At 60.5% G+C, this 64372-nt stretch overlaps 9 protein-coding genes and 4 non-coding genes across 22 annotated transcripts; all 13 read right to left on the bottom strand.

Annotated features, from left to right (window-relative positions):
- Positions 1-25755: 25755 nt before the first annotated feature.
- On the bottom strand, positions 25756-26988 carry TMEM223 (transmembrane protein 223). The gene is made up of 2 exons (XM_068668296.1): positions 26659-26988; positions 25756-26121 (listed from the first exon to the last, which is right to left on the bottom strand). Exons 1-2 carry the CDS (start codon positions 26942-26944, stop codon positions 25823-25825), a joined length of 585 nt encoding a protein of 194 aa, XP_068524397.1. The 5' UTR covers positions 26945-26988; the 3' UTR covers positions 25756-25822.
- A 983-nt stretch (positions 26989-27971) lies between these two features.
- Positions 27972-33541, bottom strand: NXF1 (nuclear RNA export factor 1). The gene is made up of 21 exons (XM_068668290.1): positions 33400-33541; positions 33033-33228; positions 32777-32930; positions 32407-32490; positions 32177-32281; positions 32022-32102; positions 31869-31938; positions 31689-31777; positions 31494-31601; positions 31302-31411; positions 29919-29955; positions 29694-29762; positions 29531-29586; positions 29330-29437; positions 29168-29226; positions 28955-29070; positions 28836-28878; positions 28671-28743; positions 28400-28582; positions 28245-28305; positions 27972-28124 (listed from the first exon to the last, which is right to left on the bottom strand). The coding sequence occupies exons 1-21, from the start codon at positions 33488-33490 to the stop codon at positions 28086-28088; spliced, it is 1932 nt and encodes a 643-aa protein (XP_068524391.1). The 5' UTR covers positions 33491-33541; the 3' UTR covers positions 27972-28085.
- Positions 33542-33628: 87 nt separating this feature from the next.
- STX5 (syntaxin 5) lies at positions 33629-36469 on the bottom strand. Of its 4 annotated transcripts, none has more exons than XM_068668292.1 (11): positions 36317-36469; positions 35900-36094; positions 35566-35639; positions 35394-35449; positions 35209-35279; positions 35005-35121; positions 34828-34884; positions 34654-34735; positions 34454-34554; positions 34220-34341; positions 33629-34136 (listed from the first exon to the last, which is right to left on the bottom strand). In XM_068668292.1, exons 2-11 carry the CDS (start codon positions 36083-36085, stop codon positions 33977-33979), a joined length of 1026 nt encoding a protein of 341 aa, XP_068524393.1. In that variant the 5' UTR covers positions 36086-36094; positions 36317-36469; the 3' UTR covers positions 33629-33976. The 4 variants fall into 4 exon arrangements, with proteins under 4 accessions (XP_068524393.1, XP_068524396.1, XP_068524395.1 ...); XM_068668295.1 differs by having other exon boundaries at positions 35566-35636; XM_068668294.1 differs by having other exon boundaries at positions 35900-36088; positions 36317-36453.
- Positions 36470-37142: 673 nt separating this feature from the next.
- WDR74 (WD repeat domain 74) lies at positions 37143-39894 on the bottom strand. Its single transcript, XM_068668297.1, is given in 12 exon segments — positions 37143-37418; positions 37508-37564; positions 37657-37799; positions 38438-38493; positions 38587-38687; positions 38782-38883; positions 38992-39135; positions 39218-39281; positions 39365-39486; positions 39571-39639; positions 39641-39678; positions 39819-39894. Coding segments are annotated over 12 exon segments (1098 nt in total). The 5' UTR covers positions 39880-39894; the 3' UTR covers positions 37143-37277.
- Positions 39895-40257: 363 nt separating this feature from the next.
- TMEM179B (transmembrane protein 179B) lies at positions 40258-45430 on the bottom strand. 6 transcript variants are annotated; one of them, XM_068668284.1, is made up of 13 exons: positions 45129-45430; positions 44626-44804; positions 44419-44553; positions 44219-44294; positions 42854-44105; positions 42410-42441; positions 42040-42082; positions 41658-41699; positions 41412-41526; positions 41130-41170; positions 40838-40898; positions 40596-40627; positions 40258-40387 (listed from the first exon to the last, which is right to left on the bottom strand). In XM_068668284.1, exons 1-5 carry the CDS (start codon positions 45279-45281, stop codon positions 43947-43949), a joined length of 702 nt encoding a protein of 233 aa, XP_068524385.1. In that variant the 5' UTR covers positions 45282-45430; the 3' UTR covers positions 40258-40387; positions 40596-40627; positions 40838-40898; positions 41130-41170; positions 41412-41526; positions 41658-41699; positions 42040-42082; positions 42410-42441; positions 42854-43946. The 6 variants fall into 6 exon arrangements, with proteins under 6 accessions (XP_068524385.1, XP_068524386.1, XP_068524389.1 ...); XM_068668285.1 differs by having other exon boundaries at positions 41658-41696; XM_068668288.1 differs by lacking the exon at positions 40838-40898.
- Positions 40461-40528, bottom strand: LOC137848804 (small nucleolar RNA SNORD31). The gene has a single exon (XR_011091529.1). It is a non-coding gene; the product is annotated as a small nucleolar RNA SNORD31 (small nucleolar RNA).
- LOC137848803 (small nucleolar RNA SNORD30) lies at positions 40978-41047 on the bottom strand. The gene has a single exon (XR_011091528.1). It is a non-coding gene; the product is annotated as a small nucleolar RNA SNORD30 (small nucleolar RNA).
- LOC137848805 (small nucleolar RNA SNORD22) lies at positions 41242-41367 on the bottom strand. The gene has a single exon (XR_011091530.1). It is a non-coding gene; the product is annotated as a small nucleolar RNA SNORD22 (small nucleolar RNA).
- Positions 42220-42294, bottom strand: LOC137848802 (small nucleolar RNA SNORD26). Its single transcript, XR_011091527.1, has one exon. It is a non-coding gene; the product is annotated as a small nucleolar RNA SNORD26 (small nucleolar RNA).
- A 103-nt stretch (positions 45431-45533) lies between the features above and the next one.
- On the bottom strand, positions 45534-48347 carry TAF6L (TATA-box binding protein associated factor 6 like). 2 transcript variants are annotated; one of them, XM_068668282.1, is made up of 10 exons: positions 48160-48347; positions 47979-48068; positions 47710-47860; positions 47559-47609; positions 47372-47466; positions 47221-47295; positions 46903-47123; positions 46645-46777; positions 46417-46545; positions 45534-46343 (listed from the first exon to the last, which is right to left on the bottom strand). In XM_068668282.1, exons 1-10 carry the CDS (start codon positions 48304-48306, stop codon positions 45618-45620), a joined length of 1818 nt encoding a protein of 605 aa, XP_068524383.1. In that variant the 5' UTR covers positions 48307-48347; the 3' UTR covers positions 45534-45617. The 2 variants fall into 2 exon arrangements, with proteins under 2 accessions (XP_068524383.1, XP_068524384.1); XM_068668283.1 differs by having other exon boundaries at positions 47979-48065.
- A 533-nt stretch (positions 48348-48880) lies between these two features.
- Positions 48881-52447, bottom strand: TUT1 (terminal uridylyl transferase 1, U6 snRNA-specific). The gene is made up of 9 exons (XM_068668280.1): positions 52118-52447; positions 51856-52046; positions 51348-51551; positions 51117-51231; positions 50711-51032; positions 50524-50633; positions 50316-50438; positions 50137-50229; positions 48881-50046 (listed from the first exon to the last, which is right to left on the bottom strand). The coding sequence occupies exons 1-9, from the start codon at positions 52266-52268 to the stop codon at positions 48971-48973; spliced, it is 2385 nt and encodes a 794-aa protein (XP_068524381.1). The 5' UTR covers positions 52269-52447; the 3' UTR covers positions 48881-48970.
- Positions 52448-52693: 246 nt separating this feature from the next.
- MTA2 (metastasis associated 1 family member 2) lies at positions 52694-59330 on the bottom strand. The gene is given in 19 exon segments (XM_068668281.1): positions 52694-52987; positions 53086-53235; positions 53654-53798; positions 54375-54441; positions 54443-54465; positions 54544-54772; positions 54858-54997; positions 55209-55306; positions 55402-55460; positions 55560-55634; positions 55734-55922; positions 56454-56553; positions 56649-56751; positions 56837-56954; positions 57066-57129; positions 57230-57347; positions 57943-58036; positions 58141-58208; positions 58842-59330. Coding segments are annotated over 19 exon segments (2037 nt in total). The 5' UTR covers positions 58870-59330; the 3' UTR covers positions 52694-52818.
- A 156-nt stretch (positions 59331-59486) lies between these two features.
- EML3 (EMAP like 3) lies at positions 59487-64061 on the bottom strand (the record flags this gene model as incomplete). Its single annotated transcript, XM_068668298.1, is given in 18 exon segments — positions 59487-59752; positions 60452-60582; positions 60979-60990; positions 60993-61076; positions 61173-61260; positions 61353-61450; positions 61551-61640; positions 61748-61814; positions 61906-62037; positions 62127-62231; positions 62233-62253; positions 62553-62704; positions 62787-62916; positions 63010-63144; positions 63227-63322; positions 63517-63627; positions 63729-63798; positions 63898-64061. Coding segments are annotated over 18 exon segments (1854 nt in total), but the record flags the coding sequence as incomplete, so codon positions are not given.
- Positions 64062-64372: the final 311 nt, after the last annotated feature.

The raw sequence follows: 64372 nt of genomic DNA, 5'->3' as shown, positions 1-64372 counted from the left end.
TCCTGACCTCTGACCCCTGACCCCTGACCTCAGACACCCGACCCCTCAACTCCGGCCTCTGACCACTGACCCCTGACCCCTGACCTCTGACCCCCGACCACTGACTCCTGACCCCTGACCCCCGACCCCTGACCCCCGACCTCTGACCTGTGACCCCTGACCTCTGACCCCCTGACCCAATCCCAAGCCCAAAAATCCCAAGCCCAAAAATCCCAAGCCCAAAAAATAGGACTCTCAAAACCAAAACCCAAAAACTAAAACCTAAAAACCCAAAAACCTAAACCCAAAAACGCTCCAAACACTAATCCAAAAAAATAAGACGCTCAAAGCACTAACACAAAATATTAAGATGCTCAAAACCCTAACGCAAAAAATTAAGATGCTCCAAACCCTAACCCAAAAAATTAGGACACTCAAAACCTTAACCCTGGGGAACCTAACCTGATAAAATCAATCAATAAATAAATAAAAATAAAATTTTAAAACCCTAACCCTAAATAATTGACCAAAAAGAAAACCCTAAGACCCTATCCCTAAAAAACCTTTCAACACTACAACCCATAAACTCTAAAACCCTAACACACTAACCCTGAAAAACTTAAAACCTTAACCCCCAAATCCCTAAAATACTAACCGTTAAAAATCCAAACCTAAACAACTTAAAATCCTAAACATAAACCCTGAGAATACTTACCCTGAAACCCAACCCTAGTGCCCTACCCCTGAAACCTTAAAACCGTGAATCAATCTTTGGAAAATAACATAGGCTCAGGAGAGGATCTCACTACGCTTACCCTGACTCTGACTCTGACCCTGACCCTAACCCTAACCCTACCCCTAACCCTAAGCCTCACCCTCTAACCCTAACCCTAACACTAACCCAAAACCTAACCCTAACTCTAACCCTACCCCTAACCCTAACCCCTAACCATAAACCTAACCCCCTAACCCTAACCCTAACCCTAACCCCCTAACCATAACCCTAGCCCTAACCCTAACCCAAATCCCTAACCCTAAACCGAGCCCTAACCCGAACCCTCACCCTAACCCTAACCCGCCTAACCCTAACCCTAAACCTAACCCTAACCCCGAACCCGAACCCTAACCCCCTAACCATAACCCTAAGCCCTAACCCTAACCCTAATGAACCCCAAGCCTAACCCTATCCCTAACCCTAATGCTAACCTTAACCCTAACCCTAAACCTAACGCCCTGACCATAACCCTAACCCAAACCCTAACCCCAAACCCTAATACTACCCCTAACCCCCTAACGATAACCCTAGCCCTAACCCTAAAGAACCCTAACCTTAAACGAAAACCCTAACCCTAACCCTAACCCCCTGGCAACCGCACCCCGCACACTTGGTTCCCCCCTCATTTTGGTTCCCCCCCCCCTTGGGTCCCCCCGGAAACAAAACCCCGCACACTTGGTTCCCCCCTCATTTTGGTTCCCCCCCCCGGTGCGCCCCACAAATGGGTCCCCCCGGAAACAAAACCCCGCACACTTGGTTCCCCCCTCATTTTGGTTCCCCCCCCGGTGCGCCCCACAAATGGGTCCCCCCGGAAACAAAACCCCGCACACTTGGTTCCCCCCACATTTTGGTTCCCCCCCCCGATGCGCCCCACAAATGGGTCCCCCCGGAAACAAAACCCCGCACACTTGGTTCCCCCTTCATTTTGGTTCCCCCCCCCCGGTGCGCCCCACAAATGGGTCCCCCCGGAAACAAAACCCCGCACACTTGGTTCCCCCCTCATTTTGGTTCCCCCCCCGGTACGCCCCACAAATGGGTCCCCCCGGAAACAAAACCCCGCACACTTGGTTCCCCCCTCATTTTGGTTCCCCCCCCGGTGCGCCCCACAAATGGGTCCCCCCGGAAACAAAACCCCGAACACTTGGTTCCCCCCTCATTTTGGTTCCCCCCCCCCCGGTACGCCCCACAAATGGGTCCCCCCGGAAACAAAACCCCGCACACTTGGTTCCCCCCTCATTTTGGTTCCCCCCCCGGTGCGCCCCACAAATGGGTCCCCCCGGAAACAAAACCCCGCACACTTGGTTCCTCCCTCATTTTGGTTCCCCCCCCCCCCCGGTGCGCCCCACAAATGGGTCCCCCCGGAAACAAAACCCCGCACACTTGGTTCCCCCTTCATTTTGGTTCCCCCCCACCCTTGGGGTCCCCCCAAGCCTCATGGACCCCCCTCTGACCCCTGATCTCTGACCCCCGACCTATGACCCCTGACCCCTGACCTCTGACCCCTGACCTCTGACCCCCGACATCTGACCCCTGACCTCTGACCCCTGACCTCTGACCCCCTGACCCTTGACCCCTGACCTCTGACGCCTGACCTCTGACCCCCCGACCCCTGACCTCTGACGCCTGACCCCTGACCTCTGACCCCTGACCCCTGACCTCCGGCCTCTGACCACTTACCCCGGTCCTCTGACCCCTGACCTCTGACCCCCTGACTCCTGACCTCTGACCCCTGACCCCTGACCTCAGACACCCGACCCCTCAACTCCGGCCTCTGACCACTGACCCCTGACCCCTGACCTCTGACCCCCGACCACTGACTCCTGACCCCTGACCCCCGACCCCTGACCCCCGACCTCTGACCTCTGACCTGTGACCCCTGACCTCTGACCCCCTGACCCAATCCCAAGCCCAAAAATCCCAAGCCCAAAAATCCCAAGCCCAAAAAATAGGACTCTCAAAACCAAAACCCAAAAACTAAAACCTAAAAACCCAAAAACCTAAACCCAAAAACGCTCCAAACACTAATCCAAAAAAATAAGACGCTCAAAGCACTAACACAAAATATTAAGATGCTCAAAACCCTAACGCAAAAAATTAAGATGCTCCAAACCCTAACCCAAAAAATTAGGACACTCAAAACCTTAACCCTGGGGAACCTAACCTGATAAAATCAATCAATAAATAAATAAAAATAAAATTTTAAAACCCTAACCCTAAATAATTGACCAAAAAGAAAACCCTAAGACCCTATCCCTAAAAAACCTTTCAACACTACAACCCATAAACTCTAAAACCCTAACACACTAACCCTGAAAAACTTAAAACCTTAACCCCCAAATCCCTAAAATACTAACCGTTAAAAATCCAAACCTAAACAACTTAAAATCCTAAACATAAACCCTGAGAATACTTACCCTGAAACCCAACCCTAGTGCCCTACCCCTGAAACCTTAAAACCGTGAATCAATCTTTGGAAAATAACATAGGCTCAGGAGAGGATCTCACTACGCTTACCCTGACTCTGACTCTGACCCTGACCCTAACCCTAACCCTACCCCTAACCCTAAGCCTCACCCTCTAACCCTAACCCTAACACTAACCCAAAACCTAACCCTAACTCTAACCCTACCCCTAACCCTAACCCCTAACCATAAACCTAACCCCCTAACCCTAACCCTAACCCTAACCCCCTAACCATAACCCTAGCCCTAACCCTAAACCGAGCCCTAACCCTAAACCGAGCCCTAACCCGAACCCTCACCCTAACCCTAACCCGCCTAACCCTAACCCTAAACCTAACCCTAACCCCGAACCCGAACCCTAACCCCCTAACCATAACCCTAAGCCCTAACCCTAACCCTAATGAACCCTAAGCCTAACCCTATCCCTAACCCTAATGCTAACCTTAACCCTAACCCTAAACCTAACGCCCTGACCATAACCCTAACCCAAACCCTAACCCCAAACCCTAATACTACCCCTAACCCCCTAACGATAACCCTAGCCCTAACCCTAAAGAACCCTAACCTTAAACGAAAACCCTAACCCTAACCCTAACCCCCTGGCAACCGCACCCCGCACACTTGGTTCCCCCCTCATTTTGGTTCCCCCCCCCCTTGGGTCCCCCCGGAAACAAAACCCCGCACACTTGGTTCCCCCCTCATTTTGGTTCCCCCCCCCGGTGCGCCCCACAAATGGGTCCCCCCGGAAACAAAACCCCGCACACTTGGTTCCCCCCTCATTTTGGTTCCCCCCCCGGTGCGCCCCACAAATGGGTCCCCCCGGAAACAAAACCCCGCACACTTGGTTCCCCCCACATTTTGGTTCCCCCCCCCGATGCGCCCCACAAATGGGTCCCCCCGGAAACAAAACCCCGCACACTTGGTTCCCCCTTCATTTTGGTTCCCCCCCCCCGGTGCGCCCCACAAATGGGTCCCCCCGGAAACAAAACCCCGCACACTTGGTTCCCCCCTCATTTTGGTTCCCCCCCCGGTACGCCCCACAAATGGGTCCCCCCGGAAACAAAACCCCGCACACTTGGTTCCCCCCTCATTTTGGTTCCCCCCCCCGGTGCGCCCCACAAATGGGTCCCCCCGGAAACAAAACCCCGCACACTTGGTTCCCCCCTCATTTTGGTCCCCCGCCCCCGGTGCGCCCCACAAATGGGTCCCCCCGGAAACAAAACCCCGCACACTTGGTTCCCCCCTCATTTTGGTTCCCCCCCCGGTGCGCCCCACAAATGGGTCCCCCCGGAAACAAAACCCCGCACACTTGGTTCCTCCCTCATTTTGGTTCCCCCCCCCCGGTGCGCCCCACAAATGGGTCCCCCCGGAAACAAAACCCCGCACACTTGGTTCCCCCTTCATTTTGGTTCCCCCCCACCCTTGGGGTCCCCCCAAGCCTCATGGACCCCCCTCTGACCCCTGATCTCTGACCCCCGACCTATGACCCCTGACCCCTGACCTCTGACCCCTGACCTCTGACCCCCGACATCTGACCCCTGACCTCTGACCCCTGACCTCTGACCCCCTGACCCTTGACCCCTGACCTCTGACGCCTGACCTCTGACCCCCCGACCCCTGACCTCTGACGCCTGACCCCTGACCTCTGACCCCTGACCCCTGACCTCCGGCCTCTGACCACTTACCCCGGTCCTCTGACCCCTGACCTCTGACCCCCTGACTCCTGACCTCTGACCCCTGACCCCTGACCTCAGACACCCGACCCCTCAACTCCGGCCTCTGACCACTGACCCCTGACCCCTGACCTCTGACCCCCGACCACTGACTCCTGACCCCTGACCCCCGACCCCTGACCCCCGACCTCTGACCTCTGACCTGTGACCCCTGACCTCTGACCCCCTGACCCAATCCCAAGCCCAAAAATCCCAAGCCCAAAAATCCCAAGCCCAAAAAATAGGACTCTCAAAACCAAAACCCAAAAACTAAAACCTAAAAACCCAAAAACCTAAACCCAAAAACGCTCCAAACACTAATCCAAAAAAATAAGACGCTCAAAGCACTAACACAAAATATGAAGATGCTCAAAACCCTAACGCAAAAAATTAAGATGCTCCAAACCCTAACCCAAAAAATTAGGACACTCAAAACCTTAACCCTGGGGAACCTAACCTGATAAAATCAATCAATAAATAAATAAAAATAAAATTTTAAAACCCTAACCCTAAATAATTGACCAAAAAGAAAACCCTAAGACCCTATCCCTAAAAAACCTTTCAACACTACAACCCATAAACTCTAAAACCCTAACACACTAACCCTGAAAAACTTAAAACCTTAACCCCCAAATCCCTAAAATACTAACCGTTAAAAATCCAAACCTAAACAACTTAAAATCCTAAACATAAACCCTGAGAATACTTACCCTGAAACCCAACCCTAGTGCCCTACCCCTGAAACCTTAAAACCGTGAATCAATCTTTGGAAAATAACATAGGCTCAGGAGAGGATCTCACTACGCTTACCCTGACTCTGACTCTGACCCTGACCCTAACCCTAACCCTACCCCTAACCCTAAGCCTCACCCTCTAACCCTAACCCTAACACTAACCCAAAACCTAACCCTAACTCTAACCCTACCCCTAACCCTAACCCCTAACCATAAACCTAACCCCCTAACCCTAACCCTAACCCTAACCCCCTAACCATAACCCTAGCCCTAACCCTAAACCGAGCCCTAACCCGAACCCTCACCCTAACCCTAACCCGCCTAACCCTAACCCTAAACCTAACCCTAACCCCGAACCCGAACCCTAACCCCCTAACCATAACCCTAAGCCCTAACCCTAACCCTAATGAACCCTAAGCCTAACCCTATCCCTAACCCTAACGCTAACCTTAACCCTAACCCTAAACCTAACGCCCTGACCATAACCCTAACCCAAACCCTAACCCCAAAACCTAACACTACCCCTAACCCTAACCCCTAACCCTACCCCCCTAATACTACCCCTAACCCCCTAACGATAACCCTAGCCCTAACCCTAAAGAACCCTAACCTTAAACGAAAACCCTAACCCTAACCCTAACCCTAACCCCCTGGCAACCGCACCCCGCACACTTGGTTCCCCCCTCATTTTGGTTCCCCCCCCGGTGCGCCCCACAAATGGGTCCCCCCGGAAACAAAACCCCGCACACTTGGTTCCCCCCTCATTTTGGTTCCCCCCCCGGTGCGCCCCACAAATGGGTCCCCCCGGAAACAAAACCCCGCACACTTGGTTCCCCCCTCATTTTGGTTCCCCCCCCGGTGCGCCCCACAAATGGGTCCCCCCGGAAACAAAACCCCGCACACTTGGTTCCCCCCTCATTTTGGTTCCCCCCCACCCTTGGGGTCCCCCCAAGCCTCATGGACCCCCCTCTGACCCCTGATCTCTGACCCCCGACCTATGACCCCTGACCCCTGACCTCTGACCCCTGACCTCTGACCCCCGACATCTGACCCCTGACCTCTGACCCCTGACCTCTGACCCCCGACATCTGACCCCTGACCTCTGACCCCTGACCTCTGACCCCCTGACCCTTGACCCCTGACCTCTGACGCCTGACCTCTGACCCCCCGACCCCTGACCTCTGACGCCTGACCCCTGACCTCTGACCCCTGACCCCTGACCTCCGGCCTCTGACCACTTACCCCGGTCCTCTGACCCCTGACCTCTGACCCCCTGACTCCTGACCTCTGACCCCTGACCCCTGACCTCAGACACCCGACCCCTCAACTCCGGCCTCTGACCACTGACCCCTGACCCCTGACCCCCGACCACTGACTCCTGACCCCTGACCCCCGACCCCTGACCCCCGACCTCTGACCTGTGACCCCTGACCTCTGACCCCCTGACCCAAGCCCAAGCCCAAAAATCCCAAGCCCAAAAATCCCAAGCCCAAAAAATAGGACTCTCAAAACCTAAACCCAAAAACTAAAACCTAAAAACCCAAAAACCTAAACCCAAAAACGCTCCAAACACTAATCCAAAAAAATAAGACGCTCAAAGCACTAACACAAAATATTAAGATGCTCAAAACCCTAACGCAAAAAATTAAGATGCTCCAAACCCTAACCCAAAAAACTAGGACACTCAAAACCTTAACCCTGGAGAACCTAACCTGAAAAAATCAATCAATAAATAAATAAAAATAAAATTTTAAAACCCTAACCCTAAATAATTGACCAAAAAGAAAACCCTAAGACCCTATCCCTAAAAAACCTTTCAACACTACAACCCATAAACTCTAAAACCCTAACACACTAACCCTGAAAAACTTAAAACCTTAACCCCCAAATCCCTAAAATACTAACCGTTAAAAATCCAAACCTAAACAACTTAAAATCCTAAACATAAACCCTGAGAATACTTACCCTGAAACCCAACCCTAGTGCCCTACCCCTGAAACCTTAAAACCGTGAATCAATCTTTGGAAAATAACATAGGCTCAGGAGAGGATCTCACTACGCTTACCCTGACTCTGACTCTGACCCTGACCCTAACCCTAACCCTACCCCTAACCCTAAGCCTCACCCTCTAACCCTAACCCTAACACTAACCCAAAACCTAACCCTAACTCTAACCCTACCCCTAACCCTAACCCCTAACCATAAACCTAACCCCCTAACCCTAACCCTAACCCTAACCCCCTAACCATAACCCTAGCCCTAACCCTAACCCAAATCCCTAACCCTAAACCGAGCCCTAACCCGAACCCTCACCCTAACCCTAACCCGCCTAACCCTAACCCTAAACCTAACCCTAACCCCGAACCCGAACCCTAACCCCCTAACCATAACCCTAAGCCCTAACCCTAACCCTAATGAACCCTAAGCCTAACCCTATCCCTAACCCTAATGCTAACCTTAACCCTAACCCTAAACCTAACGCCCTGACCATAACCCTAACCCAAACCCTAACCCCAAACCCTAATACTACCCCTAACCCCCTAACGATAACCCTAGCCCTAACCCTAAAGAACCCTAACCTTAAACGAAAACCCTAACCCTAACCCTAACCCCCTGGCAACCGCACCCCGCACACTTGGTTCCCCCCTCATTTTGGTTTCCCCCCCCCCCTTGGGTCCCCCCGGAAACAAAACCCCGCACACTTGGTTCCCCCCTCATTTTGGTTCCCCCCCCCGGTGCGCCCCACAAATGGGTCCCCCCGGAAACAAAACCCCGCACACTTGGTTCCCCCCTCATTTTGGTCCCCCCCCCGGTGCGCCCCACAAATGGGTCTCCCCGGAAACAAAACCCCGCACACTTGGTTCCCCCCACATTTTGGTTCCCCCCCCCCGATGCGCCCCACAAATGGGTCCCCCCGGAAACAAAACCCCGCACACTTGGTTCCCCCTTCATTTTGGTTCCCCCCCCCCGGTGAGCCCCTCAAATGGTTCCCCCCGGAAACAAAACCCCGCACACTTGGTTCCCCCATCATTTTGGTTCCCCCCCCCGGTACGCCCCACAAATGGGTCCCCCCGGAAACAAAACCCCGCACACTTGGTTCCCCCCTCATTTTGGTTCCCCCCCCCGGTGCGCCCCACAAATGGTCCCCCCGGAAACAAAACCCCGAACACTTGGTTCCCCCCTCATTTTGGTTCCCCCCCCCGGTACGCCCCACAAATGGGTCCCCCCGGAAACAAAACCCCGCACACTTGGTTCCCCCCTCATTTTGGTTCCCCCCCCGGTGCGCCCCACAAATGGGTCCCCCCGGAAACAAAACCCCGCACACTTGGTTCCCCCCTCATTTTGGTTCCCCCCCCCCGGTGCGCCCCACAAATGGGTCCCCCCGGAAACAAAACCCCGCACACTTGGTTCCCCCCTCATTTTGGTTCCCCCCCCCGGTGCGCCCCACAAATGGGTCCCCCCGGAAACAAAACCCCGCACACTTGGTTCCTCCCTCATTTTGGTTCCCCCCCCCGGTGCGCCCCACAAATGGGTCCCCCCGGAAACAAAACCCCGCACACTTGGTTCCCCCTTCATTTTGGTTCCCCCCCACCCTTGGGGTCCCCCCAAGCCTCATGGACCCCCCTCTGACCCCTGATCTCTGACCCCCGACCTATGACCCCTGACCCCTGACCTCTGACCCCTGACCTCTGACCCCCGACATCTGACCCCTGACCTCTGACCCCTGACCTCTGACCCCCTGACCCTTGACCCCTGACCTCTGACGCCTGACCTCTGACCCCCCGACCCCTGACCTCTGACGCCTGACCCCTGACCTCTGACCCCTGACCCCTGACCTCCGGCCTCTGACCACTTACCCCGGTCCTCTGACCCCTGACCTCTGACCCCCTGACTCCTGACCTCTGACCCCTGACCCCTGACCTCAGACACCCGACCCCTCAACTCCGGCCTCTGACCACTGACCCCTGACCCCTGACCTCTGACCCCCGACCACTGACTCCTGACCCCTGACCCCCGACCCCTGACCCCCGACCTCTGACCTCTGACCTGTGACCCCTGACCTCTGACCCCCTGACCCAATCCCAAGCCCAAAAATCCCAAGCCCAAAAATCCCAAGCCCAAAAAATAGGACTCTCAAAACCAAAACCCAAAAACTAAAACCTAAAAACCCAAAAACCTAAACCCAAAAACGCTCCAAACACTAATCCAAAAAAATAAGACGCTCAAAGCACTAACACAAAATATTAAGATGCTCAAAACCCTAACGCAAAAAATTAAGATGCTCCAAACCCTAACCCAAAAAATTAGGACACTCAAAACCTTAACCCTGGGGAACCTAACCTGATAAAATCAATCAATAAATAAATAAAAATAAAATTTTAAAACCCTAACCCTAAATAATTGACCAAAAAGAAAACCCTAAGACCCTATCCCTAAAAAACCTTTCAACACTACAACCCATAAACTCTAAAACCCTAACACACTAACCCTGAAAAACTTAAAACCTTAACCCCCAAATCCCTAAAATACTAACCGTTAAAAATCCAAACCTAAACAACTTAAAATCCTAAACATAAACCCTGAGAATACTTACCCTGAAACCCAACCCTAGTGCCCTACCCCTGAAACCTTAAAACCGTGAATCAATCTTTGGAAAATAACATAGGCTCAGGAGAGGATCTCACTACGCTTACCCTGACTCTGACTCTGACCCTGACCCTAACCCTAACCCTACCCCTAACCCTAAGCCTCACCCTCTAACCCTAACCCTAACACTAACCCAAAACCTAACCCTAACTCTAACCCTACCCCTAACCCTAACCCCTAACCATAAACCTAACCCCCTAACCCTAACCCTAACCCTAACCCCCTAACCATAACCCTAGCCCTAACCCTAAACCGAGCCCTAACCCGAACCCTCACCCTAACCCTAACCCGCCTAACCCTAACCCTAAACCTAACCCTAACCCCGAACCCGAACCCTAACCCCCTAACCATAACCCTAAGCCCTAACCCTAACCCTAATGAACCCTAAGCCTAACCCTATCCCTAACCCTAACGCTAACCTTAACCCTAACCCTAAACCTAACGCCCTGACCATAACCCTAACCCAAACCCTAACCCCAAAACCTAACACTACCCCTAACCCTAACCCCTAACCCTACCCCCCTAATACTACCCCTAACCCCCTAACGATAACCCTAGCCCTAACCCTAAAGAACCCTAACCTTAAACGAAAACCCTAACCCTAACCCTAACCCTAACCCCCTGGCAACCGCACCCCGCACACTTGGTTCCCCCCTCATTTTGGTTCCCCCCCCCCTTGGGTCCCCCCGGAAACAAAATCCCGCACACTTGGTTCCCCCCTCATTTTGGTTCCCCCCCCGGTGCGCCCCACAAATGGGTCCCCCCGGAAACAAAACCCCGCACACTTGGTTCCCCCCTCATTTTGGTTCCCCCCCCGGTGCGCCCCACAAATGGGTCCCCCCGGAAACAAAACCCCGCACACTTGGTTCCCCCCTCATTTTGGTTCCCCCCCGGTGCGCCCCACAAATGGGTCCCCCCGGAAACAAAACCCCGCACACTTGGTTCCCCCCTCATTTTGGTTCCCCCCCACCCTTGGGGTCCCCCCAAGCCTCATGGACCCCCCTCTGAACCCTGATCTCTGACCCCCGACCTATGACCCCTGACCCCTGACCTCTGACCCCTGACCTCTGACCCCCGACCTATGACCCCTGACCCCTGACCTCTGACCCCTGACCTCTGACCCCCGACATCTGACCCCTGACCTCTGACCCCTGACCTCTGACCCCCTGACCCTTGACCCCTGACCTCTGACGCCTGACCTCTGACCCCCCGACCCCTGACCTCTGACGCCTGACCCCTGACCTCTGACCCCTGACCCCTGACCTCCGGCCTCTGACCACTTACCCCAGACCTCTGACCCCTGACCTCTGACCCCCTGACTCCTGACCTCTGACCCCTGACCCCTGACCTCAGACACCCGACCCCTCAACTCCGGCCTCTGACCACTGACCCCTGACCCCTGACCCCCGACCACTGACTCCTGACCCCTGACCCCCGACCCCTGACCCCCGACCTCTGACCTGTGACCCCTGACCTCTGACCCCCTGACCCAATCCCAAGCCCAAAAATCCCAAGCCCAAAAATCCCAAGCCCAAAAAATAGGACTCTCAAAACCTAAACCCCAAAACTAAAACCTAAAAACCCAAAAACCTAAACCCAAAAACGCTCCAAACACTAATCCAAAAAAATAAGACGCTCAAAGCACTAACACAAAATATTAAGATGCTCAAAACCCTAACGCAAAAAATTAAGATGCTCCAAACCCTAACCCAAAAAATTAGGACACTCAAAACCTTAACCCTGGAGAACCTAACCTGATAAAATCAATCAATAAATAAATAAAAATAAAATTTTAAAACCCTAACCCTAAATAATTGACCAAAAAGAAAACCCTAAGACCCTATCCCTAAAAAACCTTTCAACACTACAACCCATAAACTCTAAAACCCTAACACACTAACCCTGAAAAACTTAAAACCTTAACCCCCAAATCCCTAAAATACTAACCGTTAAAAATCCAAACCTAAACAACTTAAAATCCTAAACATAAACCCTGAGAATACTTACCCTGAAACCCAACCCTAGTGCCCTACCCCTGAAACCTTAAAACCGTGAATCAATCTTTGGAAAATAACATAGGCTCAGGAGAGGATCTCACTACGCTTACCCTGACTCTGACTCTGACCCTGACCCTAACCCTAACCCTACCCCTAACCCTAAGCCTCACCCTCTAACCCTAACCCTAACACTAACCCAAAACCTAACCCTAACTCTAACCCTACCCCTAACCCTAACCCCTAACCATAAACCTAACCCCCTAACCCTAACCCTAACCCTAACCCCCTAACCATAACCCTAGCCCTAACCCTAACCCAAATCCCTAACCCTAAACCGAGCCCTAACCCGAACCCTCACCCTAACCCTAACCCGCCTAACCCTAACCCTAAACCTAACCCTAACCCCGAACCCGAACCCTAACCCCCTAACCATAACCCTAAGCCCTAACCCTAACCCTAATGAACCCCAAGCCTAACCCTATCCCTAACCCTAATGCTAACCTTAACCCTAACCCTAAACCTAACGCCCTGACCATAACCCTAACCCAAACCCTAACCCCAAACCCTAATACTACCCCTAACCCCCTAACGATAACCCTAGCCCTAACCCTAAAGAACCCTAACCTTAAACGAAAACCCTAACCCTAACCCTAACCCCCTGGCAACCGCACCCCGCACACTTGGTTCCCCCCTCATTTTGGTTCCCCCCCCCCTTGGGTCCCCCCGGAAACAAAACCCCGCACACTTGGTTCCCCCCTCATTTTGGTTCCCCCCCCGGTGCGCCCCACAAATGGGTCCCCCCGGAAACAAAACCCCGCACACTTGGTTCCCCCCTCATTTTGGTCCCCCCCCCCGGTGCGCCCCACAAATGGGTCTCCCCGGAAACAAAACCCCGCACACTTGGTTCCCCCCACATTTTGGTTCCCCCCCCCGATGCGCCCCACAAATGGGTCCCCCCGGAAACAAAACCCCGCACACTTGGTTCCCCCTTCATTTTGGTTCCCCCCCCCCGGTGAGCCCCACAAATGGGTCCCCCCGGAAACAAAACCCCGCACACTTGGTTCCCCCATCATTTTGGTTCCCCCCCCCGGTACGCCCCACAAATGGGTCCCCCCGGAAACAAAACCCCGCACACTTGGTTCCCCCCTCATTTTGGTTCCCCCCCCCGGTGCGCCCCACAAATGGGTCCCCCCGGAAACAAAACCCCGAACACTTGGTTCCCCCCTCATTTTGGTTCCCCCCCCCGGTACGCCCCACAAATGGGTCCCCCCGGAAACAAAACCCCGCACACTTGGTTCCCCCCTCATTTTGGTTCCCCCCCCGGTGCGCCCCACAAATGGGTCCCCCCGGAAACAAAACCCCGCACACTTGGTTCCCCCCTCATTTTGGTTCCCCCCCCCCGGTGCGCCCCACAAATGGGTCCCCCCGGAAACAAAACCCCGCACACTTGGTTCCCCCCTCATTTTGGTTCCCCCCCCCGGTGCGCCCCACAAATGGGTCCCCCCGGAAACAAAACCCCGCACACTTGGTTCCTCCCTCATTTTGGTTCCCCCCCCCGGTGCGCCCCACAAATGGGTCCCCCCGGAAACAAAACCCCGCACACTTGGTTCCCCCTTCATTTTGGTTCCCCCCCACCCTTGGGGTCCCCCCAAGCCTCATGGACCCCCCTCTGACCCCTGATCTCTGACCCCCGACCTATGACCCCTGACCCCTGACCTCTGACCCCTGACCTCTGACCCCCGACATCTGACCCCTGACCTCTGACCCCTGACCTCTGACCCCCTGACCCTTGACCCCTGACCTCTGACGCCTGACCTCTGACCCCCCGACCCCTGACCTCTGACGCCTGACCCCTGACCTCTGACCCCTGACCCCTGACCTCCGGCCTCTGACCACTTACCCCGGTCCTCTGACCCCTGACCTCTGACCCCCTGACTCCTGACCTCTGACCCCTGACCCCTGACCTCAGACACCCGACCCCTCAACTCCGGCCTCTGACCACTGACCCCTGACCCCTGACCTCTGACCCCCGACCACTGACTCCTGACCACTGACCCCCGACCCCTGACCCCCGACCTCTGACCTCTGACCTGTGACCCCTGACCTCTGACCCCCTGACCCAATCCCAAGCCCAAAAATCCCAAGCCCAAAAATCCCAAGCCCAAAAAATAGGACTCTCAAAACCAAAACCCAAAAACTAAAACCTAAAAACCCAAAAACCTAAACCCAAAAACGCTCCAAACACTAATCCAAAAAAATAAGACGCTCAAAGCACTAACACAAAATATTAAGATGCTCAAAACCCTAACGCAAAAAATTAAGATGCTCCAAACCCTAACCCAAAAAATTAGGACACTCAAAACCTTAACCCTGGGGAACCTAACCTGATAAAATCAATCAATAAATAAATAAAAATAAAATTTTAAAACCCTAACCCTAAATAATTGACCAAAAAGAAAACCCTAAGACCCTATCCCTAAAAAACCTTTCAACACTACAACCCATAAACTCTAAAACCCTAACACACTAACCCTGAAAAACTTAAAACCTTAACCCCCAAATCCCTAAAATACTAACCGTTAAAAATCCAAACCTAAACAACTTAAAATCCTAAACATAAACCCTGAGAATACTTACCCTGAAACCCAACCCTAGTGCCCTACCCCTGAAACCTTAAAACCGTGAATCAATCTTTGGAAAATAACATAGGCTCAGGAGAGGATCTCACTACGCTTACCCTGACTCTGACTCTGACCCTGACCCTAACCCTAACCCTACCCCTAACCCTAAGCCTCACCCTCTAACCCTAACCCTAACACTAACCCAAAATCTAACCCTAACTCTAACCCTACCCCTAACCCTAACCCCTAACCATAAACCTAACCCCCTAACCCTAACCCTAACCCTAACCCCCTAACCATAACCCTAGCCCTAACCCTAACCCAAATCCCTAACCCTAAACCGAGCCCTAACCCGAACCCTCACCCTAACCCTAACCCGCCTAACCCTAACCCTAAACCTAACCCTAACCCCGAACCCGAACCCTAACCCCCTAACCATAACCCTAAGCCCTAACCCTAACCCTAATGAACCCTAAGCCTAACCCTATCCCTAACCCTAACGCTAACCTTAACCCTAACCCTAAACCTAACGCCCTGACCATAACCCTAACCCAAACCCTAACCCCAAAACCTAACACTACCCCTAACCCTAACCCCTAACCCTACCCCCCTAATACTACCCCTAACCCCCTAACGATAACCCTAGCCCTAACCCTAAAGAACCCTAACCTTAAACGAAAACCCTAACCCTAACCCTAACCCTAACCCCCTGGCAACCGCACCCCGCACACTTGGTTCCCCCCTCATTTTGGTTCCCCCCCCCCTTGGGTCCCCCCGGAAACAAAATCCCGCACACTTGGTTCCCCCCTCATTTTGGTTCCCCCCCCGGTGCGCCCCACAAATGGGTCCCCCCGGAAACAAAACCCCGCACACTTGGTTCCCCCCTCATTTTGGTTCCCCCCCCGGTGCGCCCCACAAATGGGTCCCCCCGGAAACAAAACCCCGCACACTTGGTTCCCCCCTCATTTTGGTTCCCCCCCGGTGCGCCCCACAAATGGGTCCCCCCGGAAACAAAACCCCGCACACTTGGTTCCCCCCTCATTTTGGTTCCCCCCCACCCTTGGGGTCCCCCCAAGCCTCATGGACCCCCCTCTGACCCCTGATCTCTGACCCCCGACCTATGACCCCTGACCCCTGACCTCTGACCCCTGACCTCTGACCCCCGACATCTGACCCCTGACCTCTGACCCCTGACCTCTGACCCCCGACATCTGACCCCTGACCTCTGACCCCTGACCTCTGACCCCCTGACCCTTGACCCCTGACCTCTGACGCCTGACCTCTGACCCCCCGACCCCTGACCTCTGACGCCTGACCCCTGACCTCTGACCCCTGACCCCTGACCTCCGGCCTCTGACCACTTACCCCGGACCTCTGACCCCTGACCTCTGACCCCCTGACTCCTGACCTCTGACCCCTGACCCCTGACCTCAGACACCCGACCCCTCAACTCCGGCCTCTGACCACTGACCCCTGACCCCTGACCCCCGACCACTGACTCCTGACCCCTGACCCCCGACCCCTGACCCCCGACCTCTGACCTGTGACCCCTGACCTCTGACCCCCTGACCCAATCCCAAGCCCAAAAATCCCAAGCCCAAAAATCCCAAGCCCAAAAAATAGGACTCTCAAAACCTAAACCCCAAAACTAAAACCTAAAAACCCAAAAACCTAAACCCAAAAACGCTCCAAACACTAATCCAAAAAAATAAGACGCTCAAAGCACTAACACAAAATATTAAGATGCTCAAAACCCTAACGCAAAAAATTAAGATGCTCCAAACCCTAACCCAAAAAATTAGGACACTCAAAACCTTAACCCTGGAGAACCTAACCTGAAAAAATCAATCAATAAATAAATAAAAATAAAATTTTAAAACCCTAACCCTAAATAATTGACCAAAAAGAAAACCCTAAGACCCTATCCCTAAAAAACCTTTCAACACTACAACCCATAAACTCTAAAACCCTAACACACTAACCCTGAAAAACTTAAAACCTTAACCCCCAAATCCCTAAAATACTAACCGTTAAAAATCCAAACCTAAACAACTTAAAATCCTAAACATAAACCCTGAGAATACTTACCCTGAAACCCAACCCTAGTGCCCTACCCCTGAAACCTTAAAACCGTGAATCAATCTTTGGAAAATAACATAGGCTCAGGAGAGGATCTCACTACGCTTACCCTGACTCTGACTCTGACCCTGACCCTAACCCTAACCCTACCCCTAACCCTAAGCCTCACCCTCTAACCCTAACCCTAACACTAACCCAAAACCTAACCCTAACTCTAACCCTACCCCTAACCCTAACCCCTAACCATAAACCTAACCCCCTAACCCTAACCCTAACCCTAACCCCCTAACCATAACCCTAGCCCTAACCCTAACCCAAATCCCTAACCCTAAACCGAGCCCTAACCCGAACCCTCACCCTAACCCTAACCCGCCTAACCCTAACCCTAAACCTAACCCTAACCCCGAACCCGAACCCTAACCCCCTAACCATAACCCTAAGCCCTAACCCTAACCCTAATGAACCCTAAGCCTAACCCTATCCCTAACCCTAATGCTAACCTTAACCCTAACCCTAAACCTAACGCCCTGACCATAACCCTAACCCAAACCCTAACCCCAAACCCTAACACTACCCCTAACCCTAACCCCTAACCCTACCCCCCTAATACTACCCCTAACCCCCTAACCATAACCCTAAGCCCTAACCCTAACCCTAATGAACCCTAAGCCTAACCCTATCCCTAACCCTAACGCTAACCTTAACCCTAACCCTAAACCTAACGCCCTGACCATAACCCTAACCCAAACCCTAACCCCAAACCCTAACACTACCCCTAACCCTAACCCCTAACCCTACCCCCCTAATACTACCCCTAACCCCCTAACGATAACCCTAGCCCTAACCCTAAAGAACCCTAACCTTAAACGAAAACCCTAACCCTAACCCTAACCCCCTGGCAACCGCACCCCGCACACTTGGTTCCCCCCCTCATTTTCGTTCCCCCCCCCCCCCTTGGGTCCCCCCGGAAACAAAATCCCGCACACTTGGTTCCCCCCTCATTTTGGTTCCCCCCCCGGTGCGCCCCAAAAATGGGTCTCCCCGGAAACAAAACCCCGCACACTTGGTTCCCCCCTCATTTTGGTTCCCCCCCCGGTGCGCCCAACAAATGGGTCCCCCCGGAAACAAAACCCCGCACACTTGGTTCCCCCCTCATTTTGGTTCCCCCCCCGGTGCGCCCCACAAATGGGTCCCCCCGGAAACAAAACCCCGCACACTTGGTTCCCCCCTCATTTTGGTTCCCCCCGGTGCGCCCCACAAATGGGTCCCCCCGGAAACAAAACACCGCACACTTGGTTCCCCCCTCATTTTGGTTCCCCCCCACCCTTGGGGTCCCCCCAAGCCTCATGGACCCCCTCTGACCCCTGATCTCTGACCCCCGACCTATGACCCCTGACCCCTGACCTCTGACCCCTGACCTCTGACCCCCGACATCTGACCCCTGACCTCTGACCCCCTGACCCTTGACCCCTGACCTCTGACGCCTGACCTCTGACCCCCCGACCCCTGACCTCTGACGCCTGACCCCTGACCTCTGACCCCTGACCCCTGACCTCCGGCCTCTGACCACTTACCCCGGACCTCTGACCCCTGACCTCTGACCCCCTGACTCCTGACCTCTGACCCCTGACCCCTGACCTCAGACACCTGACCCCTCAACTCCGGCCTCTGACCACTGACCCCTGACCCCTGACCTCTGACCCCCGACCACTGACTCCTGACCCCTGACCCCCGACCCCTGACCCCCGACCTCTGACCTCTGACCTGTGACCCCCGACCTCTGACCCCCTGACCCAATCCCAAGACCAAAAATCCCAAGCCCAAAAATCCCAAGCCCAAAAAATAGGACTCTCAAAACCCAAACCCAAAAACTAAAACCTAAAAACCCAAAAACCTAAACCCAAAAACGCTCCAAACACTAATCCAAAAAAATAAGACGCTCAAAGCACTAACACAAAATATTAAGATGCTCAAAACCCTAACGCAAAAAATTAAGATGCTCCAAACCCTAACCCAAAAAATTAGGACACTCAAAACCTTAACCCTGGAGAACCTAACCTGAAAAAATCAATCAATAAATAAATAAAAATAAAATTTTAAAACCCTAACCCTAAATAATTGACCAAAAAGAAAACCCTAAGACCCTATCCCTAAAAAACCTTTCAACACTACAACCCATAAACTCTAAAACCCTAACACACTAACCCTGAAAAACTTAAAATCTTAACCCCCAAATCCCTAAAATACTAACCGTTAAAAATCCAAACCTAAACAACTTAAAATCCTAAACATAAACCCTGAGAATACTTACCCTGAAACCCAACCCTAGTGCCCTACCCCTGAAACCTTAAAACCGTGAATCAATCTTTGGAAAATAACATAGGCTCAGGAGAGGATCTCACTACGCTTACCCTGACTCTGACTCTGACCCTGACCCTAACCCTAACCCTACCCCTAACCCTAAGCCTCACCCTCTAACCCTAACCCTAACACTAACCCAAAACCTAACCCTAACTCTAACCCTACCCCTAACCCTAACCCCTAACCATAAACCTAACCCCCTAACCCTAACCCTAACCCTAACCCCCTAACCATAACCCTAGCCCTAACCCTAACCCAAATCCCTAACCCTAAACCGAGCCCTAACCCGAACCCTCACCCTAACCCTAACCCGCCTAACCCTAACCCTAAACCTAACCCTAACCCCGAACCCGAACCCTAACCCCCTAACCATAACCCTAAGCCCTAACCCTAACCCTAATGAACCCTAAGCCTAACCCTATCCCTAACCCTAACGCTAACCTTAACCCTAACCCTAAACCTAACGCCCTGACCATAACCCTAACCCAAACCCTAACCCCAAACCCTAACACTACCCCTAACCCTAACCCCTAACCCTACCCCCCTAATACTACCCCTAACCCCCTAACGATAACCCTAGCCCTAACCCTAAAGAACCCTAACCTTAAACGAAAACCCTAACCCTAACCCTAACCCTAACCCCCTGGCAACCGCACCCCGCACACTTGGTTCCCCCCCTCATTTTGGTTCCCCCCCCCCCCTTGGGTCCCCCCGGAAACAAAATCCCGCACACTTGGTTCCCCCCTCATTTTGGTTCCCCCCCCCGGTGCGCCCCACAAATGGGTCCCCCCGGAAACAAAACCCCGCACACTTGGTTCCCCCCTCATTTTGGTTCCCCCCCCCGGTGCGCCCCACAAATGGGTCTCCCCGGAAACAAAACCCCGCACACTTGGTTCCCCCCTCATTTTGGTTCCCCCCCCCCGGTTTCGCCCCACAAATGGGTCCCCCCGGAAACAAAACCCCGCACACTTGGTTCCCCCCTCATTTTGGTTCCCCCCCCCCCGGTGCGCCCCACAAATGGGTCCCCCCGGAAACAAAACCCCGCACACTTGGTTCCCCCCTCATTTTGGTTCCCCCCCCCCCCCCGGTGCGCCCCACAAATGGGTCCCCCCGGAAACAAAACCCCGCACACTTGGTTCCCCCCTCATTTTGGTTCCCCCCCACCCTTGGGGTCCCCCCAAGCCCCATGGACCCCCCCCCGGTGCGCCCCTCAAATGCGTCCCCCCAGTAACCGCTCCCCGCACACTTGGTTCCCCCCTCATTTTGGTTCCCCCCCCCGGTGCGCCCCGCAAATGCGTCCCCCCGGCAACCGCACCCCGCATACTTGGTTCCCCCATCATTTTGGTTCCCCCCCCCGGTGCGCCCCGCAAATGCGTCCCCCCGGCAACCGCACCCCGCATACTTGGTTCCCCCATCATTTTGGTTCCCCCCCCCGGTCCGCCCCGCAAATGCGTCCCCCCGGCAACCGAACCCCGCATACTTGGTTCCCCCATCATTTTGGTTCCCCCCCCCGGTGCGCCCCACAAATGGGTCCCCCCGGCAACCGCACCCCGCATACTTGGTTCCCCCCTCATTTTGGTTCCCCCCCCGGTGCGCCCCGCAAATGCGTCCCCCCGGCAACCGCTCCAAGTACACTTGGTTCCCCCCTCATTTTGGTTCCCCCCCCCGGTCCGTCCCGCAAATGCGTCCCCCCGGAAACCGCACCCTGCACAATTGGTTCCCCCCTCATTTTGGTTCCCCCCCACCCTTGGGGTCCCCCCAAGCCCCGTGGACCCCCTCCCCCCTCCGGTGCCTCCCCCTTATTTTGTTCCTGCCGCCGTCCTACCCGTGCCCGCAGCAGCCGCTCGCGCTCCGCCAGCGCCTCCCGCACCCGACGCTGCATCTCGGCCAGGTGGAGGCAGGCGCTGGGGGGGGGGAATTAATTGGGGGGGGTCAATTTGGGGGGGGTCTGGGGGCATTTGGGGGGCTGGGGGCGCATTTAGGGGGCAGAGGGGACTGGTTCTCACCTGTAGGACTCGGCGTCGAGCCCCCCCGGGGGCAGTTGCAGGGCCAGGATGCCTGGGGGAGTGCGGGGGGGGGCATGTCAGCACCCCCCAGACCGAAACCCCAAAATCGCTGCCGTTGACCCCAAAACCGCCGCCGTTGACCCCAAGGTGGCCGCTGGTGACGCCGGTAGGGCCACCGGGCGCCCCGCGGGCCACTGGGAGCAGAAGACGGGCATGAAGCTGCCAGTGGACGGCGGCCACGCTAAAATGCTAGGTCAGCCGCGGGTTGGGGCTCTGGGGGGGGGGCACCCCATAGGGTCACAACCCCCCCAAAACCCCCCCGGCCCCATAGAGACCCCCCCCAGCCCCACAGATCCCACCCCAAACCCTGTAGGTGCTCCCCCAAACCCTACAGGCACCTTCTCCAGATGTTCCCCACAACCTCCCAGCCCCACAAGTACCCCCCCCTTGGCCCCATACAGCCCCCCCCCGACCCAATATCCCCCCCCCGGCCCCATATGGCCCCCCCACCTTGCAGGCCGCCCGCCCTAACCTTAACCCTAACCTTAAATCTAACCCTAACCCTTAACACCCTTACAAAAAAGCCTCAAGTCCTAACCCCAAAAAAAAATAACTCGAAACCCCTACAGACATATCCCAAACTATTTACCACACTAAACCACTGAAGAAGACCTATGCCTAAAACCCCTAACCCAATAAATTAATATCAAATAAATTCAAATCCCAAGCCGACAAAATTAAGACTCTCAAAATCCCAAACTCAAAAAATATGACTCTCAAAACCTAAACCCAAAAATTGAGGACGCTCCAAACACTAACACAAAAAATTAAGACACTCAAATCAGTAACCCAAAAAATTAAGATATTCAAAACCCAAACGCAAAAAAAATAAGATGCTCCAAACCCTAGCCCAAAAAATTAGGACACTCAAAACCCTTGGCGAACCTAACTTGAAAAAATAAATTAATAAATACATTTTAAAACGCTAACCCTAAATAACTGACCAAAAATAAATCCCTAATACCCTATCCCTAAAAAAAAACTATCAACACTACAAACCAAAAACTCTAAAACCCTAACACACTAACCCTGAAAACCTTAAAGTCTTAACCCCCAAATCCCTAAAATCCTAACCGTTAAAAATCCAACCCTAAAAACTTTAAAATCCTAAACATAAACCCTGAGAACGCTTACCCTGAAACTCAACCCTAGTGCCCTATCCCTGAAACCTTAAAACCATGAATCAATCTTTGGAAAATAACATAGACTCAGGAGAGGATCTCAGTAAAGTAGCATTTTTATTTGAGATTAAAATGGCGGGCGTCCCGCAAGCAGGAGGGCGCCTACTAATTCCATACACAGTTAATATGTTAAGGGAATCTGGAAACAACATAGATCCCACGGCCTGCTGCAGCTGAGCAAACCAAGATATCAGGGTAACTGTGAGAAGCTCCTAGGACAGTGTTCCCACATTGCCCAACTGAGGAATGTAGAAAATACTGTTATCAGCAGCTGGTTGGTGCCAAGGACAAGGTCTACGTGACTACTAATCACAAGGGGGTTGCTTTCTTGCAGGTGGGGTTGTTTTTCTTCTAGTTGTTTTTCTGAGTGCTTTGACCAATAATCTTGTGTGAAACACTATCCTCCTCTGTTTTAGTTCACTATAAAAGTTAGGCTATTCGGGCGATAAAATGAAGCATGATCTGACTCTGCTGGTGTCTGTCGTGCTTTCGGCTGTGCTTCCTGCAACAGTTTATATACTTTTTTTTTCCTTTCAAGGTCCAGGACCCTCCCCTTTTTTCCCATTAGCAATGCAATCCAGGTTCATACTCTATCTGGTGCTTCGCAGAAAATACACAGCTGCTGGCCTGTTACAAGTCACATTTCTTTTGAGGCTTTTACTCTTCGAGGTGGTAATGTTTCTTACACCGTGATTTCCACCTAATGGTGGTAAGGATTCTGGTAGTCTGCATTTTACAAGGTTGTCTGTTGTAATAAATGACTAAGTCCCAAATAGATTACAATCAAAGTTTACAATTTATTAAATGAATAGAGGTAAGCAAACAGCACTGGGTGCGCCGGGAGTCTCTGCTCCACCGAGACGCACACAGGTTACATCAGGCGGCTGGTTTTTATGCTCCTAGGCTAATACATATTCATTACTACTTCTAGAAAAGGCAGGGTTATTATAATTAGTTCCTGTAATCCAAACCCGCCCACTGGCGCATGTATATCAGTCTCTGGTGGTCCCTCTGCAGGTCTCTCGTACTGAAGGCTCCTAGTCTTCCTCCCAGGCTTTCCCCTTGTCCTTCTGCTTTGTCCATCTTGGACGGATGTCAGAGACTTGCATAGTGCCCCATGCAATAGTCATAACAGTTAGCAGTTATTCTGAAACCCTTTGTTCTCTTATCCCCTATTGACATGAATTGCTGGACCATTCCTTTGCAAGATACAAGAACTATATACATTAACCTCTCTGTTTTTCTTAGACTTGTGGTTATACAAGAGTATGTAAGCCAGAAGGTCACATTTCATCATACCATGCGGCCCTAGCATTGTTCCATATTGACACAAATCAGATGAACACATTTCACAATCCCCCATCTCCTTTTTCATGGTATTGGTTCGTGTTTTCCTTTCCAATCGAGTCAATACTTGCCAAATGGATATTAGTTTTGGATCTTCATTTGTTTTTATTATCATCAGGGAATGGGTTTTCTCTTTCCCTGGTTCTGGGTCAACAGGTACCGCAGATATTTTCATTCCTTGTATAACCGAGTGTATTAGTCCTGTAATACAAGGTATTAAACATGGAATTATTAACAATCCTCCACATATCCCCAATAAAACCATCCTTATTTTAGCAAACCAATCACCGCCCATAAAGCCCCCCCATAATCCTCCTAGATTGATTCCATTCCAAGTTCGAACTGGGACATATGCAATGTTCTTCATTTCTTTTACAAGTTCACTTACAGCTTTTCCTTCTGTTGTGGTTTAACTCAGCCAGCAGCTAAACACCACACAGCCGTTCACTCACCCTCCTCCCTCCCTCTCTGGGATGCGGGAGAGAAATAGGAAAGTAAAGCCCGTGAGTTGAGATAAAGACAGGTAAATAATAATAACAGTAATAATAAAGACAATAATGATGATAATAGTACTACTACTGCTCTGTATGAAAACAAGTGATGCACAATGCAATTGCTCACCACCTGCTGACCGATGCCCAGTCCCTCACATCGGGGGTTCAGTGATTCTTCCCTCCAGGTTTTTTTATTAAGACCTTGTCTCCTGGTTGTATTTTATGAATAGCAAATCCTAAAGGTGGTGTTTGAGCCATCATCCCAATTTCTCAGCTCTTGTAATCTCCTTCCAATAGTAATTATATATTTCTGGATGCTACGATCCTCAACTACATTGTTCCATAGAGGCATCCTTTGAGAATAAGGCATACCATATAACATTTCATAAGGCGATAATCAAGTCTCACTGTATGGTTTAGTTCTTATGTTTAAAAGTGCCAATGGTAAGCATTTTGTCCAGGGCATTTGTGTCTCCATCATTAACTTAGCCAATTGTTGTTTTATCATTTGATTCATTCTTTCTACTTTCCCTGAGCTTTGTGGGTGCTACAGAGTATGGTATTCCCACTGAATACCTACTGATTGACATCATAATTTTATTATTTTAGAAGTAAAGTGCGTGCCCTGATCAGAATCAATGTACTGGACATGCAGTGTCCTGGATAGCACACTACGTAACATATGCCCTATAATTCTGCAGAAATCCTAAGGGACCTGGAAACACAAATTAAACACACAAAGTAACATCATCATCCTACCCATAAACATGCTATAACACCTACTCACCTGAAGAAGAGCTGCATTAAATACAGGCACCTACTACTAGACTGCTTTACTGTGACAGATCCTACTAGTCACCACCTCAAAAAGCTGGGCTTCTACTTGGAAACACATCAGTCCATACTCTGCCCCGCCTAAAGAACCTCTTTAGCAACCTGTGCTAAATATCCCTCTATTAAGTGAATTCCAAGCACTTAAGACACAGGAGCTGGAACGTTCCTGCCCAACAATCAGTCGCGTGGCACAGGAAGGATGCTGCACGCTCCTAGAAACCAAACCTGAGCAGCTCCCCACCTCCTCCTGCCAACCACGCTCAGCACACACACTATTTACCGCCCAGAAAAACAAAAAGTTGGAACATACACACCCAAAAAAAACAACGGAGCTCCACAAATGCCAAAAGGACACGCACATACAGGTGGCCCCCTCGTCTGCCAGCATTGCCTGCAGCTGCAGAGTGGCCCAGAGTGGTGATGCCCCAAAAAAAAACTGAAGCAATGAAGAGACAGCAGAACAAAAGAGGTGGCTCGGGGTTTATTGGGAGATGACAGAGCGAACAAGGGGACACCCGGAGCCCCCCAGTTTTCTAGAGCTTGCGGTAAGCACCAACGGTGATGTCAAAGAGACGAGCGTTGTAGAGCTGGCCCCGCTTGTCCAGCAGGAAGAAAAAGGGGCGCCCCTTCACCTTCAGGGGGATCATGGCAGGCACCTCGGAGCGGTGGGCTCGGCACGAGACGTGGCGCAGGGGCACGGTGAAGGAGGGCCCGCGGCCCAGCCCCAGGGGCCCGTGGGTGCTGATGGCCACGGTCGCCCCCCCCCGCAGCAGCGTCACCCGCCGCACGGCGCGCAGGGGGAAGACGCAGCCCGCCGCCACGATCAGCGAGCCTAGGGGAGGCCGGGGGGGTGGAGGGGGGTCAGTGCAGCCTCTCGAGGGCACCCCCCCAAAAAAAAACAAACTCCTAAGACCCCCAGCCAACCCCACGCTGCCCTGAGCAGAACCCCTGCACACCCCCCTTCCTTCCCCCTCCCCAGTCTGGGCCCACAGCCCCCCAAAAACCTTGTTCTGAGCCCCCCCCCAGCCCCACACCCCAGTTCTCCTGACCCCCGCCAACCCCCTTCTCCCTCCCTCACAACCCCCTTTTCCCTCCCCCCCAGCCCCACACCCCCCCTCCTCCTTCCCCCCGACCTCCTTCTCCCTCCCCCCCCACCCCCTTCTCCCTCCCCAGTCTGGGCCCACAGCCCCCCCACCTTGCTCTGAGCCGCCCCCCGGCCCCACAACCCCCTTCTCCCTCCCCCGTTCTTCTTCCCCCCACCCCCTTCTCCCTCCCTCTCCCCCCGTCCCTTCTCCCTCCCCTCCCTCCCCCCCTTGGGCCAAGACCCCTCCACTGCTCCCCCCCCGGGGGTCCAAGGCCCAGCCAGTACCGAGGGTGAGGCAGGAGGCGGTGAAACCCAGGCGCCACTTGTGGTCCCGGGGGCGGAGGGGGTCATCGGCACCGGGAGCAGAACCGGGAGCGGGAGCAGGAGCGGGCCGCAGCGCAGTGAAGGCAAAATGGGCCAAAGCGGCCCAAAAACAGCCCTGCCCCACGCAGAAAAGCCCCACCAGGCGGAAGAAGGGGCCGCGCTCGTGGCGGAAGAGGATGACGTCCCGGGGCACGGCCACCTCCAGCTCCAGAGCCGCCGCCGCTCTCGCCGCCGCCGCCGCCGCCATGCCCCCACCTTCCGGGGCGGCCGCAGCCAAAGTTCCGGCCACCAGGGTTGAAACGGATTTTTGTTTTCACAGAATTTCTAGGTTGGAAGAGACCTCAGGATCAGCGAGTCCAACCTCTGCCCTAACACTAACAGTCCCCACTAAACCATATCCCCGAGCTCCACATCTAAACGGCTTTTAAAGCCCTCCAGGGATGGTGACTCCACCACCTCCCTGGGCAGCCCGTTCCAGTGTCTAACAACCCTTTTGGTAAAGAAGTTCTTCCTAACATCCAACCTAAAACTCCTGGCACAGCCTAAAACCCCTGGCACAACTTTAGCCCCTTTCCCCTCGTCCTGTCACCAGGCACGTGGGAGAACAGGCCAACCCCCACCTCGCTACAGCCTCCTTTAAGGTATCTGTAGAGAGCAATAAGGTCACCCCTGAGCCTCCCCTTCTCCAGGCTGAACAAGCCCAGCTCCTTCAGCCGCTCCTCGTAGGACTTGTTCTCCAGGCCCCTCACCAGCTTCATTGCCCTTCTCTGGACCCACTCAAGCACCTCGATGTCCTTCTTGTAGCGAGGGGCCCAAAACTGAACACAGTACTCGAGGTGCGGCCTCACCAGAGCCGAGTACAGGGGGACGATCACCTCCCTAGCCCTGCTGGTCACACTGTTTCTGATACAAGCCAGGATGCCGTTGGCCTTCTTGGCCACCTGAGCACACTGCTGGCTCATATTCAGCCGACTGTCCACCATCACTCCCAGGTCCTTCTCTGCCTGGCAGCTCTCCAACCACTCATCTCCCAGCCTGTAGCTCTGCTTGGGGTTATTGTGCCCCAGGTGCAGGACCCGGCACTTGGCCTTGTTGAACTTCATGCAGTTGGCCTCAGCCCATCGGTGCAGCCTATCCAGATCCTCCTGCAGAGCCTTCCTACCCTCGAGCAGATCGACGCCTAACTTGGTGTCATCTGTGAACTTACTGAGGGTGCACTCAATGCCCTCATCCAGATCATCGATGAAGATATTAAAAAGGACCAGCCCCAGCACTGAGCCTGGGGAACGCCTGGAGAATTTCATTTATTTACAAAAAGGAAGAGAAGGGAAGGGGTAAAACGCCGCCGCGACCAAAAACCAGCGGGAGGTGACGAGGGGGGGCGGTGCTCACTTGAGGAACGCCACCTCAGGGATTTTGCCTTCCAGCTGCCAAGAGAAGGAGACAGGGCCTCAGCGGGGATCCACGCGTGCCCCCCCTGCAAGGGGGGGACCACAGGCACGTTCCCCCCACACACCCTGGGGGGGGTCCTAGCTCCCCAAGCCCACCTTCAGCTGCGTGAAGACCTGCCCAGCCCGGCCGTAGTCCCAGTCGTTGTCCTGCAGGCACCTGGGGGTGGAAAATGGGGAGGGGGATTGAGGAAGGGTGAGGGGTGACTGCAAGGGGAGACGGGGAGGGGGAGGGGGGGGGGGGACACACTCACTTCTGGGACCACTCAAGGTTCATGCCTGACTGCATGGAAAAGGCTGCCAGCATCTCCTGCTGCTCTGCGGAGAGCGTGGGGACGGGGCTGGAGGAAGGGGTGGGTGCCGGCATGACGAAGGCCTTGCGGATCTCCTCCGTGGTGGCGTTGCGAACAAAGAGCTCATCGTTGACGATGCAGAGGCTGAGAAGGAGGGAGGGGGGGGGGGAAATAAGCACAGGAAAGGGGGCCAGGGGCGTAGCAGCAACCCCTCTCTTCCCTCCCTCCTTACCCGGTGTTGCCAGCCGGCACAGCGATGAACATGCGGGTGAAGGCACGCACCGAGTCTCGGGATTTGCCGTCCACTGGGGAGAGCAAAGAAGAGGGTGGAGGTGGGCACGGGGGGGGGGGGGGGGGGGAAGCTTTACAGCAAGGAGGGGCCGCGGCCCAGCCTCACCTTCCTTGAAGATCCCATGGACGGCGAAGCACAGCAGCGTGTTCTGCAAGAGAGGGAAGAGAGTGAGGCAGAGCCCAGCTCGGGGGGGTGGGGGGGGGCGCGGACTCTCCTCCGCTCACCGTCTGGGCACAGACGTCCACCACAAAGGAGTTGACGTCGTGCTGGGTCTTGGGGAGCTCGTTGAGGAAGGCCACCACATTGAGGCGCGTGTGCTTGAGCAGCTTGAAGCGCATGGCTGGGGGGGCAAGAAGAAGAGCACTGAGCCTTCCCCCCCACACACACACACCCCGCGTGGGCAGGGTAGGGGGCACAGCAAGGGGGGGGGGGCTTACTGGGGTCTTTCAGCTTCCTCACGTTCCTGCTGTCCTTGAAGTACTCATTCAGGCTGTTCCTGCAGGGATGAGCAGCCATGAGGGACAGAATGACGAGGGGGGGGGCAGCTGCCCTGTCCCTCATCGTGGAGGGGGGGGGGGGCTCGGGGGAGTGGGGTGTACCTGGGGGGGTTTTGGTGCCCGAAGGGGATGCTGAGCGAGCAGCAGGCGCCGTCGTGGTAGGCGTCGAGCAGCCCCTGCCTGTCGCTCGAGTCGTAGATGGAGTAGTACCTACGGGGAAGGACAGGGATAGACTGGGGGGGTGCCACAAACACACCACCACCACCCCCCTCCCACCTGCCTCAGGGCCCAGCCCATACTTACTGCTGTAAGAACCTCAGCACCAGCGCCTTCAGGTCGTCAGAGCCGAAGTAACTGCCCTGGAAAGAGCCCGGAGCAGCAGTCACCCCCCACGGGATAGTGGGGGGCGCCCCCCCCACCCCCCCAGGCCTAACCGGGGCTGCAGATATCCCCCCCACAGCCCTACCTTGCAGGGGGGCAGCGTCGTGGGTGCCTCCACGTCGAAGGCGATGGGCGGAGGAAGCTCGTGGCCATCCTAGGGGAGAGGCAGAGAAAGGGGTGAGAGGGGGGCTGCTCCCTCCTGCCCGCCCCAGCAGGACTGAGCGTGTCCCTGTCCCACCCCCCTCCTCAAAGCTCCAGCAGGGGTCACAGCCACCCACCCTCCCTCCCTCCTTTTCCCTCCTGCACTCACCAGGCGCAGCAGCTTCGGGAAGCGCTCTCTGACGGAGCTGCCGGGAGGGAGAACAGTCAGCATGGCGGCCGGGCTGCCCGCTGGGGCCAGGGGCAGCAGGAAAGGCCGCCCACCCTCCCCACCCCCCCCACCCAAAAATAAAATAAAATAAAAAATAAAAAAATCCGCTCCCAACTCCACTCTCCTCTCACCTGCCCTCCCCAGAACCATGGGGCATGCGCTGGGACCGCCCCATGTGGCTGCCTCCCCTCCTCTCCCCCTTCTTGCTCCCCCTCTTTTTGGGGGCGCCATACAAGGGAGCTGCCCCTATCCCCCAGAGGAGTTTTGGGCTGACAAGGCCCCCCCCTCAGGCCCCCCCCCCACCCCGAGCCAGCTCAGGACTTACCTGGCTCGTACTCACCTGAGTGCGGGTGCCCAGAGAGGAGGGGGAAAAGGGAGGGGAGACAAAATCCCACTGGTCGTGGCACGGCCCCGGGCACGAGCCGCCTGTTTACAGCTGGGGGGGGCCCTCAGCAGGGCGACCCCAATTCAGCAGAAGAGGATGAAGCGGAGGGGAGGGGGGGACAGACAGAGGGGCAGGCAGCCCTGGGCAGAGCCTCTTCTCCTTTGTGCCGCTCCCTCGGGGACCCACGAGCGTGCCAGGTGATGGGCACGGCCGCATCCTGAGCCCAGGACCCCCGCCAGCACCGGGGGCCAGCACCGGGGGCTACCTGGGGTGGGTGGTCCGCCCACAGCGGGCTGAGGGGCCTGCACCAGGCCCGGGACGGCCTCCCCGGCACCGGCCGCAGCGGGGGCGGCAGCGTTTGGCCACTGCACGGCTGTGCCTGTCTTAGGTTGTTCCTCCCGTGAGGAATCTTACCCGTCTCTGGCTAACCAGCCATCGTCGAGGGCCAAACGTGGGTGCGGGGGGGCGGCGGCAGCTCCACCGGGGGAGGGGGGGAGGACAGGGGCAGCAAACGCCGTGCCCCGGGGCCACAGCCCACGGCCCCCCCCCACCCCCGAAATCGTCCACGGCAAGGTGGAGGAGCATCGAGAGCCCCCGTCTGCACGGCAGAGGGGTGGTGGGAGCGGCAGGCAGGCAGCGGGGGGGCTCCTGAGAAGAGGCTGCGTGCCCCGGGGACGGGGAGGGGGATAGAGGGAGGAAGAGGAAGGAGAGAAGAAGGAAATCTCCGACCAGCTGAAACAACGTCTCTGTTTGCTGAAGCCCTTCACGGTCCCGCACCACGACCAGGGGCTGTGGGGAAGCTTTTGAGGAGGGGTCTGGGCACCGGCGAGCACAGGGAAAGGGGGGGGGGGGCGGCCTCTCTTCATCCTGCCGTCCTGCCCCCCGCCGAGCAGGGGCGGCCCACGGGCCCCTAGGGCCGCCCCAAGGCTAACACTGACCTGACGTAAGTAGCCTGGTCCCGGAAAGCGTCGCACAGGGGGTTGCCGTCCAGCCAAAGCTCTTCCAGCTTGAGCCCCTTCACTTTGTCCAGGTCCCGTTCCGATTTCAGCTGCAGCGCGGCAGGGAGAAGACGGAGGGGGGGGTGAGGGCGCGAAGAGCGGGGCGTGCAGAGGGCGAGGGGCAGCACCCACCTCGTTGCGAGAGAGGTCGAGGATTTTGAGGCCAGCGGCTTTCTGTGCCAACTCGGCCAGGTCGTCGAGGCGGTAGAGCTTGTTGCTGCTCAGGTTCAGGGATTGCAGCTGCAGGAATGAAGCTGAGCATGAAGAGAAACCCCGCCGACAGCAGAGAAGGAGGAGAAGCCCCCCCCCGCCGTCCCCCGTCCTCACCTCAGGGATGTTTTCCTCGATGATGCGCAGCACAACCAGCATGCAGCTCCGCTGGTTCAGCACCACATCGATGCTCTGCGACACCAAGTCTGGAGCAGAGGAAAAAAGGAGACCCAAAGGGCGTAAAGGCGCCGCCTGCCACAGTCCCGAATTGCCCCCCAGGGGGGCGGCAGCACTCACCTGGATCGACACGGAGGCTCTTGAGGTCCAAAGCCCGCTGCGAGCCGTCGTACCTTTTACTCATACAGAGCTGCGACAGCACAAGGGAAGTGAAGGCAAGCAGGCGGCCCCCACCCCGTGCCCCTGCCCCAACCCAGCGCCCGCTCCGCTCACCTTCAGCTGCTCGATCTCCTCCGGCTTCAGCTCGTTCTGCAGGGACTGCGGCGGAGCCGACGAGTTGATAATGATCACCACCTAACGAAGGCAGAGCGGGCTAGGACGCACAGCTGCGTGGAACGCAAGCGGCCCCGCTCTGCCGAGGCACGCACCTTGTAGTTGTCCCTGTCGGTGATCTTGCGAGAGACCTGCTTGAGCGCGCTGGCGGTGGTGGCGTCCTCCACGTAGAACTGGGCTCGGTTGTGGTCGTAGTGGAACTGAGAAAGGAGGGTGGCGGGCTCAGGGCACGGCCGGCCCCGCTTCCACCCTGGGAGCTGCATGAAGCCACTCGGCCTGCCCAGGAGGGGAAGCGAAAGCAAAGCTGGACCCCCCCCCAGCTCACTTCAACGGGAGTGAAGGGAACGCTGCAGAGGTTCTGGATGGAGCTCAGCAGCCACGTCTTGTCGTACTTCTTCCCGTAGGGAATCTAGGAGGAAATTTGGGCAGCGTTACTGCGCCTTCAGGGTACGAGCGAGGTGCTTTAGGGGGCACGGGGAGCCGCCAACACCCCTGGGACAACACCCAGGACACAGCTGCCTTCTGCACCTGCCCCGGGGGGAAGAAGACGATAACGGCCAGAGCACAGCACAGGAAGAGGGGAGCTGTCACCCCCAGCCTCAAAGCAGCTGCAGCCCCCCCCAAAAAAGGGTCGCTGATGGCCGTGACCCCCCGCCCACCCCCCTCTGTTCCCATTCCTCCTGCCCCACACTCACGGTGATCTTGAACCAATTCCGCCGGCTAGCATCCTGGCTCCTCCCGCCGCCGCCACCGCCGCCGCCACCACTGCTCCGCTCCGGGGCGGGGAGGTCGCGCCGCACCGTGATGTGGATGTTGGCCGTGCGGTTGGGCCGGGGCCCGTAGGGCAAGCTGGAAAACGCCAAAGGGAGAGGCCAACGAGGGGGGGGGAAGCCGGCCCGGCCGACCCCAGCGGGCCCAAACGGGGCCGCCCCCTCCCCCCACAGCACTCACTATCGGTTCCGAGGCCCGTCGTGGGCCTCGCTCATGGGGACGTCGCCGTCGTCCTCGTCCAACCGGGCCCGCAGCCCGGAGCCGCCCCGGTTGCGGGAGCGGTGGTTCACCTCGCTGTACATCTTCCCCCGGAACGGGCCTCGGCCTTTCTTCCTGCGGCCCGGGAAGCCTCGGCCGCCGACGCGGTCATCGTGCTCTGCCCCCCCCCCCCCCCACACACACACAGAGGTCAGCACCGGGAGGCCCCGCGGGGGCCCGGTGACCGGCGGGGCCTGCAGCCGCCTCCCCCCCACGCACCCCCCAGCCCCCAGCCAGGCCCTTCGGGGCCTCGAGTCCCGGTTCGCGGCTCCCCCCCGCCCCCGCTCACCGCTGTACCCCCCCTTGGCCTCCTCCGCCATCGCCGCCGCTCCCGGGACCGACCGCGGCCCCGCCGCCGCACGCCGTGACGTCACGCGCATGCGCGTTCACCCCGCCGCGCCCCCACCCACCACCCTCTAGCGCCCCCTAGCGCCCCGGAGGACCCCGCGCGGCGGAGTCGCGGGTTCGAATCCAGACCCGGGAAGAAAGAAAAGGTGGGAAAAAAAAAAAAAAAAGAAAAAGGTCCCATCGATTTAATGCGGTCCCCGCTCCTCACGGGGGGGGGTCCCTGCGGCCCCGTGCAGACCGGAGGAGGTCACAGCCACCATGACCGGCCTCGGCGTAGGCTGGGGGAGCTGCAGAGAAAGGGAGAGGGGGTGGGGGCCGGGGCGCTGCCCCCCGGGGGGCGAGGGGGGCTCCGAGGTCCTCCACGGGCACCCTCAGGCCCCAGCGTGTCCCCTAAACCCCGTCCCCCGCTGTCCATGTGAGCCCCGCGGTCACAGCGTGGCCGTGTCTGTCTGTCCCGGCCCCCCAGGGACAAGGTTTTGGGGGGCTGGGAGGGAGGGGGGGGCCCGGCTGGGGGCTGCTCAGGCGAGGAAGACGACGAAGACGATGAAGAAGACGATGAGGATGAGGAAGATCTTGACCAGCAGCCAGCGGTTGGAGGTGACCGACTGGAAGTACTTGAGGATCTCCCCGTGTGCCGCCTCCACGTTCAGCTGCGCGTCCTCCACGCTGGCATCGATCCTGGGGGGACGGACAGACGGTCAAAGGGGGAAAGGGGGGGGACAGACACACGGACGAGACCCGGGGGGGGGCCGGGGGGGCACCTCTGGATCGTCTCCTCCTGCTCCTTCACCATGTGCGCCAGCTGCTGGAAGATGGAGCCCAACTCCACGATGGTGGACTCGATGTTCTGCATCGTGTCCGCCCGGCTCTGGATGTAGGAATCCTGCAAGGGGGGGGGGTGACAGACACGCCGAGGGGGTGAGGTGGCAGCGGGGTGGGTGCCTGGGGGGGCCTAAAAAAAAAAAGGGGTTTTGGCCCCCAAAGCCCTCCCCAACCTGCTCGTCGATCAGCTGCAGCTGCTGGCTCGTCCGCGCATCCATCTCGATGGCGACGTCAGCGGTGCGCTGCGGCTCATCCTGGAGCATCGCCGAGCCCCCTGCGGGCGGCAGCGGGGCCTGAGAAAAAGGGAGACCCCCCACCAAAGACACCCCCCACACACCCCAAAAAAACAACAAAAAAAATCCCCAACGCTCACCCAAATTGCTGGCGGCCAGGGGCAAGGCAGAGACAGGGGCACGGGAGAAGTGCTCGCGGCGGCTCCGCTGCTGCTTCAGGTTCTGGAGGGGGGGGCGGGGGACAAAAAATGGCATCGGGGCGAGGGGGGGGCACCCTGGGACACCCCCACAACCCCCCCGGGACCAACGCTCACCTCCGTCCGCACCTCCAGCACCGATTTGAAGTCGTTGGACATGGAGGCCAGCTTGGACTGGGAAGGAAGGAAGGGGGAAGATCACTGCGTGGGGCTTTTTTTTCGGGGTGGGGGGGGTGGCTTTTTTTTCTGGGGGGGGGGGCTTTTTTTGGGGTGTCCTCCCCCCCCTCTCCCTACCTGCAGGGACACCACGACAGTGTTGGAGTGCGTCTGGACGTGGCGCCCGCTCTGGCTGCCCCGCGCCCGCACCAGGTCCTGCAGCTGGGCGATCTGCTTGTTCAGGCTGCCGATATCCTACGTGTGGGGGGGTCACAGGGCACGGTCAAAAATTATCCACACCCCCCCAAATATCACCCCCCTCCCCCCCCCCCCCCACGGTACCTGCTTGATGATGTAGGTGAGCTCCTCGATCTCCACCGCCTTGTCATCGAAGAGGGATTTCCTCTTGGCCACTGTCAGCGGGGGGGGGGACGACACACACAGAGGGGGGGGGCTGTGCTCAGCATCCTGCCCCCCCCCCAATAAAAAAAATTTAAGCCCCCAACCCCCAAAAAAATACCACTCACAAATGGTCAGCTTCTCCAGCTTGGCGAAGGTGTTGCTGAGATCCTTCCCGATGCGCCTGGGGGGGGGGGGGTAAAAAAAAATTAAGGGGGGGGCACAGGGCAGTTTGGGGAACATTTTGGGGTGTCCTGCCCTCCCCCCAAACAAAAAAAAACATGAGGGGGGGGAACTCACTTGGCCATGAGGCTGAAGTCGCTGCGCTGCCGGGCGGCCCCCGCTGCCGCTCTGCTGGGCTGGAGCCCATTCTGCTGGGGAAGGCACGGGGGGGGCACTGAGCACCCCCCCAGCACCTCCCAGTCCTGACCAGTACCTCCCAGTCTCCACCAGCAGCCTCCCAGCACCTCCCCAGCACCCCACCAGTACTCCCAGTCCACCCCAGCACCCCCCCAGCACCTCCCAGTCCCCACCAGTACCTCCCAGTCTCCACCAGTAGTCTCCCAGCACCCCCCAGCCCCCCCACCAGTACTCCCAGCAGCTCCCAGTGCCCCACAAGCACCCCTCCCCTCACCTGCCGGCCCTGCAGCGACTTGCAGGCGGACAGGAACTCCTGGGTCCTGTCGCGACACGACATGACGTCGGCGACCGGGGGGGGCAGGGGGGGCGGGGGCTGAGGGGGCACGGCCTGCGTCTGGGGGGGCCCCAGGTAAACGCCCTGCTCCGTGTTCCTCGAGCCGTGGCGGCGCCGCGCGTTCATCACCTGCGGCTGCGGGGGGGTCAGCACCGGCCCGTGACCCCCCCCAGTCCCGGGCGGGACCCAAAATCCCCGGGATTCCACCCAAAAAGCGCCGGGAGAGCCCCAAAATCCTCCCCCCCCCCCCCTTCTTCTTCCCCCTCCCCCCTCCCATCCCTGAGGGGAGGGGGGGGGAGCGGGAAGGGGGGGCAGGGGGCGGGGCTTCCGCTTGGCCCCGCCCCCTCCCGCGCTCACCGGGCCTCGCGCTCGGTTCGGCGCCGCTCGGCTCCGCGGCCCCCCGGGCGGCGCGCTGACGTCACTGCCACGTCTCGGCGCGGGCCACGCCCCCCTTTTGCCCAGTGACGTCACGCGGCGCGCCGCCGAGCCTCGCCCCGCCCATCTGGGAGGTTGGGGGGGGGGCAGCGCCCCCTAGCGGCGGGGAGGAGCCGTTGCAGGATCCCCTCCAAAACGCCCCAAAACCGCCGCAAAACGCCCCCAACACCCCCCAAAACGCCCCCAAACCCCTCCAAAGCTACCCCGAAACCTTCAGAGCCCCCCAAAACCCCGTCAAAGACCCCTCCGAGTCCCCCAAAGCCTCCTCTGAGACCCCCAACCCCCCCCAAACACCCCCAAACTTCCCCCAAAGCCCCCTCTGAGCCCCCAAAGCCCCCAAACATCCCTCTGAGCCCCTCAAAGACCCCTCAAACCCCCCAAAACCCCCAAACCTCCCCAACCCCTCCTCTGAGTCCCCAACCCCCCCCACACCTCCCCAAAGCCCCCTCCAAGCCCCCCAAAACCTCCCCAATCCCCCGAGAGCCCCCTCTGAGCCCCCCAAAGGCCCCCAACACTTCCCAAACTTCCCTCAAACTCCCCCAAAGCCCCCTCCGAGCCCCCCAAAACCTCCCCAACCCCCCCCAGAGCCCCCTAAAGCCCCCTTAGCACCCCCTAAAGCCCCCCCCCCGAGCCCTCCCCCACACAGCCCCATTCAGGGGCCTTGCTGGTGGTGAGGCCGCACCCCCCCTGCCCCCAAAACACATCTCAGTGCCCCCCAAAACGCCACAAATCCCCCCAAAAACAATGAGAGGGGAGCAGTGGGGGCATCTTTATCTGCTGCACAGCAGCAAACCCGCATCCGGGGAGGGGTTGGGGGGGAAGCCCCAAGGAAAGGGGGGGGGGCACAGTTCAGTTCAGGGTTAAGTTTTGGCGGGGGGGGGGGTCACGGCCCGGAGCTTTTCCGTTTCTTGGCCCGTTTGGCCCGGCCCCGCTCGGGCTCTGACGTGGGGACGGTCTCCATCGAGTCCCAGAGCGCGTCGCCCTCCTCTTCCTCCTTCACCTCGGCCGGCGCCGCCGGGGCTTCCTGAGGGGGGAGTCGTGGGGGGGGGGGGACAAAAAAATGAATTTTCTGAGCAGGAAAATCCCAAAAGCAAAACCCCGAAAGGCTCTCACCTCCCAGTCCTGCTGGGTGCTGAGCAGCAGGCAGTTCAGGCGGGATTTTAGGTAGACCTGGGAGGGAGAAAACGGCTCGGAAATTTGGCCGGGGGGCAGGACACGGGACATGGGGGGGGTGTCCCTTGTCACCTCGGGGGGGGTCTCACCTTGTGGCGCAGCCGCTTGTCGCCCAGGTCGTGGACGCGGAGGAAGCGGTCGAGGCCGCAGGAGGCCACGAGGGGGAGGGAGGGGTGGCACTGCAGCCCCCGCACGCTGCCCGCGAAGCCCTTCAGGCACTTCAGCACCCGCCCTGGGGGGGGGGAAAAACAATTGGGGAGGGGGTAAAAAAAAAGTTGGGGGGGGTAAAAACAGTTTTTGGGGGGGGTAAAAACAGTTTTTGGGGGGGTGAGAAAATCCCCGACGGTCCCAAAACCCTGGTTATTAGCACGCCATCTACCTCCCATTTTAGTTCATCAACCATTAATTTCCCCTTTTTCCATTTTTTTTTTTAAATTAATTTTTTTCGTCATGACAGGACCTGCGATTTTTTGTTTTTGTTTTCTTTTTTTTTTTTTTTTTTACTGATTTTGCCCCGTTTTTCTCAGCCTTTCTCCTAATTTCTGGGCAGCAGCACCACCCCCCTACCCCCTTAACCCCCTCCCCGCTGCTCTGCCGGCACAATCGCTTTCAAGGACGTGAGACGAGTGAAATATTCTGCTGCAAAACCACGTTTTCCTGCAAAATCACCACTTCTTTTTTTCTTCCTTTTTTCTTTTTTTTCCTTTTTCATCTTTTTTCTTTTTTCTTTCTCTCTCTGTTTTCTTTTTTTTCTCTTTTCTTTTCTCTCTTTTTTTTTCTTTTTTTTCTGTTTTTCTTTTTTTTCTTTTTTCATTCTTTTTGTTTTATCTCCACCCCCCCCCAAAAAAAAAAAAGATGCCCAAAGCTCACCTTGGCGCAGGTCAATGACGGCCACCTCCCCACGGGCGCTGCCCACCACGACGGAGCTGTCGGGGGGGGGGGGTAAAGGAGAGAAAAATTCAGCTCCTTCACCCCGGAGCCCTCCCCAAAACACCCCCCCAGCCCCAGAATTCACTCACGTGGCTCCAGGCGCCAGGGAGAGGGCGGTGAGCGGGGACTCGCCGAAGGTGACCTCCAGCACCGGGCGCCGCTGCGGGGTGCTGGGGTCGTAGAGCCGCACCTGGGGACCCCCAGGAGGTGAGGGCACGGCTGGGACCCTCCCAAAAAGCCCCAAAAAAGCCCCAGCACCCCCAAAAAAAGCCCCAGGGTCCCACCTGGCGGTGCGCCGTGCACGTAACCACCTTGTCGGAGGCCGGCAGGAACTGGAGGTCGCGGTCCCAGACGGGGACGCGGAGGTCGAGCCAATCGTTCCTGACCTGCGGTGGGGAAAAATGGGGTGAGACAAAAAAAAATAAAATAAAAATACAAATAATAAAAATAAAATTAAAAGTAAAAAGGAGGGGGCTGCGGGGGGGGGCACCCACGTTTTTAGCACGGAAGACCGGCTCCTCCGGGCGCTGCAGGTCCCAAATTTTGAGGGCGTTCTCCTTGCCGCCGGTGGCCAGGCGGTGAGGCCGGGCCGGGTCCTGGCGCATGCGGCACAGCCCCGAGCCCGCCTGCAGCTCCAGCTGGGGGGGGGGTCAATATCACGGGGGGGGGTCACCATCATTGGGGGGGTCACCGAGGCGCCCCCGGCCCCCAAACACTCACGTTCTCCGCCGCGTCGTCGCGCCACGCCTTGAGCAGCCCCGACTCGACGCAGGTGATCAGGGTGCTGAGATAAGGCTCTTATCACCAAGGGGGGGTCGAGGGGGGGTTTGGGGATCACCCCCCTCTCCGTGCCCCCCTCCCCAGTACCTGCCGTGAGCCGCCAGCCCGCAGAAGGCGCCGTCACCGCCGGGGCAGAGCCGGCTCTCGGTGAATTTCCCCTTCTCGGTGCTGAAAAGCTTCACCGAGCGGTCCAGGCACCCCACCAGGACCTGGGAGGGGGGGTACGGGGGGGGGGGGGTCACGGGGGTGCCCAGACCCACCGAAGACCCCCCCCCGCCTCAAACCGTGCTCACCTCGGTCTCGGCCGGGTCCCCCCAGCACAGGGCGCAGACGCCCTCCCCGCGGTTCAACGCCCCCCCCCCCGGTGTAGTTGGTGGCCTGCCGCTTCTGCAGGTTCACGCCTGGGGGGGGGGGGGGAACAGGGGGGTTAAAGAGGGCCCTCCCGGTACCGGAGACCCCCCTCCAACCCCCCCCGGTTCCTCTGCCCCATCCCGGAGACCTCCCGGTACCGGGGAACCCCCCTCCCCGTCCCCCCTCCCACCTTTAAGCGCTCCGGTCTCGGCCCCCACCCACACGTGGCTCCACCGCGCGGGGGCCGCCATCTTGGTGAGGTCCGTCCCCGCTCTCCGCTCCCCCCGGGGAACCGCTGCCCGCGCTCTTTCGTTCCGGGGGATTCAAGGTTCCCCCCCACGCACCTGACCCCTGAGCCCTGCGCACCGGCCGGAAGGGCAGCACTAAATACGCTCCCCCCTGAGCCGCGCAGAAACGTTCCGTCCCCGTAGCGGGTCCCGGTAACACCGATGCCCCCCTCCGGTGCTCCCCCCAAACCTATCCCCCCCCCGGTGCTCCCCCCAAACCCTTCCCCCTCCCCCCGTGGCCACCCCAAGGGGATGAAACCCCCGGGTGGGGGGTAGCAGGGGGATCAGCGACACCCCCAGACCCCACCCCCACCCATTTAAACAGACTCAAAATTCAACAGATTTTGGTTATTTTTTTTGCTTAAAATTTATTTTTTTCAAAATTTCAAAATAATAAAATTTCTTCAGGGCTCCACCGTTGTCGTCGTCTTCTTCGCAGGCTGCGGGGGGGCAGCCACATCCTGGAGTGGAGCTGGCGGGGGGGTGGGAGGAGGGGGGTGAGCAGGGTGGGGGTGTCCCCAAAATTCCCCCAACCCCCCCCAAAAACTGCCTCAGGGGGAACCACTCAGTCAGGGGTATCAGCCTGGGGCGGTATCGGCTCATCCTCGGCAGCAGGACCCTCCCCGCAAACATCCCGTGCCCTCATCACCCCCCCCACCCCCCCCAGAACCCCAACTCACCAGGACAGTCTTGGAGATCCTCGGGGGGGGGCCTGGAAAAGAAGGAGGGGGGTCAGGGGATCTCAGCACCCCCATGAGACCCCCCCCGGGGCTGTGACAGCCCCACGGTTTTTCAGGTGTTTGTAGGGTTTGTTTTTTTCAGGGGGGGTTCAAAGTGAGCTAGGTGGGCTCATCATTAAAACCGAGGGGGGGAGATGTCACAGCCCCACAGCGGCACCCCCAAACCACCCCAAACCACTCACCTCAGCCCCCGAGCTCCCTCCCTGCACCGCATTCGGGGCTCCTCAGCCCCCCGCTGTCACCCTGGGGGGGGGACAAAAAGTCAGGGTCACCTCCCCCTGGCCCACAAACCCAGCGTTCCTCCCCCCACGCCCGTCCCAGCAGGGATCAGAATCCGAATCCTCAACAGCAGCCTTCAGCCGAACGAGATTCCTGAGAAATTCATCACGCCTGTGAGGAAAGGGGGTCCCTGCACCCCCCGGTGGGGTCCCCACATCCCCCATCAGGGTCCCTGCACCCCCTCAGCCCCCTCACCTGCACAGCAGCACCGGGGCGGGTCAGGATCAGCTCCAGTTCTGCAAAAAACGCCCCCCCGTTAGCTCAGCACCGCAGCCTGGGCCACCTCCAGCCCCCCAGCCCCGTGCCCCCCCCTCAGACCGTTCCCACAGAACTGAGCCGTCCTCCTCTCCGGCCGCCGGCGCCAGTGGGTTCAACCTTTGCAGGTTCTGGCGCCAGACAGGCAGTAAGACGTGTGAGGTTTTCCTCATCGGGGAGGAAAAATAGAATTAAATAATAAAAAAACAGCTGCAGGCTCACCATTGGCTCCAGGTGGAGGCCAGGAGGGAAAGAATCTGCCATCAGATTTATCAGATTCATGTCGTCCAGCTCAGCAGCGTCATCCCCGGGGTGTCCCCACTGCAAAGAGCTCAGCCTGCAGGCAGGAAAGCAGCCGTGAGGCCAGCAGGAGGGACAATGTCCCCCTCAGCCCTCGGGGACAGGACCTCAGGGCACAAAAAGGATCAACAAATGCCCGGTGAGGCACAGCTCATGCCCTGTACGCACCTGCAGGAGGAGATCCCGCTTCACAAGGCGGCAGAGGCGCTGCTGGAGTGGATAAATTAATGAATAGCAGCTCTTGCACGAGCCCACGCAGCCCCTTCCCTACAGGGCTCCTCCTGCCCCACAGTTCTCAGCTCCGATCTGGCATCAGGGTCCATCAGCCATATGCTTGTCCTGTGGCTCGTCACCGAACGGGGCGGGAGCAGCGATCCCTGCCTCCCACCCACACCCCAGGGGCACCCACGTGGCAGAGGAAACTCCCCTGGAGCAAGCTAAATGCACCCCTGTGCCTCGGGCTGCAGCCACGCTGCCTCTGCCCTGCGAAGGGAAAAATCCCACGCCCCTACCCTTGAAAATTTTTTTACAAAGAGAAAACAAAGCTCACCTGAAAAGGGACCCTGTGTGCACGTGGCTGAGAAATCCCACACCTTAAAAAAAAATAAAAAGGGACACTGAGCCATGCTGCAAGCAGGACAGGGGTTGGACACCCACCACCCCCATCCGAGGGCACATGAAGAACATTTAACGCCCACGGTGCAACAAAAACAGACGCCGGGGCAGCAGTGCCACTCAGAACCTTGTTTAGAGCTTCTCCACTTCAGCATCAGAAAGAGAGAGTTCAGGATTCTCATCTTTGCAGCACTTCGCCCCCCGCCATACAAAGCCGTGCGGCTGAGAAGCGAGCACACGTTTAATTCGTAGTCTTGGTAACACTGCAAAGCCTTCAGGCTAAGCATTGCAGCAGAGAAACTCACCTCTTCCACCAACGCCATCTGGACGGCCGAACCTTTAAAAGAAGATAACAAAATTAACGATGTTAGAAGCAATTACGACACACAAAAGGCCTTCGGCAACGAGCGGGGAGCGGTATGGCCTCCCCGCAGGGTAAGGAGCCAGGGCAGGGCGCGCCCGCTCTCCTCAGAGATGCCAAAAGCCTTCACACCGCGGTCAGCTCAGGTCTGTGAACGAGCTCATCACAGAGCGGGCCCCGCGCCGCGGCCCTGCCCCCGGTAACGGGGCCTACCCGAACAGGGCCACGAAATGGCGGCCCCCGGGAGGAGCTCTCGCTGCCGAGCGAGCCAGAAGCTGCCCGCTGCTGCAGGAATTAAGGACGCGGTATCAGAAACCCCCCAGCTCCTGAAAAAAACGCCCCGGGCCGCCCCAGCAGAAATAAAAGCAAAGCGCCAACCCAACCACACCTCCCGCTCCGCCGCCGCGGACAAAATGGCCGCCGCCCCGCCGCTCGCGCGCTTAAATAGGCCGCGGGGCATGCTGGGAGCGCGCGCCAAGAGAACGAGCCTGCGCACTGAGGGACCCCGGCTCCAAGAAAAGGGCGGGAAATGGGACAGCGCATGCGTACAGTGCTGAGGGGCAGCGGCTGTGGGAGGGGCCGCCTGGGCGGGACTCTGACCAATGAGGTGGGCGTTGCTAGGCTGGGCAGCGTCTGGGGAGGAGGAAAGGGTGGGGATATGCTAATGAGATGCGCAGGCAGCCGAAGGGGCCGCCGGGAGCGACACGCCGCTAAGATTTTGCGGCTTGTGACTCAAAAAGGCGCTAAAATCCCCAAAAAAAGACTGGAATACTATAGTGGGGAGAAAAGAAAGAGGGAGAAAAAAGGGATAGTAAAATTCCACCGTGATCTAGATATGTGGGGGGCGTGGTGGGGCCCGGATGGGAGGGGAAAACAATAACGCCTGAGGGGGTAAATCTCTCCTGAGGGGGAGTGGTTTTAAGAGCAGATTAGAAACGGGGGTTGAGGGGGGTGTGGCTGTGGGGATAATGCGTATGGGATCGGGTATTTATGGCCTGTGTCGGGATGTTTGTCACGAGGGGTGCGTGCTGGTCACGTCCTAATCAGCAGTCTTCAAATGTGGTTGTGTGTGGTCATCGGTTACCGTTCAGTTTCGCTGTGGGGGTGCTCATGTCTCGTTTGACCCCTTCTGGTCGTTAAAATTTCTGCTCTCGCTGCCCGCGCCCCAGCCCGTGACAGCCCCGCCGCCCCCGCAGCGCACAAGCAACCGCCCTGCTTCACGCACGCACGGACACGCTCCTCTCCCGAAAATCCTCGCCTTTAATAACGAAGCTCGGCGCCCAGAAAGGACCCCGAGGCCGGAGGGCTGCGGGTTTCCTGCCGCATGACTCCCCTCTGCCAGCACGGGGTGTAAAGGCTGCGTCCTTTTGCACCTCTGGCCTCATCAGCGCCTGCAGGGCTAATGAGGTGTCCGGGCCAACGCCACCGCTGCGCCTCCTCCCACCCTGCTTGTGGTGTGCCAGGCACGCTGACCCCTTCCTTCAGCTCCGTCTCGGCTGTCCCCCTAGGATGGCTTCTGTCTCGGCGCTCCACTCAGGGTCCTGGTGGCGCAGCAGCGGGATGGGGGCTTCCCTCCGCTGCTGGATGAGCAGCCAGGCCAGCAGCAGGCACCAGAGGAACACGTTCACCCAGGCTGATGCCTGCGGGATGAGGCATGGGTGGAGATGCACAACGTGTCCCCCCCCCATTGATTTCTTGGCTTCCCGTGGCAGGGAGGGCTCCAGTGGCTGCCTGCCCCGTTGTACCTGCTCACCTGTGCACTGTATAGGTTGCTGTAGAAGCGTGTTGGTCTGTAGGATACCCATGCCTTGCTCTCAGCCTCCTGACAGCTGCAGGGATCGGGAGCAGGCATGAGAAAAGGGGGGGGGGGGGGGAGGGACATGCACAGGGGCAGCCCCAACAGCAGCCCCAGCCCGAGCCTGCAGGGGTTTCCCCAGGCAGGGCTGCCCGTACCTGGCCAGCTGTTTGGTGTGCATGATGGAGGCACAGAGCACGTCCATTCCTGCACGGAGGACACAGGCTGAGATGAGGAGGAAGAGGAGGATGACAGCAGCCACGACCAGGGTGAAGGTGAGGCACGCACGGCTCCTGCAGGAGCAGGGAGCAGGCGTCAGCGGGGCAGGGACACCGTCGGGTGCCCCGGCCCCACACCCCACTCACCGCTGAGGCTCGTCCGCACAGCAGCTGTAGAGCAGCACCGCGAAGCAGCACAGGGCCACCACAACGGAGACAGCTGAGACGAAGTAGCAGAGGGAGACATGGCTGAAGGACCTGGGCACCAGCGCGCTCCCATTCCAGCTCACGGCGCCGTAGAGGAGGCACTGGCCCCCAAACTCTCCCTACGGAGGGGAGGGTGTTGTTGGGGGGGGGGTGCCTCATGGTGACCCCCAGGGGCTGCAGGGACCCAGCAGCATGGAGCAGTGAGGAGGAGGAGGAAGGAAGGAAGCCAAAACCACCTGTTTGGTCGCATACTTGTGTGTCACACGGGGGGAACAGGATGGGCTGGGGGTGCTCAGCGTCCCCACACGTTCCAGCTTCCCCCCACACCCCTGCACTGCGACCACAAACAGCTCCCTACAGGACTGGGGAAGGGATGGAGCCCCCCCCCGGGCAGCCCCGCAGCTTCCCAAGGGGCACCGAGCCCCCTCCCACCCCCCTGGTACCTGTGCCACAGTGAGAGCCGAAGCGCAGACGATGCCGCAGAGGAACACGGCCCCGTGGAGAGCCAGCCCCAGCAGCCACGGGACAGACACCGCCATCTTCCCAGCCCGCTCAGCCCTGCCTCCTCCGCCCCACCCCTGCTCTGCCGCCGGCATGGGGCCGGGCTTTGGCAGCTTCCCAGCCCCGTGGGGCTCCGGCAGCTCCCAGCCTGTTTGCGAGGCTTCGCCTAGGGGTGAAGGCAGAACGCCCACCCAGCCGTCTGCAGCCCGGCAATGGGGGGGTGAACGCACACGGGGGGCGGGCAACGGAGCAGCATCCGGCCACGGGACACCAAAGAGCACCCAATTCCACCCGAACAGGACGCTTCAGCAGCCCATCACCCCACCGAGGCCACAAATCCTCCAGGCTGAACAGCGCCTGCTGCTTTATTAACCGCCCGGCTGGCACCACAGCGACTGGCAGCACCCCGAGCACCCAGCCCCGGGCTGGTCTCAGAGGAGGAGATGGAGGGAATACTCGGCACGAGCCCAGCGCCGAGCCGGCCGGGCGGTGCGGCCGATCATGGGCAGTTTCTGGGCGTAGCGGGAGACGTGGCCCGGGCCATGGTGCTGGGGGAAATTGGTCTGGAAGAGGCGACCCCGGCAGCGCCGCCCCGCCTGGCGCCCCGCGATGACGAAGCTGAAGCGGGGGGCCCCGCGGGGGGCAAAACGGCATTTCTGAAAGACGTCGCGAGCCCCTGGCCGGTGGCCGGGCTGCCGTGCCATGCCACGGGCGCGGGGCAGGCTGGCGGAGCGGTGCAGCGCCGGCCGGGGGCTCTCCTCCTCGGGGGGGCTGGCGGCGGCGCTGGCCGTCAGCTGCGGCATTTTGCGGGCCCCCCCCTCGCCCCCGAAGGCCGGCGGCTCCTTCTCGGGGGTGCCGGGGGGCGGCGGTGGCGGCGGGGCAGGGGGCCGCAGCCCCGTGCCGAAGCGGGCAGCCAGGCTGTCACCGAAGAAGTCGTAGAGCTCGCGGTACATGTCGTGCAAAGAGAGGGCCGGCGGCGGGGGGGCTGCCGAGGGGCCGCCACCGCCGCTGCCCCCCCCGAGCTGCAGCAGGGGCCGGCCCAGACCCAAACCCGCCTCGGCTGGGGGCTCCGGCCTGGGGCTGTGTCGTGGGGAGCCCTCCGGCTGCTGGCCGGCCGCCTGCTGCGCCTTCATCTTCAGCAGGCGCTCCACAGCCACCTGGGGAGAGAGCGTGGGCAACGAGGGGATCCCAAGGAGGGGGTCCCCAAACGCCCCCCCCCAGGCCACTCACCAGGATGGCGCCGTAAACTTTGTGCCCGTCTGCCTTCACCTGGGCGTTGGAGACAGAGTAATCGTCCAGCACGGCCTGCAGGTTGGCCCAGTAGGTGGAGAGGTGCGGGTAGAGGACGCGCTCCACTGCCTGCAGGGACAAGGAGGGGGGGGGATTGTTCTAGGGGCAGGGGGCATGGAGAGGCAGCGTTGTACCCCCCCCCACACACACACCCCAAACCTTGCTCACCTTCCAGCCCAGGGCGTGCAGCCCCACCACGGCGCCGTAGTGGGAGCAGAGGGGGCGCACGGGGTCGGCCAGCACCTTCTGGAGGGAGAGGAGAATCTGGTGGTAGAGGCCGCTCACCAGATCGCCGTGGGTCCTGCGGGCGACAAGGGAGGACCCCGCTCCAGTCCCAAAGTCGCCCCTGGGCACAGCGCCAGCCCCCTGCCCTCCACCCCAAAAAAAAAAAGCAAAAAACAAAAAACAGAGGAGCTCCCCCCTCACCAAAAAATGCGGCTGAGCAGCATGGCAGCGTAGTCGCGCAGCGTCCAGTGGTCGTTGAGGGGGTTGATGGAGGCGGCCAGGGGCTCCAGGGCGCAGTACATGACGCTGCTGATGAGGCTGCGGACGTAGGAGCCCAGGCAGAGGTAGGGGTTCTGGATCAGGCTGCGGGCAATGTGCAGCAGCCGGTTCAGCTGCTCCAGGTCGTGGCTCACCGATTTCACCTGTTGGGGGGGAACAGGGGGATGGGGGGGACACGCGGGGGGCTCAGCGTGCGGCTGCGCCCCCCCCTCCCCAGAAGAAGAACCCCAAGGCACTCACCCCGCTGACCACGTAGACGAAGTAAGGCAGGAGGGCAGCAATCTTGGAGTTGCTCTGGAGGTCCTGCAGGGCCACCTGCAAGGACGCCGAGGGGTGAGCCCCGCTCTGGAGACCCCCTATCCCACCCCCCCCCCCCAAAAAAAAAGCTCACCTTCATCAGCTGGGGGTCATCACCCAGCACGGCCCTCGTGACGTGCTGGTAGTACTTGAGCAAGTCGTCGGTCAGCGTGGAGACGGCGCTGGGCACTGCCGGGGAACGGTGTTACAGGGTGTGGGGGGGGGGGGTTTGCCCCTCCTGGTGCCGTGGGGGGGCCACGAGCTGCCCCCCAACTCCTTACCAGCTCCCTGTGGCTCCAGGTTGCCTTTGCCATCCAGGTAGGAGATGTGCACTGCAAGGGAGCATGGCGGTGGCTCTGAGTGCTCTGGGGGGGGTCTCAGTTTGGCAAGGGAGGGTACCGGGGCAGGGGGGGCACCGGGGTGGGTCCTGACCTCGCACAGCCGTCTCGGCACAGCCCTTGGGGATGTTGGTGGCCAGGGCCAGCTCCACCAGGTTGACCTCGCGGTCCTCCTGGAAGTACAGCTCGCCCTCCTTGATGGCACGGAAAGGCAGCGCGTCCTGGGAGCCGTAACCGCACACGGCCTGCGGGAACACGACATTCCCCCCCCACACACACACAGACGGTAACGGGTCCGGTAACGGGTCCGGTAACGGGACCCCCCCCCCCCCCAACCCTATAGGGGACCCTCAGCCCCTGCACCTCCACGTTGCTCCAGCGCAGCGCCCGGTTGAAATCCTCCACGGTCAGCTTGCGGCGCCTCGTGTGCTTCATGAACTGGGAGCTGTTCTGCTGGGAACCGGGAGCGCGTCGGTTACCGGCTCCGGTAACGGCACCAGTAACAACACCGGGTCCGGTAGCAAGGAAAAGGGCCCGGGCGGACCTGCGTGGCCTCCCGCAGCCGGTAGCAGACGTCCTCGGCCAGCAGCGCCGCCACCTCGTCGCTGAGCTCCACGCCCGCGCTCTCCGCCATCAGCCGCACCGAGTCCCGGGGCAGCTCCACGAAGCGCCGCTCTTCCCGCTCCGCCATGGCGCGCCGGCGCGCCCGGCCCGCCCACCGTGGGCGGAGCTATGCAAATAGAGAGCGTGGAGGCGGGGGAGAGCGAAGGGCGGGCAGCCGAGGGAGAGGCGGGAGGAGGGTGAGCCAATGGGGGCGCGGTATGCAAATAGCGATGGAGGGTGGGGAAAGAAGAGGGGTTATGGTAATGAGGGGGCGTGCGCTGCTCGCGGGGGCTGCCGGGAGCGCCGCCACCAGGAAAACGGCGCTCGGCGGGGCGGAGAGGGGGGGGGAAAGTGGGGAAGAGAGGCGCTGAGACGCGGTGCAAAGGGCGGAGAACACGGGGGGGCAAGGGGGGAACACGGGGCCGGTGACCTCGCCGTGAGTGCGGTAGTAGGGAGAGGTGATAGGGGCGTAACGGGGAACAGCGCCCCCTCTCGTCTTCGGTGTCCCCCATGTTAATGCGCTTGGATTAAAGTATTGCATTATTAAAGGTCAGTAAAACATCCATTATTGACATTAAATTATATTAATATCAATATATTAGTTATTAATGTTCAAATATTAATTAAGCTCCCCGTTACGCATCCTCACTTCAACACCAGCGCTGCTCCAACGCGGGCCTTTATTGTAAAAAGCATAAGAAAATAAGTCATCAATTCCATAAATTCCCTCCCCCCACTCCCCGCTGCCCCCCTCAGCTCTGGGGGGCTGCGCCCGGCCCCCAGCCCAGGCGGCGCCGCAGGGCAGGGGGCAGGAAAGCCTGCAGGAAATGGAAGAAGTCCCTGAAGAGCGGCCCCGGGGCCGGGCTGGGGGTGAGGCGAAGCAGCACCCGCGGCTCCCGCCGCCCCCCTCCTGCCAGCCGGGCGCTGGCCTCGAAGCGCAGCAGCGGCTCCGGCGGCCGGGCGGCTCCCTCGTGCTGCACGATGGCCTCTGACACCTTCTGCTCCAGCTCCAGCGAGTCCCCCCCTTCCTCGGGCTCCTCGGGGCTGGCCCCGTGCAGGAGCTGCCGGCGCAGGCGGCGGCGGCCCGTCCACACGTGGTGCCAGACGGTACAGCTCCAGCTCGCCACCACCTCCTCCTCCTCCTCCTCCTTCTCCTCATCCTCCTCTTCCTCCTGCTCGGGGCCATTCACCCGCGGCCTCTTGGCACGGGGCGGCGCAGCACCGTCCGTCCCATCAGGCTGGGGCCGCTTGGAGGCTGTGGGTGGCTCCTCCACTCCTGCGGTGTCACCTGGTGGCTCCTTACCCCCTACAGGGTCCTGGGGGAGGCTTTGCCCCGCTCTTGGGGCTCCCAGCTGCTTGGGGGGCTTCCCTGGGGTGCAGCCGCAGAGGAGGACGTCACGCAGCACGAAGGCGATGCCGGCGCAGATCTCCTTGAAGCCTCCTCCAGGCTCCTCGGGGCACCAGGGGGCAGGCACGGGGATGGAGATGAGGAAGGAAGCGGCACCCGCCCCCGGTTCCACGGCGCCAGGCTGGAAAAGCCGCACCAGGCCCCAGCCCCGGCCCTTGGTGGACTTGCAGCGGTACTGCAGGCTGCGGCAGTACTTGGCGGCGGCGCGGCAGCAGTGCCCCAAGCGCGCCGCCGTCTTCTCGGTGACGTTGGCCGCCACGTTGTGGCTCAGCTCGAAAGGGTCCTGCAGGTTGAGGGATCCCTGCTTGAAAAGCTCGCCGGCCTCCGGCAGCGGCAGCGCCCGGCCCTCCCGCAGCGACAGCACTTGGCCCGAGAAGTCGAAGTCCCCGAAAACGCAGAAGAATTCGGCCAGCAGCGAGCCTGGGGGAGAAAAAGCAGCGAGGGCAGCGCTGGGGGCCTCAATATTGGGGTCCTCAGCCCCACCGCCTTCCTCCGACCCCAAAAGCTCACTGGGGCTCTCACTGTTGGCACTGGGCTCCAGCAACGCCGCGTCCCGGGGGAAGCTGCAGTCCCAGCCGGCCACCACGACGCGGTCCTCATCGCCTAAAAGAAAGAAAATCCTTAAAAAATAAACAAAACAAAAAGCCCTGCTGGACAGACGGACGGACAGACGGATGGAAGGGCCCTACCTGCCAGCTCCCGCAGCTGGGCAACCGCGGGCAGCACCGGGGGGCTGCGGGTCTGCAGGAAGAACAGCACCAGCAGCGTCAGCGCGTAGTTGGTGAGGAGGGGGCCGCCCCCGGCGGGGTTTCCTGAGGTGGGGGCGTACAGCATCAGAGAGGCCCCGCGCACCCCCCAAGTGCCAAACTCTGCGCAGAACCCCCCAGCCACACTCACCTGCCAAACCTTGCTGCTTGGCCCACAGCCTCACGGCGTAGCCCAGCGGCCGCACGCGCTCGTCCGCCTCGCCGCAGAGCCGCAGGAACCGCGTGTTGTGCAGCGCCAGCCTGTGGGGAGGGGACACAGGGGGGGTCACAAAACAAGGAGGGGGCCGGACGCGCACCCCCCTGCACGCCCCCCAGACCTGTTATCGACGGAGATGTCGCCCGCTAAACCTGACTGCTTGTGGCTGAACTTGACGACGGGGCGGCGGGCGGTGGGCACGGCGTGGACGCGGCGCACGCCCGGCACGCAGCGGCGCAGCACGGCCGCCACCAGCTCCAGCAGCTCCGGGGGCGAGGCCGACGCCAAGTCGATGTCGCTCAGGATGGATTCTTCTGCCCCGGGGCTTCCCCGGGCCGAGCTCTGCAGGGATTTGGTGGGCTCCAAGTCGAGGAGCAGGTCCAGGTCGCAGCCGTGGGCGTCAAAGCCGTTGACGGAGGAGCCAAAAGGCAGCACGGAGCAGCCTGGCCGGGAGGAGACGATGCCTGCGGTCACCCCAGGGCCACGCCAGGCTCCCTGCACACCCCACGGGACAAACGGGGACTCACCGGGGAAGAATTCGGAGAAAACCTCCTGAAAGAGCGCGACCAGGAGGTGTCGCAGGCGCCGCTCGCCCTCGCTCAACTCCAGCAGCCCCACCAGCTGCTCCATCTGCGCGTCCACCTGTGGGGAGAAGCCTCGTCGCCGGCCCCACGCGCCCCAAAACACCCCACTGGCCCTCCCTGACCCCGAATCCCCCCCGGGGACCTCCCACGAGGGATCCCGAGCCTCCAGCTCACATCGTTGGCCTGGCACAAGGCCCGCTCCAGCTGCCCGGCGCCGAGGGGCTCCCGGTGGGCGCCGCGTCCCGGCGAAGGGCGGGCGAAATCTTTTTGCTCCCGGGGCCGGACGCGGAGGCTCCGCCCGGCCAAGGCATGCTGGGGCTGCGCCAACGCCTGCTCGCGGCTCGCCGCCTCCCGCAGTTCCACGATGGCGTAGGCACCCTGAGGGAGGGTTGAGGGGGGACAAATGTCAGCCCCCCGGGGTCCCCTCCCCATTCCTGGTGCCCCTTCCCATTGCTCTTCCAGTTCCCGGTGCCCCCTCCCCATTAAAGTTGTCCCCTCCCAGTGCCCCATCCCCGTTCCTCTTCCCCATTCCCAGTGCCCCTTCCCTGTTCCCGGTGCCTTCTCCCAGTCCCCGGAGCCCCCTCCCCGTTCCCTCTCCCAGTTCCTAGTGCCCTCCCCATTACTGCTGCCTCCTCCCAGTGCCCCCTCCCCGTTCCCGGTGCCCCCTCCCCGTTCCCGGTACCTTCTCCTTATCCATCACCACCGCCACCACCTCCCCGAAGGCCCCGAAGTAGGCTGCGAGCTCCTCGGCCGCCGTGCCCCGGGCGAAGCCGCTGACGAAGAGGCTCCGTTGCTCCTGCGCCCGCCGCTCGGCCCGGAGGCTCCGCAGCCGCTGGTGCTTCTTCCCCCGGAGGTGCTCGGCCAGGCTGGGCCCTGAGGCGGCGCCGTTAGCCCGGAACGGCCCCGGTGCGGCCTCTTCCCCCCCCGGTGCCCCCCTCACTCACGGTTGGCCGCCGCCACCTGGCACAAGCGGCAGCGGAAGCCGCCCCGAGGCAGCGGCTCCACGTCCGGATCCGCTTCCGGGGGCAGCTCCGGGGCCGGGCTGGGCCCCGCCGCCGTTACCGGCTCCGGGCCGGGGCCGCCGTCCCCGTCCATGGCGGAGAAACCGCTCGGCGGCTACTTCCGGGCGGTCCTGAGGGAACTTCCGGTCCGCACCGCCGGGTTCCCCCCACACACCCTCCTCCCCTTCCAGCGGTCCGCCCGCTTTCAGCTTCCCCCACACTCGGAAACCAGCTCCCTTAGCACAAAGGTTCCGCCCGAAGGTTCTGCCCCGAAGGTTCCCCGACGCCCCCCCCCCCCCGGTACCGTTTTCTGGGTGGGGGTGGGGAAGAGGGGTGGGGGGCGGTACAAAGAGGGGGGTGGCAGGTTGAAGAAAAGCCGTCGGTTTATTTCCTGTCGCTACAGAACCGGGACAGCCCGAGATACAAAACCGGGGGGCGTCGCTCCACGTACAAAAGGGTCCCACGGGGTGGGGGGGGGGGTGGGGGGGAAGGGGGTGGGGGGAGGGCAGCGTTTCCCCCCCACCCCCCACCGCCCACCCCCCAGCCCCCAAAACCCGCGCGGTTTCTATGGAAATAAAAAAAATACAAAAGGGATGCGGCGAGGGACAGGGGGAGGGGGTGTGGGGGAGGTGTGTGTGGGGGGGTCAGTCCTCGAGGACGATCGGCTCCGAGGTGCTGGCGGGGTGGGGGGGCGGGGGGGGCGCCAGGGCCCCCCCGGGCCGCAGGGGCAGCCCCGGCTTCACCTTGAGGGGCAGGTTGGGGCGGCGGGCAGCGCGGCGCAGCTCCAGGTGGGTCAGCGCCTTCCGCAGGGCCCTGGGGAGGGGGGAAAAAAATTGGGGTTAGAAAGGGTGGGTTTGGGGTTTTGGGGGCGAGGAGTCCCCCCCCCATGACCTCCCCCCCCAAAACCTTACCGGGTGTCCTTGGTGGCCACGAAGACGACGGGGTTGGGGGCGTCGGCGGGGTTCAGCTTCTGGCGCTTGCTGGCGGGGGGGGGGCCCGGCCCGCAGCCCCCCCGCCAGGGGCCGCCCATTGGCCGAGAAGGGGACCCCCGAGGCCCCCACCTGCATGGGGAGGAAGGGGGGGTGGAGCTCCCATCAGGCCCCGCCCACCCACCTCAGCCTCCACCAATCGCCAGCCGCCCTCCATCTCCCAGCCCCGCCCCCCTTCAATCAGTGACCTGTCAATCACCCCCGTGCAGCACACCCACCCTGTCAATCACTCCCATCCCACACCCACTATTGGACACGCCCCTCCATAGGCCCCCCTCCAATAGGCCCCGCCCCTCCCACCTGTCAATCACCTCCACTGGCCCCTCCCCACAGCCACACCCCCTCTCATAGGCCCCCTCCCACTCCCCAAGCCCCCACCCCTTTCCCATACCCCTACCCCCTCCCCCTCCCTCACCTGTCAATCACCTTCCCTTGGCCCTGCCCCCTCCCCTTGGCCCTGCCCCCTCCCCTTGGCCCCCACCCCTCTTACCCGGGGGGGGCGGTGGCCCTCGGCCGCCCCCTCGTAGCCCCGCTTGCCCCCAGCCCCACCAGCCCCCGGCTCTGGCTCAGCTGGTTGCGGTTGATGGGGGTCTTGGTGCCCCTCGGGGTCTTCGGCTTCAGGGGGGCCTGGGCCGCTGGGGATGGGGGCAAGGGGGGGGCTCAGGGGGTGCTGTCCCCCCCCCAGATATAGGGGGAGGACCCTCCCTAAAGCCCTCCTAAGCCCCCCCCAGCCCTCTGCGAGTACCCAAAGGCCCCATTGGGGGGGGAGCATAGGGGGGGCCCCCAAAAATCCTAAGGGGGGGAGGGGGCCCCAAAAATCCCATGGTGGGGGGAAAGAGGGACCCCTAACCCCCTAGGGACACAGAAGGGGCTCCCAAAAATGCCATGGGGTTGGAAAGGGGCCCCCAGAAACCCCATGGGGGACAGAAGGGGGCCCCCAAACCCCCCTCAGGACACAAAAAGGGGGACCCCAAATCCCCCTCTGGCATGGAAAGGGGTCCCCAGACCCCCTCCAAACCCCTCGGGACATAGAAAAGGGGCCCCCCAAACCCCTTGGGGCACAGAAGGGGACCACCAAACCCCCCCCAGGACACAGAAGGGGACCCCCCAAACCCCCTCCAAACCCCTTGGGACATAGAAAGGGGCCCCCAAACCCCTCCTGGGGCACAGAAGGGGGCCCCCCAAGCCCCAACCCCCCCCCAGCCTCTCACCCAGCTCCTTGACGATGGCGGCCAGGGGGAGCCGCGCCAGCGGGTGGATCTTGAGGGGCGCCTTGGCGGGCTTTGGGGAGCCGGATGGAGCCTGGGGGAGGCACGGGGTGAGTGGCAACCCCCCCTTGGGGGGGACTCCCTCACCCCCCCCGGCCCCAAAAAACCCTACACTCGGCCTTGATGGCGTTGGCGTTGATGGGGGCGTAGGGGCGGCGGGCGGCGCGCCGGGGCTGCAGGACGTCGCGGCAGAGGCGGCGGGCCAGGCGGGTGAGGCGGGTGGTCTGCAGGAGGAAGGTCTGGCGGTTTTTGGCCAGCAGCTTGGCCCGGCTGGCGCTGGTGGTGTAGGGCGAGAGGCTCTGGGCTTCGGGCCGGGAGAGGTGGCCGCGGGAGTGAGGCTCCTGGAATAACGGGGGGGGGGAAAAACGGGGGTTAAATAGGGCGGGGGGCTGCGGGGATCCCCTCTCGGGCGGTCCCGGGGCTCACCGAGGCGCTGCGCGCTGCCCCCTCCAGCTGGGTGGGGGTCTTGAGCCCCCCGTATTTCTTCCAGTAGATCCAGCAGGAGGCGCAGAGGCGGCACTGCATGTTGGGGGGGCCCCAGGCGTACCACTGGGCCGACTGGGTGGCTGGGGGTGGGGGGGACACAAAAAAAGTGTTAAAAAAAACCCACAGGCAATGGGACCCCCGCTTTGGGCACCGCAGCCAGCCCCAAACCACCCCCAGCCCCACAAAACCCTGCCCTGCAGCCCCCCCACCCCTCAGCCATGCTCTGATCCCCCCCCGGACCCTTTTAACCCCCCCCAAAATCCTTTCCCCCCTCCCCCCCCCAAAACTGACTGTGGCAGCTCTCGCAGGTCAGCCCCTTCTGGAAGCCGGCCCCGTTCATGCCGGGTTTGGAGCCCACCGAGATGATCTGGTTGGGGTTCGGCTTCGTGCTGGGGGGGGGGAGGTAAAAAAGGGGTGGTCAGGGGAGGCCGGGGGGGGCTTCTTGTCCTCCTCACGCCTGCAGAAAGCCCCCCCCTGCACTCACTAGGTGGGGATGTAGACTTGCTTCAGCTTGCTGTCCGCCTCCGCCGCCTTCAGCCTCTTCTGCGAGCCAATGGGGAGTTAAAAGGGGGGGGGGGGAAACACGCAGGAACCCCCCCCAGGAAAAAAAATAGAGCCTGGGGAGGCGGGGGGCGTCCTCACCTGCTGGATGTAGCGGTCGGTGGTCTTCCACATGTAGTAGAACTGCACGATGCTGGCCAAGGACTTCCAGGGCAGCTGCGGGGAGGGGAAGGGAAAGGGGGGGGTGAGGTTTTAGGCTTAAAATGGGGGGGGGAAAAATGATTCCCGGCCCGAAATCCCCCTCCTGCGGCTCACGAAGTCCTGCCGGATGTCGTTGAAGTCCTTGCCGTACTTCTCCAGGGCCTCCTCGAAGAGCATGGCCTCGGAGGCCGACCACTCCTCCATCTCGTCGCGGCACAGCACCGGCCCCCCCTGCGGCACCAGCGTGGCCATGGCCTTGGCCAGGTCGTAGCCGTTGCGCTGCAGGGTGTCCATGGCGTGGAACTGCGGGGGGGGGGCACAAAAAAAATCATCATGGAGAACCCCAAAATTTAAAGAGGAGACCCCCCCGAGGAGAGCCTGGAGCTGAGGGGAGTGGGGAGGGGATGGGGGGCAGGGGGTGGTGCACCCCCACACAGATAAATGGTTGGGAATGTGTGTCCCCCCCCCACGGGATGGAGCTCCAAAATCTTTTTTGGGGGTAGAAGGGGGTCCTAAAAAAAAAATGGGGGTAGAAGGGGGTCCCTAAAATCACATGGGGGTGGAAACGGGTCCCAAGAGAGCCATGGGGAGGCAGAAAGGGGGCCCAAAAATCCCATGGGGGGCAGAAGGGGACCCCAAAAAAAAACATGGGGGTAGAAGGGGGCCCCAAAAGTCCCATGGGGGGAAGAAGGGGGCCCTAAAAATCCCACGGGGGACAGAAAGGGGCCCCCAAAACCCCTCCAATCCCCACGGGGCACAGAAGGGGACCCCAAACCCCCCTCAGGACACAGAAGGGGACCCCAAAACCCCCTCCCACAGCCCCCCCCCCCTCACCAGCGTGATGTCCCGCGAGGCCGCGGCCGCGCTCATGTGCAGGCTGGGCTGCCGGATGGAGCTGCTGCAGTCCAGGGCACGGGCAAAGGTCCCGACGGCCCTGAAAAAGGGTAAAAAAAAAACAAGGGGGGGGTCAGAGGGACCCCAAATCTCCCCGCGACCCCCCCCATTTCCCAGCCCGGGGCCCCCCCTCACCGTGCCACCACCAGGAACTGGTCGATCTGCCGGTCCGTCAGGGGGTTGTCGGGGTCCCACACCTTCATCTCCATCTTCTGCTGGTTCCTGTTGTCCGACTCACCTTCAGAAGAGCAGGAAGATTTTTTTTCGGGGGGGGGGGGCAGGCAGAGAAGCCCCCCACCCTGTCACAGAGCCCCCCCCCAAACCTTCAGCCAGCCGGTCGGGGATCTCAGCCTGGTACTTGCAGCCCACGCGGATCTCGCCCTGGTCGGCCAGGAGGGTTTTTTGGACGGGGTCGAAGACCAACGAGTAGAAAAAACAGTCCTGGGGGGGACCAAAAAAATAATAAAGGGCTCAGCCGGGTGCTGGGGGGGGGGACACAGTTTTAATTACACCCTCCCCCCCCCAAAAAAAACAACAGGGGGGGGGGCTCACCTCCTTCTCCAGGTACTGCCCCAGGATGTCGGTCTCATTGAGCAGCGTCACGCTGCACTTCCCACTGCGGGGGGGGGGGGGGGGGGGAAATAAAGAAAGGGGGGGTTAAAAATGGGGGAGGCACAAGGAAAAGAAGGAAAAGGCCCCCCCGGAGGCCCCCGCACCGTATGTGGGTGGCCGGCAGCGACTCGAACTGGCGGGAGAGGAAAAGCTCGCGGTGCTTCAGCTGGTGCCGCTGCTGCTCCGTCATGGGGGGCTGCTTCGACTCCTCCTCGAATTCTCCTGGTAGGGGGGGGGAAAAAAAAGGGATGTGGGGGGGGTCGTTGCCCACCCCCAACAACGCTCAAACCCCCCCTCCGGGGGTGTGCCGGAGAGGGAATAAAAAAAAAAGGGGGGGAGGGCACAACCCAGCTTGATTCACGCATAAAATACCGCGGGGGGGGGGGGAAAGACCCCCCCAGAAGCCCTCCCCCAACTTGAAGGAGGGTTGGGGACCCCCTGCTTGCCCCCCCCCTTTTATTTCTGCGCCCCCCCACACACATTTCATCCAAAGATCCCAAGGAGTTTCCACCACTGAACCCGCAGTGTGTCCCCCCCCAAAAAATAAATTCCCAAGCCCCCCCCCCAGGTGGAAAACAGCCTGAAAATGGCGGTGGGGGGGCACCTGGGATCAAATTGGGGGGGGCATAACCCCCCCACACCCCCATCAGGGAGCCGAGAGCCCCTCGGGGTGGGGGGGTGCAGCGAGCCCGGATCTGCCCCCACCACCCCCCCCCAGCCCCCGAGGGGGGGGGGGTGAAAATTAAAAAATGGGAGGGGGAAAGGGGGCGGGGCAGAAGCAGAGGTCCTCCCCCCCCAAAAAAAATAAAGCACTCACGGGCGTTGCTGTCGGCCAAGCTGTTGAGGCTGCTGGAGATGTCGCGGCGGCGGAAGAGGCAGACGACCTTGGCCTCCACATTGCCGTTGGCGGTCTGGGGGGGGCCAAAAATAAAAAAGGGGGGGTTGTGAGGATGCTGCAGGGATTTAGGGACCCCTCCCTGGGGGTTTTTTTTTGAAGGGGGGGGGCGCCGCTCACCTTGTTGAGCTCCTCGATGCGGCGCACGAGGTAGGGGTTGCTGGAAGAGTTCTCGAAGTAGACGTAGTCTGGGGGGGGGGGGGGAGGAAATTAAGCCCCACCCCCTTTGTTTTAAGCCCCCAAGGGGGGGGGGCCAGCCGTGCCACCCCCCCCCCAGGACCCCCCCCAAAAAAGGCCCTCTTGGCCTTGCCCCCCCATCACCTTTTTGCCCCCCACCTTACTCAGGGCCCCCCCTTACCCTTCTCAAGCCCCCCCCATGTTTTGGGGACCCCCCTGACCACCCTTTTCCTGAGGACCCCCCCCCTTTTTGCCCACCCCCTCTCCCTTTTTGGGGTCCCCCCCTCCGCCTTTCACCCCCCCTCCCCTTTCTGCCCCCCCCCATTGCCCCCCCTTTTCCCTTTTGGAGCCCCTCTCCCCTTTTTGGGGTCCCCCCTTCCGTTTGTGCCCCCCCTCCTTCTTAGGCCCCCCCCTTCCTTTTTGGAATCCCCCCCCTCCTTTGATGCCCCCCCCCCCTTTTTACCCCCCCTTTCCCTTTTCAGGAACCCCCCTCTCTTTTTTGGGGTCCCCCCTCCCCTTTTCACCCCCCAACCCCCCCCCTCCCCCCTCCCCCCACCCCCTCCCCTTCCCCCCACGGCCCCCCCCAGGCCCCCCCCCGGACCCCCCCGGCCCCCAGGACCCCCCCCGTCCCCCCCCCGTCTCACCGCCGACGCGGTACATGTTGGCCGCCATGGCCGCTCGGCTGGGCCGCGCTACCCCCGGGCCTCCATCGCCTCCCGCTCCCGCCGCCTCCGCACCGGCACCTTCGGCTCCTTCCGGAGAGACTTCGGCTCCTTCCGGAGCCCCCTCGGCTCTTTCCGGAGCCCCCTCGGCTCTTTCCGGAGCCCTTCGGCTCTTTCCCGAACCGCTTCGCTGCAGCCTCGGGAGCTTTCGGAAAGGCTCGGCTCTTATCGGAACGGCCTCGGAGCTTTCCGGAGACGCTCGACTCTTTTCCGAACGTCTCCGCTGCCGCGTTCGGGAGCTTTCGGAGCGGGCTCGGAAATCTTCGGAGGGAGCTCGGGAAGCAGTTCGGGAATCTCCGGAGCACCTTCGGCTTCTTCCGGAAGGGCCTCGGTAAGTTCCGCCGGAGCCCCGAGCGCTTCAGGAGCGCGGTTCGGGTATCTCCGGAACACCTTCGGGTATTTCCGGAACACCTTCGGGATCCGATCCCCACCCCCCCCCCCCACGAGCGCTTCCGGCACGGAGCCGTTCGCTCTCCCGCCGCTTCCGGGAAACGGGCGGCCGCTTCCGGCTCCGGACCGGAAGCGGGGCCCGGTAACGGCGGCAGGAAGCAGGCGGGGAGCCGGGCGCCCGCTCCAAGGCTTTATTTAAAGGGGTGGGGGGTAAAAAATTGAGGGGGGGGGGGGCCGGGGCCCCCCTGGTCCCGTAACGGGGTAACGGGGGGGCCTCAACGGGGCTCCGCGGCCCCCCCGGCGGGCACCGGCGGCCCCCCCAGCACCCGCCACTGGAAGACGCCGGTGTCCTTGCCCCCCAGCGACACCAGGTGCCCGTCGTCGTGGGTGAAGCGCACGTTGGTGACGTGGCTGCCGTGGCCCCCGTAGACGTGGCTGGGAGCCTGTGGGGGGGGGGGGGCGTGTGGGAGCGTGCGCGTGGGAGCGTGAACACACGGGTGGGAGCGTGTCAGAGCGTGCACACGCGTGTAGGAGCGTGTGCTGGCAGGGAGGAGCGTGTGGGAGCGTGCACAAAGCTAAAGGAGCGTGCACACGTGGGGGGGAGCATGTGCACGTGTGTGAGTGTGCACGCGTGTGCAGGAGCATGAACACGTGGAGCGTGCACACACAGGAGTGTGCACACATGCAGGAGCACACGCATGCATGTAGGAGCGTGAACACACGTGTAAGAGCGTGTAGTTGCACGTGGGAGTGTGCACACACGTGTGAGCATGAGCATGCACACATAGGAGCCTGCACACGTGTGTATAAGCATGAGTACACGCCCGTGGCAGCGTGCACACCCACCCGAGCGTGCCCACGTGCAGCCCGGCACACGTGTGCATGTGGCATGCACCCAGCCCCCCCCGGTGCACACCCATGTGTCCCTGTGCACCCCCCCACGTCCCATGCACCCCCACGTGTCCCGTGCACACGCATGTGCCCCGTGCATCCCCTCCCCTTGCACACGCGTGTGCCCCCCACCTCCCCATGCACCCCCCAGCCCCCTCCCTCCCCCCCATTCCCCCTCCCCATGCACCCCCCTTGCCCTCCCAGCCCCCTCCCCATGTAAGGAGCCCCCCCCCCCGGCCCCCCCAGCCCACCTTGGGGCGGGCGCAGGGGTACTGGAAGAGGTGCACCTTGCAGAAGTCGTCGGCCACGGCCACCAGGCGCTCGTGGTGGGAGCGGCACAGGGAGTTGATGTCGGTGCCGTCCGAGCCGTCGGGCCACACGCCTGGTTGGTTTTTTTTTTGGGGGGGGGGGGGCACACAGCAAGGTCAGCCCCCCCCCCAAAAAAAAAAGTAAAAATAGCCCCGGAGCCTCCCCCAAATCACCAGAGCCCTCGCATGTACGTGCAACTCCCTGCCCGCAGGCAAATGTCTGGAGCCCCCCCAAAAAAATTCCTTAAAGCCCCCCCAAATCTCAGGACCCCCTCCCAAATCCCCTGAGCCCCCCTAAATCCCCACCCCACCCCCAAAATCCTTTGCCCCCCCCAAACCCCAGGACCCCCCCCAAAACCCCCCACCTCCCCCCAATCCCTTGACTCCCCCCAATCCCCTGCCCCCCTCCAAACCTCTTGACCCCCCCAAAAAAAAAACCAAAACCCCCCAAAACCCCCTGCCCCCCCCACCGAAGACGTGAAGCCCAGCACGCAGGTGTAGGAGGCCCACTCGCGGTCCCGGCTCTCGAAGCGGTTCCGGAGCAGTTTGCAGCCCCCGGCCACGTCCCCTGGGGGGGGGGGACAAAGTTGAGCGACCCCCCCCAGGTGCCCCCTACCCCCCTCAAATTTTTTGGGGGCCCCCCCACCCCCCGTTGCCTGCTCACAGTAGAGGATCTCGTAGTCCCCCGAGTTGGACATGACGAAGTGGCCGTCCTTGGACCAGTCCAGGTGGGTGATGAAGCTCGAGTGCCCCTGGGGGGAGGCAGGAGGGGGCATTGGGGACTTTGGGGAGGGGGGTAGGATCTTCCTTTCCCCCCCCCATTAAAAAAAGCGCCCCCCCTCACCGTGCAGCGCCCGAAGCGGGTGTACTTGCGGCCGCCCTCGGCCACGCTGTAGATGTAGATGACGTTGTCGTGGGAGCCGATGGCCAGGAAGGAGCCGTCTGCGGGACCCCAAAAGGGTTTTTTTTAGGGCTGGGGGGGTCTTAGGGGTGGGGGGGGGACACAGGAGACCCCCCCCCAGAAAGGATAAAGGGGGCTCACCGGGGGAGAAGCGCACCACCGAGAGCTGCTCGTTGCCGTCCGAGCCCCCCGCCAGTGGCTGCTGCGTCTCCGTGTCCAGCACCAGCCACCTGGGGGGGGGAGGGACACACAACACGGGGGGGGGTGTCAGGGGTCGGGGGGGGGGGGGCTCCTTGTTCCCCCCCCACACCCCCAAAATCCCCATTGGTCGCTCACACGCCCCGTCAGCAGCCCCACGACCACCACTTGGCCCCCGGGGTGGAAGTCGGCGCAGAGCCCCGTGTCCTGGAGGGGGGGGGGGGGGCACAGAGGACATCAGGGCCTTCTCTGTGCCCCCCCCCAGCCTTTATTTAACCCCCCCCCAAAAAAAATTCACCTCCAGGGCCAGGCTCCAGGCCAGGGCGTGCTCCTGCCCGTCCCACAGGCAGAGCTGCCGGTCGTGGCCGCAGGTGAGGAAGAGGCAGCGCGAGGGGTGGGTGGCGAGACCCCAAACCTCGTCCGTGTGCCCCTGGGGGGGGGGGAAAAAAGGCAGGGGGGTCACCCTGAGCCCCCCACCATGAGGGGAGACCCCCCAAAAAAAACCCCCCCAGCACCCACCTGCACGATGGGGGTGAAGCCGTCGGCCAGCGTGCCCCGCAGCAGCGCGTTGCGCGTGGTGCCCACCAGCAGCTCCTCGCCCGGCCCCTCCGCGATGGTGCGCACGGGCGCCGAAACGCTCGGGGAGCTGGGGGGGGGCCGGGGGGGTCGTGGGGGGGTTGGGGGATAAAGAGGGGAGCAGGGGGAATGGGGGGAGATGGGGGGGGACAAGGGGGAGCTGAGGGGACACCCCCAGCCCCCCTTCCCAATCCCTAACCACTCTGGGGTCTGTGGGGCGCATTATGGGGTCCCAGGGCAGATTTCAATGTCCCGGGGCAGATTTAGGGGCTCCCAGGGTGGGTTTCGGGGCTCCCGGGACAGATTTCGAGGTCCAGGGCTGGATTTTTGGGGCTCCCGGGGTAGATTTCGGGGGTCCCGCGTGCCCACCTCGGCCTCCTGCAGCAGGAGGAGCTCGGGGCTCCAGCTCAGCACCCTGCGGTCCTTGCCGCCGCCGCTCAGCACCGTCCCGTCCCGCCGGCGGCACAGCGCGAAGATGCTGCCCTCGTGCGCCCGCCTCTGCTGCCCGATCTGGTACGTCTCTGCTAAGGTGTGGGGGGGTTCAGCCCCACGGCAACCCCCCAGCTCCCCAAAACCCCCCAGTGTCCCCCCCAGCCCCCAAACCTTTGCCCCCTTTCCCCGCCGGCCCCGCGGCGCGGGTCCAGGTGAGGATGTTGCCCTCGGAGTCGCCGGTCAGCACGTCCCCGGCGGCGTCAAAAACAAAGCACTGGATGAATTTGGGCTTCTTATATTTCTGTGAGGGGGGAAAAAACAACAGCAGGCGGTGCTCGGGGGTGCCGGCCGGCCCCCCCTCTCCCCCCCCAGCCCCTTTGGGTGCCCCCCTCACCCCAAAAATGCCCTGCTTCTTGGTGAGCGCGGCCCCGCTCCAGGTCCAGAAGTAGACGTGGGATTTGCCACTGGTGATGATGCTGCCGCTGTCCTGGGGGTTGAACTCCACCGACAGCACCGACTCGTTGGTGCTCTGTGGGGTGGTTTTTTTTTTAGGGTGGGGGGTGAGGACACCCCTCTGAATCCTTGACACCCCCCCGGGACCCCCTCCTCACCTTCACTTCTGCCAGCTTGGTGCCGCGGGCGCAGTCCCACACCGACATCATGTGCTCGTTGGAATCGTCCACCACGCACAGGTGGGCGCCCTGGTCCTGGGGGGGGGACACACGGGGGGACCCCCGGGGGGGGTGGAAGGACGGGGGACAAGGGGACGGAGGGATGGGGATGGGGGGATGGAAATGGGGGGACTGGGGGACAAGGGGATGGGGTGGGGACCAAGGGACAAGGACAGAGGGACAGAAGGACAGGGGGACAAGGGGGGGGGGGTCTGGGGGGGGGCACTCACGGCCGTGGAGAAGGCGAGGGAGCCCACGCCGCGCTCGAAGCTGCCGAGGCCGATCTGCTGCAGGGTCAGCAGCGTGGCCGAGTCCCAGATGTGCACCACGGGCTGCAGCGGCTGCGGGGATTAAAAAATGGGGGGGGAGAGAAGGAAACGGGGGCTGGGCACGGGATTTGGGGGCTGGGGGGGGGCACGCAGACAGCCCCCAACCCCGTTACCTTGCCGTCCTTGTCCACGCCGGCCGCCTGCCCCGTGGCGACGCGGAGACGGTCGGGGTGCACGGCCAGGCTTTGGGGGGGGGGGGGAAACGGGGCGGTGAGAGGGGGGGATAACGGGGCTGGGGGGGCCCCCCACACCCCAAATAACCCCCTCCAGGCCGGGCTTCACCAGCGCACGCAGTCGCTGTGGCGCAGGTAGTGGCGCTGGCGGCGGAGGGGGACGTGGAGGAGGACGACGACGCAGGCGATGAAGTAAACCAGCTCGCCCGACGCCAGCACGTGCAGGTTGGAGCGGCTGTCCCGGCCCCGGTACCCGTAGCTGGGGGGGGCGAGTTAAGGGGAGAAACGGGGGACCCCCAGAAGGGGTTGGGGACAGAGACAGGACAGGGACCCCCCAAAAGGGGGATGGGGACCCCCAGGAAGGGACAGGGACGAGCAGAAGGGGTTGGGGACAGGGACGGGGGGGGGGCATAGGGACCCCCAGAAAGGGCTGGGGACAGGGTGGGGGGTCCCCAAATGCAGATGGGGACCCCCAGCCAGGGCTGGGGACCCCCAGAAGGGGTTGGGGGGGACAGGGACCCCCCCAGGAAGGAATGGGGACAAGGTGGGGGTCCCCAGGCAGGGGCAGGGGCAGGGACCTCCAG

This window comes from Anas acuta, unplaced genomic scaffold (assembly GCF_963932015.1).
Source record: "Anas acuta unplaced genomic scaffold, bAnaAcu1.1 SCAFFOLD_223, whole genome shotgun sequence".
NCBI lineage: Eukaryota > Metazoa > Chordata > Aves > Anseriformes > Anatidae > Anas > Anas acuta.
This window is presented reverse-complemented; position numbering and strand designations above follow the sequence as displayed.

What these genes read in the sequence shown, in the direction of transcription:
- TAF6L (XM_068668282.1), bottom strand. Translation starts at nt 48,306, where the DNA reads ATGGCGGAGCGGGAAGAGCGGCGCTTCGTGGAGCTGCCCCGGGACTCG. An exon ending in TGCCGAGACGGCTGTGCGAG is followed by an intron (nt 47,610 to 47,709) that starts GTCAGGACCCAC and finishes GCTCCCTTGCAG; the next exon opens with TGCACATCTCCTACCTGGAT. An exon ending in CTGCTCAGCCGCATTTTTTG is followed by an intron (nt 46,778 to 46,902) that starts GTGAGGGGGGAG and finishes TGTCGCCCGCAG; the next exon opens with GACCCACGGCGATCTGGTGA.
- TUT1 (XM_068668280.1), bottom strand. Translation starts at nt 52,268, where the DNA reads ATGGACGGGGACGGCGGCCCCGGCCCGGAGCCGGTAACGGCGGCGGGG. An exon ending in CCTTGTGCCAGGCCAACGAT is followed by an intron (nt 51,232 to 51,347) that starts GTGAGCTGGAGG and finishes TTCTCCCCACAG; the next exon opens with GTGGACGCGCAGATGGAGCA. An exon ending in CCAGCTGCGGGAGCTGGCAG is followed by an intron (nt 50,230 to 50,315) that starts GTAGGGCCCTTC and finishes TCTTTCTTTTAG; the next exon opens with GCGATGAGGACCGCGTCGTG.
- NXF1 (XM_068668290.1), bottom strand. Translation starts at nt 33,490, where the DNA reads ATGCGCGTGACGTCACGGCGTGCGGCGGCGGGGCCGCGGTCGGTCCCG. An exon ending in TCGACCTCTCTCGCAACGAG is followed by an intron (nt 31,412 to 31,493) that starts GTGGGTGCTGCC and finishes GCCGCGCTGCAG; the next exon opens with CTGAAATCGGAACGGGACCT. An exon ending in AACCTTGAGTGGTCCCAGAA is followed by an intron (nt 28,306 to 28,399) that starts GTGAGTGTGTCC and finishes TTCCACCCCCAG; the next exon opens with GTGCCTGCAGGACAACGACT.
- TMEM223 (XM_068668296.1), bottom strand. Translation starts at nt 26,944, where the DNA reads ATGGCGGCGGCGGCGGCGGCGAGAGCGGCGGCGGCTCTGGAGCTGGAG. An exon ending in CGCCTCCTGCCTCACCCTCG is followed by an intron (nt 26,122 to 26,658) that starts GTACTGGCTGGG and finishes GGCCTCCCCTAG; the next exon opens with GCTCGCTGATCGTGGCGGCG.
- STX5 (XM_068668292.1), bottom strand. Translation starts at nt 36,085, where the DNA reads ATGAACGCGCGGCGCCGCCACGGCTCGAGGAACACGGAGCAGGGCGTT. An exon ending in AGTCGCTGCAGGGCCGGCAG is followed by an intron (nt 35,640 to 35,899) that starts GTGAGGGGAGGG and finishes TGCCTTCCCCAG; the next exon opens with CAGAATGGGCTCCAGCCCAG. An exon ending in TGCTGGAGGTGCGGACGGAG is followed by an intron (nt 34,736 to 34,827) that starts GTGAGCGTTGGT and finishes CCCCCCCTCCAG; the next exon opens with AACCTGAAGCAGCAGCGGAG.
- TMEM179B (XM_068668284.1), bottom strand. Translation starts at nt 45,281, where the DNA reads ATGCCGGCGGCAGAGCAGGGGTGGGGCGGAGGAGGCAGGGCTGAGCGG. An exon ending in TGTGCGGACGAGCCTCAGCG is followed by an intron (nt 44,554 to 44,625) that starts GTGAGTGGGGTG and finishes CTGCTCCTGCAG; the next exon opens with GAGCCGTGCGTGCCTCACCT. An exon ending in GCAACCTATACAGTGCACAG is followed by an intron (nt 44,106 to 44,218) that starts GTGAGCAGGTAC and finishes CTCATCCCGCAG; the next exon opens with GCATCAGCCTGGGTGAACGT.